We start from the raw sequence: 72,089 nt of genomic DNA on the forward strand, positions 1-72,089 counted from the left end.
CACGGCCCTCCTTAGACAAAAGGTGACCTAAATAGGTTACCTTTGGTCTACAACATTGCAATTCCTTTCGTGACACTTTATGATGGTGTGAAGCAAGAAAAGAAAGTAAGGACAAAGTGCACTTTTCACATTGCTCAGGGGTGTCAGCTGCCAGTAAAATAGCATCGACATATTGTATGAGAGCCACACCTTCAGGCAAAACAAAAGAATCAAGTTGTCGTTTTAACGCTTGACTATATATACTAGGACTCTCAGTATAGCCTTGAGGAACTCTGCGAAATCTATAAGATCGTTTATTCAAAGTAAAACCAAACAAATATCGGCTGTCAGGATGAATAGGGATCGAAAAGAAAGCATTCTTCAAGTCTATCACAGAGAGCGTAGTTGATGTTGGGGGAACCAAAGTAAGAAGTGCTGTGATGTCAGATACCACAGGATATTGTGGTACCACAATCTTATTCACTTCTCATAAATCAATAATGAATCAGTAAATCCTAGTATCAGTATCCTTTTTCAGAATAGGAAGAATCAGACTGTTACAAACATTATACAGAACTTCCTTAACAACTCCAACTGCATTAAGATCATGCACAATTCGTATGAGTGCTTCTTCGCCCTCCTGTGAAATTTTGTATTGAAGCAAACGTGGCAATACAGCTCCCTCCTTGACACTAATATGTACCGGTGGAATAATCATTTGTCCCACATCAGTATCTGAAGTAGCCCACAAAGTACTAGGGAGTGAAGTTAATGCAATATCCTCTTTAACAAGACAAACTCTTTCCATCACAGGATGATTATCATTCAAAATAACATGCACCCCTTCAGGAGAGCATCGTATTGTAGCCCTGAAATACTTGAGCATATCAAGACCCACAATAGTGTCTGGATTATTTGGAGAAAGCAAAAACGGACATGGAGCAGTAAATTTATCAACATGGAATGCAAGTGGTTGTGACAATAGGCTAGGGGAGGGTGTTCCATAGAAAATATGAGCTTTAACATAGGGACCCCTCTGATCTACTGGATCTTCAACTGATTCCTTACCCTATCCTCGGCAATCCTATGCATAAGCAGAATCTTGGAAATCAGGCTGCACATAGTTAGACATCTAGTATTGGTTCCGTCTATCAAAAGTGTTAAACCCATCCTGCCCTCGTACATTGGCATCAAACCTAGCATGATCATTCGTGCTTCTTCTAGGCCCTGAATATACTGAGCGATTTCTCATTTGTCCCCGACCACATGCACACTGCTGAACACTTAGTGCTGGACAATCGGCAGCCCAATGCCAAAATTTCTTACAATACGCACACTGATCAACAGACAAATTCGAACGAGTGTAAGAAGAACCATAAGATCCACGTCCACCTCTATTACTACCTCTAAAAGCCGGACCATAAGCTTGAGCCAACATAAACTTCGTCTTTAATTCTTTAGTCTTTTTATCCTCGCTACCTTTTGCTTCTAATTCCTGACGTTCATAATACTAAGCCATAGTCAAAAGAGAAACCGGAGTAGAGGTAGTCCATGAACTTTCACTAGCTTTTAGATGACTAGCTATTCCTGGTAACAGATTTGCGACATATTTATCGACGAACAAATGTCTGCCCGTATCATCTGACAATAACTGGCCGCTAAAATCATGAAATGATTCTTCAAAGCGTGTAAAGAAATCAGAGACCGATTCATCTGCCTTTTGCTTACAAGACGCTAAAACAGTCCAATCTATCTTTTTAGGGGGAATAATCGTTTTTAACTTAACTAATATGGCTGCGGGAAGATCTAGAATCAACTGATACGGCTTTTTCGCAGGTTCCCTATCCCCGTCCATTTGTTCAGAATTTTTCCATGACGCCCCAAAAGCTACACGATCATCAACTTTACGAACAGTTCTCCACATATCTGGCGGTAATATCAATCCAAAAAATAAATCAATGTCAGCCAAAGTCATAGTACAAGAACTAATTGCTCCCTCAACTTCCTCATAAAAGGCGGCTGGATTTTTCTGCGGGTCAGGTAATGCTGTTTTAAGTGCCAATACATCTGCCCTATTCCAAGGAGTATACACCCAATTATAAATAAAATAACGCTTAGCATCAACAGAAGTTTTATCATCACTTGTACCCCATCCTTTAGGAGGAACATACAAAGGCGCAGCCTCCCGCATTGGTTTCGCGTGAACTATCATAGTCTTATCTGTTCCGAAGATGGAAGCTTGCAGCCCGCCGGTCTGAGATGTCTGTGCAACTACGTCCACGGCCCTTTTCTCCTCTCGCAAACGGACTGCCGCAACACATAATTTCACCAAACGCCTGATTGCATGAGCCACCTGGGAGAAAACAAAAAGACCATCACGCATTTGCTTACGATCAGCTGCTACATCATCGGGCTGTAACTCATCAGAATATTTCCAAAATAGTTCAATAACTTCTGTGCCAAATGCCTCAGTAAAATATAGCTGCTCCTTTTCCGTCCACCCTTTCATGTTGTCTAAAAGTTCAGAAGCAGAGACAACGCTACAAATTGTTTTACGAGCAATAGATCTAAGCTCAGACGCATGGTCAGCAGGCAACATAGGGCGACTGTCTCGTATCTTCTGTTGCTCCGAACCGGAGACCTCAGCTAACTAATTAGGGGCAGAAGGATCAACATACGGAGGTGGAGAGCGATCTAGTAACAAAAAATCATAGTGCGGTTTATTAAGGATAGGATAGAGAGGTTGCCGAACAGTGTATTGGCCAGTTACCTGTAATTTACGTTCTTTTTTCTTCTATCTCCTTTAAATCGTTTATTTCTTTCTTTTTTATTTCCAATGATTTCACATATACATTCTTCTGCTGCTCTTTCTCAGCAAGGCTTGCTCACGCTTCACTCTTCCACGCACTTCTTTCTCCCACATTCGTACACAGTCGAACATATCTTGCCTAGACCTTTGCTTACACATACATTGTTCCACATACTCAATCTTTCGCAAATCAAATGACCCAGGCATAGGCCAACGTAACTCAGGATCTGCACAAGTGTATTTATTCCATAATGTGCTGTACATTATAGAAGAAAGACCATGTTTAACATACATATATCTATTGGGCGTCCCCTCTGGGTGTGCCGGTTGCGATTCTTCCAGTCTCAAATTGGTTCCATTACAAAAGCAACACATCCTACGAAGTGCGCTAAAAACAGGCATGCAAACAATAGTGCAGAATATGCAGTATTATAATCAAAGTAGCACTTAAGGTACCTCTAGTACGATGTGCCATTCAAATCAAAATTAAATTGGAGAAAGTCCTCCTCATTACCTGCCTATATAAATTGCAATTTATATATCAATTCAAAGGACACAAATTGACTAGTCACCCACAACACGAGAGCCACAGTAAGTGGTGCTAAACTACATTACCAAACAAAGGCATCAAAACCCACAGCAAGTGCCGTAAAACAGCTCTTACCAATCACAGGGCGTCCAGGTTTCAACTGCCAAGTTCTCAAATCGACCAAATGGTCACTGCATGACGAATGAACAAAAAGAATCTCAGTCGAGGACCGGCGCCACCTGGATGGTCAAATGATAAAGAAGGGAAAAACGCAGTGGTTGCCAAGACTCGGGTCTCCTCAGGCATTGATCGTCTGCAGCGAGATCCCAATCCTTCATTGCGACCAATCTGTCGGGCATCCGAGTTGCCGATGAGTCCCTGTTCGGGCGCCAATTTGTCGAAGTAAGCCTCAGAAAGGCCTACTAGTGCAAGGGGTTCGCCCTTCTCTGTACAAAGTCCTCAGACCATATAGGAAGAAGTTGGCACAGAAACTGAAGTAAAAGACAAAGTTTATTAAACCTCAAGAGGTGGTACTACAGTTCATACAGCACCCTTCGGCAATGTTTGAAGAAGTACACTGAACTAAGAGAGCATGGTCCTTTTATACCCATGCAGGGGCTAAAAAGATGGTGGTACAATTATAGAAGCAAGACTTATATACTTATAAGGTCATATGGAAATGCACAGTCAACAGGTAGGAGGGGCTAACAGTTTTCAAGGAATAGTAGACACATTACTGTCTGTTACTAATTACTAACAGCTGCAGACCTTACTGGGCATGTGCGAAAGTGGGAGATGCTAAATATAACTTGTCACTAGACAGATTTTCAAGAGTAGTTAACAGGAAGGTAGGAAAGAGCACATGGCGAGCACATGGCAGCATGTGGCAGAGATAATGGCTGCCATGAATACAAATGGATTTCCGCAAAATATTCACAACAGTTGCTAAATACAAGATGTCTTCTGCTAATGCTTAATCTAATCGCTACTAAATTACAACAATGGTGTACATTATCAGCAGCATTACCTCACTTCCACCTGTCACTCCACACAGGACAAGCGGATGCCATTTCGGGGGGAAACAGGCCTATGGATTAATGCTGCATCACAGGATAAATAGGCACATACTTCACAAATTACACTGTCTCATAACATGTTTGCAAATTGCGGACTACTGTTGTGGCTCCATTGTTCAGTTTGTGACAGCCTCCTCACTCTTTTGTCCCTTAGATACCTACCGCTGTGGATGAATATAGGACATGGAGACATACCCTGTGTACAGACCCCTGGTGGTCTTGGCTACACTGGAGGACAGGCACATTATCCCAACCTATAGACTGGACAGGACCACAATCACAGAGCTGTGTGTTCAATTGGAGCCTGACCTGATATATGCTATCCGTCACCCCACTGGGATCCCCCCTCTTGTGCAAGTGCTATCAGTTCTTCATTTCCTGGCAACTGGTTCTTTCCAAGTGACAGTGGGCTTGGCAGCAGGAATGTCACAGCCAATGTTCTCAATAGTGCTGACAAGAGTGTTGTCTGCCCTGATAAAACACATGTGCAGCTACATTGCATTCCCCCAGGTTGAGGATTTGGCCACTGTAAAGGCCGGATTCTATGCAATGGGACATATCTGCAATATAATTGCTGCGATTGACGGAACACATATTGCATTTGTTCCCTACTCCCCCGCCAGAATGAACAGATGTTCAGGAATGGTAAGAGTTTCCACTCCATGAATGTGCAGATGGTGTGCTTGGCGGACCAGTACATCTCCCATGTTAATGCTAAGTATCCTGGGTCGGTGCATGATATGTGACAGGGCATAGAAGTCTGAATCATCACTTTGCGTGCGTTAAGGTTGTACCTGGGTGGGGAATGTGGGCTGTGGGTGCCCCTAGGCCAGGGTGAACTCGCAGGGTAGGTCCCTTGTTGGGCAGGCTCTGAAGCACTCCTACCCCAATAGTGATAGTGGGCATCTACTACTGGGCAGGGTCCTGTGGGTTTCAGGTGTGCACCTAATGGCGCTAGGCATTGTACCCCATGGGCTGGTGACTATCTTAGTAACTGGTAGTGCATGGCCTAGTGCATTAGGCTGCTCCCTGTGTGTTGTGTACGCCAACGGTAGTGGTGTTGCTGGCATTGACCAAGTGTATGCTCTGTCTCTCCCCCCGCTTTGTCTTGTCACCCTGTCCTTGTGTGCATTAGCATCATCTGCCGGAGGAGCAGAAGCACCGGCAACGGAGGGAGCTGCATTCCACATGGGCCTGGAGGCTGAATCCACCGACAGTGAGGGCACCAGTGGGACGGAGGGGAGCACCACGACGGGGACAGGAGGGGAGACCATAGGCAGTGACTCCTCCTCTGATGGAAGCTCCCTGGCAATGGCAGACACCTCTCTGCCCACCCCAACAACAGCTGCCACCCCCTCTACTAGCACCACCCTCCCAGCAGCCCCTCAGCATGTTTCCCGTGCCCGCTCACCCAGGAGGGTGGGCATCTCCTTCGCCCCAGGCACCTCAGGCCCTGCCCCACTCAGCCCTGCTGCCCTCAGTGAGGAGGCTATTGATCTCCTGAGATCCCTTACTGTTGGGCAGTCAACCATTCTGAAGGCCATCCAGGGTGTCAAGAGGCATTTGCAACAAACAAATGCATAACTGGAGGGCATTCACTCTGGAGTGGCGGCCCAACAGAGAGCATTTCAGGCTCTGGCCTCAGCACTGATGGCAGCCCTTGTCCCTGTCTCCAGCCTCCCCCCTCCAACTTCCTCTACCCAGTCCCAATCCCCTCAACCCCAGCCTATCCGAAGCACACCTTCAGACCAGCATTCACCCAAATCAACACACAAAAGTGGCTCAGGCAAACTCAAGCACCACACTTCATCACACAGGCACTCACACAAGCACCATCCCCATGCAGACACACCAACATCAGCTGTCTCCACTGTGTCCCCCTCCTCCTCGTCTTCCACCTCCCTCCGAGTAGCGTCTCCACTCACACATGCATGCACTACATCCTCATCCACTACCTCCAGCACGCCCATCACAACACACCCCTCACTGACAGTCACCACCCCCACATCCATGCACCCGTCCCCTGTGTCCTCTCCCAGTGTGTCTGTGACCCCTCCTCCCAAAGTACACAAACGCAAGCACCCACCCACCCAACAGCCATCCACCTCACAACAGTATCCAGCCCATGCACCTGCACCCAAACTCAGCAGACAGACACCTCCTACAAGCACTCCCTCTTCCTCCACTCCCACACCCTCTCCCTCTTCCCACCCCAGTGTCCCTAAGAAGCTTTTCCTGGCCAACTTTGACCTCTTCCCTACCCCTCCCCCATCCTTTCCCTCGGGCCAGGGTGGTTAGAACCCAGCCCAGCACCTCAGCTACCAAATCGTCATCCGCTGTGGTTCCTGCAGCTATCAAGGGCTCAAAGGGGGCATCCGTCAGCCCAGCCAGTGTGCCACCAAGCCCTGCCAAGGCCAAAACCATTCCACCACCTGGCAAGGTGAAGAGGGGGATAGGATCCAGCAAGGAGAAGGAGCCACAGCCACAGCCACCAAGCAAGGCCACCTCAAAGTCTCCAGCTGCCAGACCCAAGGTGACACCACCATCTGCCAAGGTGAGGAAGGGGCACAAAACAACAGGCAAGGCACTTCAGCTGCCCGAGGCTGCAGGTGAAGGCCTGGTGGCTACCAGCACAAACGCCAGCACTCCACCTGCACCGTGGCCAGCACCGGCAGCAGCCCAGCCGATAGCACCATCGCAAGCACCTCCACCTGCCCTGCCGCAAGCACAACTACTGTCAGCAGCAGCAGCCCCAGTGGGCAGCCGTCTGAGGCTGCAGGAGAAGGGCTGGAGCCTCCCTCCACCACTGGCAGCACCCCCACCAGCACCGGCACTACCACCAGTTAACAGCCATAGCTGCCACCGGATGGAGTCTAGCCATGCCTCCATGGACTATCATGCAACCTGGTCCCTGCAAATCTCGTGCCTCACACACCCCAGTGAGGGACTGTAAACTGCCACACCCAAAGTGTTGCATCACTGGGCACACAGAACCAGTGGAGAAAGGCATCCACTCACCCTATTCTTGGCAGGACGAAGCACACTGGGCACAAAGCCTCCTCCAGAACCAGTGGGGAAAGGCATCCACTCACCCTATTCTTGGCAGGATGAAGCACACTGGGCACAATGCTCCCTTCAGAACCAGTGGAGAAAGGCATCCACTCACCCTATCTTTGGCAGGATGAGGCAGAATGGACACAAAGCCCCCTCCAGAACCAGTGAAAGAAGGCATCCACTCACCCCCTTCTTGCCAGGATAAAGCGCACTGGGCACAAAGCCCCCTCCAGAACCAGTGGAGAAGCCATCCACTTGAGAGACTGTGGCTTTGCACTCCCCAGGACCAGGCAGTGAGCAAAACACCCACTTGAGAGACTGTGACTGTGCACTCCCCAGGACCAAGCAGTGGGCACACCACCCACTTGAGAGACTTGAGAGACTGTGGCTTTGCACTTCCCAGAACCAAGCAGTGGGCAAACCAACCACTTGAGAGACATGAGAGACTGTGGCTTTGAACTTCCCAGGACCAAGCAGTGGGCAACCCACCCACTTGAGAGACTGTGGCCTTGCACTCCCCAGGACATCGCTGTGGGCATGGAGCCCCCTCCAGGAGCAGTGGTGTTCTTCCATCTTCCGGCTGAGGTGCCCTCCTTCCCCTTCCCCCTAAGGTGCCTGTGTGTTTTCGACCTGATGCCACTGCAGTGTTCTCTCCGTATTGAGGCATGAGTCAGGTGTGGGCTTGGCCTATGCGTTTGGGGCCAGTGGCCCATGGACATTTTGAGTGGACAATGTGCCACGCACATTGTAAATACTGTTTGTCTGATTATTATGTATATCTGACTATTTCTAAAATATCACTGATTTGACTTAATTCCTTTTGTCCTTGCGTTCTTCCAGGGGGTTACGGGGTGTAAATGTAATGTTGACGCATGTGTTTGTGTGTATGGTGTTGTGGGTGGAGGTGGGGGTGTTACCTGTGTGTGTCACTCTCTTTTCCCTCCCCCTGTGTGCTAGGTGCAGTACTCACCGTAGTCGTCGCCACCGGCGTTCGTACTCCTGGTGGATGAGGAGGTAGACCAGCAATGGGCAGGACCTGCAGCTCAGGCTCCGTGGCATCCTGGTTCTTCGTTGACTATCGAGAGGTGAGTGGTTTCCCTTCCAAATACTGTTTCCGCTGTGCTTTTGATGGCATTGGTACCGCCCTGGAAAAGCTGGCGAATGGGCGGGTTGTGATGGGGTGGGCGGTACAGTGTCTTCCGCCTAGCTGTTGGCTGTTAACGCCGCAGTGTTTGTTGCTACCGCCGTGGAGGTCGCAGTGTTAAAGTGGCTAGCTGTGTTGGTGGTTTCTGCTGTGGTCGGGATTCCACTTTTTTTGACCGACGGCCTGTTGGCGGTATTACCGACGCTTTAACACCGACCGCCAGGGTTGTAATGAGGGTCTAATTATGGTCTTGCGGAAAATTTGTCATTGTCATCAAGAGAGATTGAGACCAAAAAGGACTCCACTTCGGCGGGTCACAGATTGATCAAAGTATTAGCAGAGGGATCCATGGAGCAGAAGTTTGGAAAAGCTTCAGGCACTGAGTGTACTGCGAAGGTAGCACTGTCCATTGTGCCACCTGTCGTTGGAGCCAGTAGATTCACAAGTGGTGCCTCATAGGATGCTGTGCAAAACAACCTTAGTCTCAATGGGCATGTCTGTGAATGAACCTTCATAGAGAACATGGACAGATCCTTATCCACAGGAGGCATAGGCTGCACGGCAAGACACACTATTGGTGCACATTCGAAGAGGCACCAAATGCAATAGAAAACCGGCTGTACTCACATCAGGACTGCTCGGAATGTCAATGACCAATCCAGTTCCAGCAACTCAAGAGGGAAGCTCCGAAATACTGCATCATGCGATCACGACACATCTGGGTTGGTGGTAGCTCCATCACTATGCTTTGCTGAGATAGGACAGCCATTGCATATCAAAAAGAGCAGAACTCTGCCAATTAATGCCAAAGTTGTAGGGAATCCACCAAAGGCACTCAATAAGAGTGAATGTATGGCTGAAGGTGTGACTCCAAACATGGTCTGGTAGATGCTGAGAAATCCAGAACTGATAGCCTCAAAAAAGTGCACAATGCCTGTAGTATTTGATGCATTGAAAATTCTGCTCTCCAGGTGTGAATAAAAGTTGGGTGCAGCAAGTTACCATTTGAATAACCGTAATCACATAAGCGATTCCTGGCTTCATTCCACAGCAGCTACCATCCGTTTGCTGAATTATGACCACAGCCGGATTTCCGCCCACCCGGATTTCCGCCACAAGAAGGGCGGAAATCCGGCTGTGGCCATACTGGCAAATGGTAGTAAGGTGGCACTGCTACCACCAGCAGCGCCCCGCAAGTAGACCCTTGCCAGCATATTATGACAAATAATACAGCGTGGTGGTGTTCTGCTGGCGGGTGCTGCTGGTGGTAGCAGCATCCCGTCCCCCTGCCGGAAGACCACCTGGATCAAGTTAAGTCAGGTTTCCGAAAGGGGAGGGGGGTAGGTGGTGTTGTGTGTGTGGTTGTGTGCATGTATGCGTGAGTGTGTGCATGAATGCAAGTGTGTGTTTAGTGTTGTTTGCGTGTGTGTCTGAATGTGTGAGTGCGTGTATGAATGGGTGTGAGTGCGTGTATGTGTGAGAGTGCGTGTATGAATGGAAATGTGATTGCATGTAAGTTTGGATGTGTGTGCGGATGTGTGCGTGAATGAATGAATGCATGCGTGTATGTATGCATGTATGTATGTGTGGATGAGTGTGTGTCTGCATGTGTGTGTGTGTGTATGGGGGGAGCGTGGATGTTGGGGGGCTAGGGGAGCGTCTGGGGAGGTTTGGGGGGAGGGGGCCTCCCATCAGTGACAGGGCATGATAGGGCCTACTGCCATGGTTTTCTTGGCGTTCGAACACTATGGAAACCATGGCAGTTGCTAAGGTCATGATACTGCCGGCGGCACAATGGCAGCTGCCGGGCTGGAGATTGGTATGCCATGGCGGTCGGAGTGGTATATTGGCGGATTGGCTTCAGCCAACCCACCAATGTTATAATGTGGCAGTGACTACCCCCAGCCTGTTGGCGGTTGTTATGCTATTAATTGTGTTTGACCAATGATTTTGTGTTTCACCAATGCGCATATTAGTTGCTCAATGTTCACCAGTAGCACATTATATGTTGTATTCAGTTTAGCTGCCTATTGGCTTTAACATGGCATTAGACATCACATTTGGTATGTAGGTCAGCTGCCTATTGGCTTCAACATGGCATTAGACATTACATTCTGTATTTAGGTTAGCTGCCTATTGGCTTTAACGTGGAGTTAGACATTGCAGTTGAGACATTGCAGATGAGCTGTGTTTTTCCAATCTCTGTTTTTCCATTTTTATAGACCAAGCTGTGTTTTTCACACCAAACCCTAGCTCATAAGAGAGCGTAGATTTTGTGTTTACCTCTCAATCCAGTCTGGGAACGAGTGAAATTTGGAGACTTGGCCACTCTCCAAGTTTATTCGGTTCCCACACTGAGCCAGCATTTGTGCTTTTAACGGTGGCCCTGGGCAGCAGCGAGAAGGATCTCGACTTCAGACAGGAACGGACGTCAGTTGCCTGTCTCCCGTTTGGGTGGAAAATCTCTTTCTCGCAGATGAACCGGAGTCATCAACTTGCAGCCATTAGAAAGATGAAGCGGAGTGATAGGCCCTACGGTGATGCAATTTTGAGTTTTATGCTTTGCTTTGAAGTTATGCTATAATATAATCACATGTATTTGCTGTGTACATTGCAACTGAGAAGTACTTTGATATATTTTGCTTTCATTGCTGCAACTACTTTTAAATGTGTGCTTCCAACCTACTAATCTCGTCTTTCAGGAACCTCGTGGTGAAGTAATAGTAACAATATATGTCTTCTTTAAACTAAGATGTGCATTCCAGAGAAGTTTTGTAAGCTCGGTCATAAGATAAGATAAGGAAAGCAAAACAGCGGTACTACCGCCACATTAGCTCCGACCGCTGGGGCCATAATGACCCTATTAATGTATTAACCATACTGGGGACTGCTACAGTAAAAGGTAATTTTTCCAGCTTTTCAATGTTAAGCATGATGTAACTAGCTTCTTTTTTAGTCATTATCTGTTGTTGTCTGGACAAATTAAAAGCAGCAAACAATTGAGTACTGTTAACATGCTTCCAAGGCAAGTGGCTACTTTTGAAAACATGCAGTGTCCAACTTAACTGCATGATTGAAGGCAGGTGGCTTTTTCCATGTTGTTAAAAAGACATGTAATTCTGAATAATATAAATTGCAGATGACACAATATTATTTAATGTGTAAATTCTGTTGGCCAAAGTGTGCCTCTTTCGACAACAGCTAAAACCTTTTCCATGTTTTCATTATCAATCTGCCTTAAACGTGCAGCTGCTTCCTTCTGGGAAAGTTTCCAGTTTTCGTTATATATAGCATACAGGAAGCATTCTGAGCGTGACTTGCTGGGTCATAACAAGAAAAGTTGTAAATCAGCTTTCTCCAAAATGAGACTTAGGTGTTCTTTGACAGCTGTTAAGGTGAAAGAATGTAACCATTGCTGGCACAGTTTGCCCATTATAAGTAGTAACAATACCTGAAAGTTGAGCCAAGACATAGTGAGGATCTGGCCGGCTTTCTCTGAAACCCCCTGAGGAATTAATAAAACATCCCTGGCACCCATTTGTGTCCATTAGCCACAAAAACCACCTGCCGTGACTTGAAATGAGGAATTAAAGGCACCATTCTGAACCCAAGCAGTCAATTGTTCTTCAGTGACATTCAGAAATGTTTGCCAATTGGGAAATTTAGTTGGTGTGAAGAGACTGGGTGCATTTAGTTGTTTTACTGTCGCTAACCCCACACAGGATGTTCGTTGGATGGAGTAATTTAAAAATATAATTTGTAGAGGACTAAGGCATGCTCTAAACAAAGTTTCTCTACCCTATATCTGCCTATCTTTTGTTCCCCATACACTCTTCAAATCAATAGTGTTTTTCCAATACTCGTATCCTTTAACAGCAAGCTGGAAAACCAAGGAATTTGAATAGATCAATTTTGTGTTGGTTATCAATATTTTCCTCACTCTAGATGAGTCATTCCCGGTCTTTCCAGAGGTTCGTGATATTGCAGCATCCTCCTATATATGTTGATTAGACATGGCAGACAACTCACTTGCACGTCCAAAAATGGTGAAGTCCTAAAAGATTCAATAAATTGGCTCGCTGGATCTCAGGAGAACTTAAGAGCCTTAAACAAAGCTGCAGATGTCAGGAAGAAATATGGCAGAGGGAATATAAGGAGGAAAAGAAAAACAAATATAAAAACTGCTTAGTGGCCTATGAGGCGGCTATTCTCACAGCTAAAATTTCCTATTTTACCAATAAAATAGAGCAAGCAAAGAACTGTTCCAAACTGTCACTGTGCCAGCCAAAGGAGTATCATGGACCTTAGAGAACACCAGTCCATCCTTTTGTAACACCTTGGCCAACTTCTTCTGCCAAAAGTTGATGCTATATACAGATCTCTCTCTACAATCCACCGGTCTCTGCCTAGTGATTTGATTAGCCCCTCTCAGCTGACAAACCTTACTACCCTCAGTGAGTTTGCTTTGCCTTCTGTAAAGGAAGTCACTTCACTTCTCAAATCCACATCCTGTAAATCCCTGTGTGATCTTTGTCCACCTAGAGCAGGGTTCTGCAAAGTCGGTTCTTGAGAGCCGTGTCCATGCCAGGTTTTTAGCATATCCACATTTAGAATAAAGATGTTTCAGAAATCTAAATTTTTCTAAATGTGGATATGCTAAAAATCTGGCATGGACCTGGCTCTCCAGGACAGACTTTGCAGAACCCTGACCTAGAGTTACAAAGCATGTGGTAGAAACAATCGCTCCCATTGTTTAATTCGGCACTTTCCCCACAATGTGGAAGTTTGCCTCAGTGACTCCCCTTTTAAATAAAGCTTCCCTAGATCCCCTTGATCCCAATACCTTTCTGACCATCTCCTGCCTACCTTTCCCTTTCCCCAGTTTGGCTTTCGTAGTGGTCGTAGTACAGAGACAGCTTTATTGAAGGCCACCGAGGAGATCAGTGCATCACTCAATCAAGGCCATAGAGCAGTCCTCATTCTTCTTGATATATTGGTGGCCTTCTATATGATAAATCATGGGCTGCTGATGGACAGCTTAACCAGTATTGTGGTCATGGGCAAAGCCTGGAATCTGCTGAATTCCTTTTTTCTCAATAGAGTGGAGATGGTTCCACTGGGTGATTGTGTCTCCCAGCCTTTCTCCCTTTCTTGTGGGGTCCCACAGGGGACCTCACTTAGGACCAGATGTATCAAATGGCTTTACCCATTTTGTGTCTATGGGAAAATGGGTTCATACATATTGCCCTTAGTCCCACATTTTTTAATACATATGCTGATCCATTAGCCAACCTGATAAAATTATTTGGTTTTTCCCCTACTTTTCTTATGCTGAAGACACACAAATTGTCATCTCACTTGTAGATGACGACCTTGTCAAAGGGAATCAATTTTACAATTGCCTCCAGGCAGTCAACCTGTGGACGAGCAAAAACTACCTAAAACTCAATGCAGGAAAGACTGAGGTCCTACTGTTTGGTATTCATGCCTCTTTTTGCCAAACTAACAGGTGGCTCCAGGAAATGGGTCCTCTTCCCACACCAGTTAAGAAAACTAAGAACCTGTGAGTCATAATTTACAACAAACTAAGTTATAATCATGATGTTAACACATTAACCTCCTATGCATTTGTTATGTTGAGGTTCATAAAAAAAGATTCTTCCTTTTATCCCTACTAATTTTAAGAAAATACTGCGTACATCTCTGGTCATGGGCAAACTTGACTTTTGTAATATTCTTTTGCTCACTGCCCACCAATATCACCTGGCCAAACTCCGAACTCTGCAAAATGCAGGTGCCAGGCTCCTACTTCAGATTCTAAAACACCACTTGGTGTTTGAACCCATGAAAAAGCTCCACTGGCTTCCGGTCTGAACCTAATACTCTTGCTGTTAAGGACTGTTTTAAGTCTCAGTTCCTCCTCTCCACAACGCTATTTCCCTTGGGAAGATACAGTGAGGAGTAATGGAGATGAACACCCATTGTCCCCATGGTGACCCTGTATGCCTCAGAGGCAAAAGCAGGGCCCTGCTCCGAGTGGAATGCTGCAACTCCATATATGCCGATTAAGACTTACAAATCTTCAACAACAGTTTGCGCATCAGCCGACAGTTGTGGACCCACCCACAAGAATCTAGAACAGGAATCAACAGCAACTAAGATGTATTTGTACGCACCGTCAGGTATTAAGGGACCACAATGGTCCAGGTACACACATTGTATAGGTGTGTTGGAAATTAAGAGGGATGACTGCGGTGGGTGTTTGATGGTGGACTCCTTCATTTATTGGCAAATGTCACAACAAATTACACATTGCTTGGTCTGTTTGTATACACCTGGCCACCTAAAGTGTTTTTGTAATAGAAATATTGTAGCCTCTACACCTGCATGAGCAGAAGCGACACCCTCATGCTCTGCTTAAATGAGATCTAATCTCTGGTTTTGGTTGTGGATCACACGATCTCCCACCCCTGGAATGGTTGCGAATGCAATGTTTTGAGGACTGAGATGGTAGAAATATTTAGCTGGGTATGCTTTTGGTAAAGGCTTGCTGTCAGCCGAAGCTTTCACAGCAGCCATCGTCACATTATCCATTCTCATATGAGAATGAGTTAGTGCAGCAACAGAAGCCGTAGCTACTGCAGATTTGGCAGCTTTATCCGCCAAAGTGTTTCCTACAATGTGTACTCCTAGACTTCGGTGGCCCAATGTATGTACTGCATGAGTGTTTGGTAGTCTGTCCTGAAGATCAGCTACCCTCCTCACAAATTTTGTGTTTGATGGTGTTCCCTTTGGAATCGCAGAAGCCATTCAGGCACCAGTGATTTAGATAACTGTTATTGGACTGGACACAGTAGAATGGATCACACACAATTAGTGTTGATTGATCTTGATCTGTGTGTTCCTGTGCCAAGACAAGAGCCTTAAGCTCTGTCAGTTATGCAGTGTGAGGTACTGGGTTTTTCAGAACCGGTACTGATCCGGTAACCCAGCGGTGCCAGGGTACACCCAAAGACCTCGGGTACTTTCCTGATTCAGACTACAGAAACTCAGAGTCTTCTAGGTGAAGTCAAAGATCGAATTTATTGGCTGCAACCAATTGACAAGTGTCCTAGAAGTACAACAGCACGATTTGTATGTTCTCAGGAGACTGTGTTTCAATGCAAAGTCAGGTTTCCTTATATACAGTTTTTTAAGCTTCAGGCAAACATTCTTGACATTTTGGTTGGTCATTCACATGTTTTCACTACAAAGGAAAAAACAGTGTCATGATGAAACCTTATATTTCATGTCATCCAACCCATAATAAATTACCCGGCAAGGCCTAGTATTTTACATCAGATAAGTGTGGACCCCTAATAAAAACGGGCACCTCCCCCTCGTAAAGTAAGAAGAAGAAAAGAGCAGGTGCAGGTGTGAGCAAGTTAGGCAGGGTGTGTGAGCGATAATAAGGGTTTTATGGCCTGGTGTGCCTTGATGCTATCTGATTCGGCCACTGGGAGAGGGACTGACCAAACAGGTTTGGCCTGAGGCAATGGTTCCAGCTTGCCCAGGTCAGAGAAAAGTCAATCAAGGTGTACGTGTCCTTGGAATCAAATCTGACTGTATTATAAGCCTATGTGAGGGCAACTTTTAAAAATGGCTGCCGTGTATAAAATGGGAGCCACGAGTGCAGGACGAAAATGGCAATTTCGAGGTGAAAACGCTGCTGGAATTGAGCGAAAATGCTCATGCTTAGTGTACTAGTCATTATCGGTCTTTTGATACTAAAATCGTAGTGCTGTGGCAAAGTAAATTACATGGGTCCAGAATTTTTAGAACCACAAACCCTCCTTTTGCCCTTACATAGGCAATAAACCTATTCTCATGCTAATCTGAGTCCAGGTCTATGTTTATAAGGCCATGGAGATGTTGCTGGAGCAAAATTCTAGTACTTGGTAACTCTCTCTGGACAGGTCTCCTCGAACATGAAGTAGCACAAAAGGCCACATATGGCAGGACAAAATAAGGAATACCTCTATCTGTAGTAGGTGGCATAAGATCACACACCCAACAATTAGTGATGTTCACTACTAACTAGTGTTGATGCAGAAGCTGTACAAAAGAATTGCTTACAAATTCTGATCTTCTAACCTGCTCATGTTCAGGAAAAGGGTGAAAAGAGTGCAAAGAAACAATAGTAGGGAAAGACATAGGTTGGGAAGTGGGTGCAGAAGTCAATTGAGTAGAGAAAAACAATCCCACCCATAAATGACAACGTCATGTTTAAAAGACACTAGAAAACACGTTATTAAGAACATATAGACAACGGGAGAAAGTAGTGACCACTATTTACAAATGAAATAATAATTTTTCACAACCCTAACCAAAAAGCAAATCCTAAAATTATCTAGTAACATTTTTAGGGCTCCTCTGCATTTCAGTAATTTTTGTATGTTCAGGTGGAACAGTGGTGACTCTCATCAATGCTCTAAGGTGAAAAGGGGGTACTCTTTCCACAGAAAATGGACTTTATTCTGCTTTTACTAAACAGAATAGTACTTTAAAACAATGCCAGCAAAACAATCAGTCTCCTAACACCTAGTCTATACAATCACACGGAAACCTCTTGTGAAACCAACTATGCCCAGAGTCCGTTCAAAAAGCCTCTCTGGCAGGCTTCTATTGTCCATCAAATTTTCTTTTGTTGTTTTCTTTCGCATGGACCTCTCAATTCAGGCCTCTTCGTGAGAAAAGTACTGCTTTAGTTGGAGTGCCCTCCTGGCAAACACCCACAGCTCACTCGAAAGTCTCAATGTCTTAAAGCAATGCACCAGTGTCTCTCCTCTGTGGCAGATACTACAAACAATGTGCTCTTCATTGATCAAGGACACAAATCATCTCGTGCAGACCCAAGCACCATTAATTGGGAAATAGCTTAAGCTCAGCAGCACTTTCAGACTCCAACACTCATTATTTAGTGTCAGAGGACGCTCAAGCTGCTCTTTCATGGGCACCAAATTATAGTGCCTTTTTCCAAACTTGAAATCTCCGGTGCACTGCCCTTCTTCCGTTGGAGCAAAGAAAAGGGTGTGTGTGGCCAAAACTCAGGCCAAGGGGCTCAAGGGATTGCACACTGTCAGAGGTTACCAGCACATGACAGGTAGAGAAATGAAACCTCAAAACAGCTCTGCCATCAACAACAGGAATCCTTCTCTTTAGCTCTTTTACACTGAAACTTTGGTTTTGTGATGTCCAACGCCGTCTGATGGAGCAAGTACGATATCATGCGCTGGCGATCGCTGTCCAGCTTTGCTACTTCCTGGGTGCTGAGACTGTAGGGCCAAGACGTCCGTCTTTCATCTGTAGCTGTCACTGATGGGAATTAGGCTTAAATCAATGTCCTGCAGGTTATTATGACTTGATACCCGCAGAATCTAGTGACGTAGGAAGTGTGCCACAGCTGTTAGTTTCCTTCAATTTAGTACAAAAACAGTTCATGGTTTTTAACAAGGGGACTGCAAGCAGGTGGTCTGCAATCTTCAAAGGAGTAGCCATACACCATGGGCATAAAATACAAAGACAAAGGCAGAAGGGCAAAACAGGGTCTCTAGCATCTTTAATTGGGTTCTCTCCATTATTCTCTGCCATCTATAGCTACATGAGAATTCTATCTGAATGGATTTCCTCACACAGTGGCATTGTCTAATGGGGTAAACACATATTTGCCTCAATGATTAAGTCTAGGTGTTCCTCCTTACCTTAGAACATCTCAATAGAGAAATCACATGATACCGATTATCAGGGACATGTAGAAACCTTCCTTTAAAAACTGTGCATCAGGTGCACTATGCAATACACAGGCTAATAGTCAAATGTGCAAACAAAAAGACAAGAACTAGAGGGTCCTGATATTTGCATGATTAGGACACATCTGATCCCACAAAAAATTAAAGTAGCAGGAACAGAAGGGAACCGAAAACCAAATTAAAATAGACATTGAAAATTTGTCATGTTCAAAAAGGTAAACATAAGATATCTCCTATTGAGATGGAAAACTTGTCTTACTATAATATTGAGTCAGTTAACCAGTCTATCGCTACCCTGACAGTCAGGCTGGAAAACATTGAAGCAGGCAAATTCTTGAAAACCAGTCTGGTCATACCAAAGGGAATTATACATAACATGGGGGTCCCTGGTACATCACTGCAGTCTGGAAATGTGAACCTGAACAATACATCAATAATAATAAAAGGGCTGACTGGTGAAAGGAATTCGAAAAAGAGAAATGGGACTAGGACATAGCTAAAATCTCAATAACTAAGCATGGTGCGACATTGGTCAGGGGAAGTAACCAAAGAAAAAATCTATAGAAAGAACAAAAAAAATTATTTGGGTAATAGTCAGGCATGTGACACAACACCAAGAGTACGGGTGATACACAAAGGCCAAAGTTACACAAATTTTAACTCTACCGTTGGCGACTACACCATATACGGTACTCCTAGCTAATGTTTCAGTTCCTTCTTCAGGAAAAAATGAAAAACTGGTTTTCTTTTAAGGAACGAAAGCCATATGCTACTTAGGAAACAGAACATCATTAACTAATGTAATATAGAAATTAGGCCACCTTGAGTCACAGATCTATAATTTCATCCTTAGGTCCAATCAAGGATACATAAATGTAGGGCTGCCTGTTCCTTTAAGGGAAGGGGCAGTAACGTGACTAACTGCAGGTGACACACTTTGATCCTGTATATCTCTTTTTATTTTCCTTCAATACCATTATAGCCAAATAGACATTCACTGGTGAAGTGTTGTCTTTTATGTTCACAGCATGAAATATCATTATCTGTGGAATTTAGTAACCAGAACAAGTTCAACCAACTGTTGCGTAGCGATGGGCATCGTCATGACCATCCCCTCACAACACAGGGGAGCTTGTAATAGTATCAAAAGCAGCAACAAACATGCAAAAAACAAATAAAAAATAATAAAAACGCACAAAACGTCAAGCCATCAGATATATTTGCTGTGTATCAAGCACAAAAAGCATAGACAAAACAATAGCATGTGTGAATAAGCGGTGACACACAACACCATGTCATGTACTTTATGCACTGTAAACCTGCAGCCCAAAACCCAATATTTGGGCCTGTTTAATTTGTCAGGTTTAAAATCCTTACCCTCCTTTTGACAGTAGATCACCAGGCAATGGAAATCTGCTGTCAAATATAACTTTACTGTTTCTCTTCTAACATACAGGACCAGCAAGAACAATTCATGATAGGACCAAATACATGAAAATAAATTTCCATTACTTAACTGTTACTCTCTTGTCAGTTACTTCGCAACATCAAGCCACCTTAGTTTTACCTTTCTAAAAGTAAAAATTGTTACACTGACACTCCATATTAATTTGGCACCTACAATTTCCACTGTGAAAAATAAGTCTTAATTGGCAAATCGTTCTCATTAAGGCATGTAGCCTTCAAATTTTTTTTAAAAAAAGGCTGCATCTTATTTTCTGTCTAAGACTTAATGCAACACTTCGTTTTCTGTCAAATAAAAGCAACTAGCAGGCATCATTTTATTTTTTTAGAGCGGAGACGCAAATGTATCAGTTCTGCAGAGCATTTAACATGATGTTGGGACTTTCGAAGAAACCCCTTTTTTTATATTTTCCCTTTGGAATTAAGTTTTTTAATTGTATTGATGTTCTTCTGGAGAAACCAGAAATCCCACTTTTAGAGGCCTGGTAGGGTCATTCTGCATTTCACAGAGACAAGGCCCTAATTTAAAAGGTCACAAGTGTCAACATGACAGCCTCCTCCATTGTTTATGGGAAAACTAAAGATAGCATCTCAGCAGCATGACTTGAGCCAGCCTCTGTAGCTCTCCTAGCTTCTGTCACTCTGAATCTGTCAAAGACAGTAGGCCTTTCTATTTTCCTTCTAACCTGCAATAATTCACTCTATTTAAAAAAAAAAAAAAAATCCTTTTTAGGCGCTAAAAAAATTATCTCTATTTCCAGATTATTAAACTACATTTACTGTGAATAATTCACAAACCTTAATAACACACATACCAGTTGTTAGAATAAATGCTTGTTGCAATCCCATGCAATGGTACATATTTCATCAACCTCGAATGAATGAACGTCTCAGTAGGCCCAGCTGAAGTTAGAACCTTCAACCTTGATATTAAAACAAGCCTTTGTACTGGCACATTGACTCATTGAATCATAAGAAGGCACAACCTGCAAATATATATCAAACCTAAATGTATGCATTTACTGAAGCCTGAGACATTTTAAAAAGTACTCTGAATGAAAGAAAATGCAGTTGAAACAGTGCTTTTGCCCAAAATCGACTTTGATATTTTAGGCATTAAAAAATCAATATCCTACAATTTTCTTGCATAATATGCATTACCAGAATGTCTATTACACAATCCATGAGTCAGCCATTGAAAATATTAACTTATACTTTATAGAAATGAGCTTGTTTGCTCCTGCGCCAAGGGAAAATTGCACATACGAATGTCATTTTAGCGGTGCAACATAACTTAAATTAAATTTTAATGTTAGGAGGTCATAGTATAGGTATTAAGCTTTATAAATATTAAAAAACGATTTTGAAAGGCACTTATTTTTTAAATAATTTTTCCATAATTAATAATTTTCTTTAAAAAAAAAAATAAGAACCCAATTATTCTTTTTTCTGTGATAATTCCACATATAAAAGCAAGCTGCATCCCTTGCCTATTATTTGGGATACATTAACTCACAAGCCTAAGCGCATAAGCCTAACTTGAAATGCGTCACATTTTTGCGCCACTTTCATTTAAAAGGAAGGTTATGCAAAATTCCACCCATGTTTAACTGGGAAAGTGCTGGCTGAATTGAAAATAGATCATTTCGTTTTTTTTTTGGGGGGCCCTATTTATATCTATTGGATGTGTTTTCTAATTTATTAAGCATTTAACGGCAGTTTTGTATATGTGCACAATTGCTCATTCTATAAATTAAAGAGCAACATATAGCTATGTTAGCACATCACATGGTTCATTTCTGGATTTTTTCTAAGTTTCTACTTAATATTAATTAACCAACATTTTACTTAACAAACTGAAAACATCAAGAAGACCCACAAACACACATTGAGCTCATTTCAGATATAAACAGAAAACACTCAGGACACACAATACAGCGCGCTTTAGCCATTTTTCATAAATAGCGCCGTCGCAATTTACTTACAGAACCGTTTGCAGATCCTAGTTGTAAGTCATATTTACAAAAAAAAAAAAAAACTTTTCTCAATTATTTCCGAGAATAGCGGACCCATACTTTATTAAACGTGATGGGGCCCACTCCGTGCTTCACATATAGTTCATAGGTTGGAGTTCCAATCGGAGGAACCGGACATGAGTCCTCCAACCGGGAGTCCCTTTTACAACCAAGACAAAACAAATTTCCAAGTCTGCTAAGACCAGGCATCTTCGCTCACTAGTCTAGCTTCAAACTTCAAAGGATTATCGTTTACGGTAGTCTCGTGAATACACGAGTCCTTCGGCTTTGGTACTTGCAAGTTCCAAATCAAAGTGATCCCAAAGGGATACCAAACCAAATGTCCAATTAAGGACCAAACCAAGTGTCCAACTAAGGACCAAACCAAGTGTCCAACTAAGGACTGGGAGACGCTCCACTTATACTTAACTGAAAATATCAATGACGTCACCAGAAGACTCGTCTTATCGTTTCGCTCTACCAAAAATCAAGGGTCCAAATCAGGGCGATAGCCAGGGCAGCAGTCCTTCATAGCCGTCGGGAAGCGGGGAACCTCGCAACAAAGACTTTCGGACCACGTCGACATGCAGGGGTCGATGAAGTGGCGGCCTTCCTCCAGAATTTTCACACGAAGCTCCCCACGGACCTCAGGCTTGGACCGGTACCGCTGGTATCGCCCCACGTTGGGCGCCAACTGAGGTACTGGGTTTTTCAGAACCGGTACTGATCCGGTAACCCAGCGGTGCCAGGGTACACCCAAAGACCTCGGGTACTTTCCTGATTCAGACTACAGAAACTCAGAGTCTTCTAGGTGAAGTCAAAGATCGAATTTATTGGCTGCAACCAATTGACAAGTGTCCTAGAAGTACAACAGCATGATTTGTATGTTCTCAGGAGACTGTGTTTCAATGCAAAGTCAGGTTTCCTTATATACAGTTTTTTAAGCTTCAGGCAAACATTCTTGACATTTTGGTTGGTCATTCACATGTTTTCACTACAAAGGAAAAAACAGTGTCATGATGAAACCTTATATTTCATGTCATCCAACCCATAATAAATTACCCGGCAAGGCCTAGTATTTTACATCAGATAAGTGTGGACCCCTAATAAAAACGGGCACCTCCCCCTCGTAAAGTAAGAAGAAGAAAAGAGCAGGTGCATGTGTGAGCAAGTTAGGCAGGGTGTGTGAGCGATAATAAGGGTTTTATGGCCTGGTGTGCCTTGATGCTATCTGATTCGGCCACTGGGAGAGGGACTGACCAAACAGGTTTGGCCTGAGGCAATGGTTCCAGCTTGCCCAGGTCAGAGAAAAGTCAATCAAGGTGTACGTGTCCTTGGAATCAAATCTGACTGTATTATAAGCCTATGTGAGGGCAACTTTTAAAAATGGCTGCCGTGTATAAAATGGGAGCCACGAGTGCAGGACGAAAATGGCGATTTCGAGGTGAAAACGCTGCTGGAATTGAGCGAAAATGCTCATGCTTAGTGTACTAGTCATTATCGGTCTTTTGATACTAAAATCGTACTGCTGTGGCAAAGTAAATTACATGGGTCCAGAATTTTTAGAACCACAAGTGCAGTCCCCTAGGGTCTGTGTGTAGGTGTTTTGAGGGTGGAAAGTACCATCCCTCATCACAGCTGGATGTGCTGAACCATGAGTGAAAATGATAGTTTGGTATTGGTCAAGTGGTAACATATTAGTAGGTGCAGGGTACTCCTGTTCATATTGGAGGAATTCTTGTGTTTGAAGTTTTGGGTCAAAGATGTAATCAACATTAGTTGCAGTCAGGGAGGATGCGCATTGAATCCAACATGGATGTAATGCTTTGGCATTAGGACCGCTGGCTTTGGTTACCACCTCAAGGGTTGGCAACGGGATATAAAAAATAATGGATTTTCCCTGGGCAAGTGGCCTCTCCTTAATGGCAGGCATTTGTACAGCATTCAGTATTTTGCTGTGGGTGCAAAATATTGTTCTGCATTTGAGTACAAATGAAATTTGTATGCTATGGGTACGGTGTCATCCTCATTAAAAGTGACATACGTGAACCCAGTGGCACCAGCAATTATTCTGACGACCAAGTTTGATTTTCTGTCACTTGTGTGTAACTGCTTCACTTCTAGCATGTCCTGCTGCAGTTCTCTAAGAATGTGTTTGTGTTCTGCTGTCCAGTGTTTGCTTGAAAAATCTGGACAAATTAGATCATAAAGTGTTTTTATGCGTTGTGCATAATTAGGTATGTATGTTCTGCCAAAGTTAAAGAAACCCAGCAGTTTCTTAATGGTATTTGGAGGTTGAAGTTGAGCGCATTGTTCTAGAAAGTGCGGGCTCCGGCTTTTGCCTTGATCTGATTGCTCGTATCCTGGAAATAGGAAACTGAAGAAAGCAATTTTAGTTTTCTTAAAATTTAATTTGTAGCCCTGAGTGGCGAATCCTAACATGATCAGATCCACCCTGGTCAGATGCATGTTGAGGTTGTCATGTGTGAGACAGATGTCATCCATATAGGATAACGTCTCAGGATCAACATCATGTAGTATTGATGTTTCTCGGGCTGAAAACAACCTGGGCTGTTCCTATAACCTTGTAGCATGCGGCAAAAGCACGGCTGAGAGCCTAATGAGCTAAAAGCGCTTAGATCTTGACTTTCAAGCACTAGATTTTGGATGAAAAAAACGTTCAAAATATCCAAGGTTGCCTCGTATTTTTTGCACACTATGTTGTTAATTAGTGTTGTGCTGTGTCCATTTTGTATTGCATATGTGTGTGTGACTGTTCATGTCTCTGTAGTCTATGACTATTCTATATGACTATTTTGGTTTTGCATTGGGTGATAACAGGTTATTCATTGCAACGACATAGGGCTAAATTACTCCTTGGCACACAAGTTGTGTAAGAATCTCTCTCACTGGAGCTTTAGCCTCATGTTTAATAGGATATTGAGTTTGAGGCTGTGGTGAGGACCTAATGGGTATTACATGGTAAGGGGAATCCGTATACCACCCTATGTGGTTGTGGTACAGTGTGGGAGCCTGTGCCAGAGCCAAATCAGCAGCACAGGCTTCCATTACAACATCTGGAACATGGCCTGAGAAAGAAGGCAACATGACATCTTCCCCATGGGGGAGCTTGCTCACAAATTAAGGTGAACAAACCTTTTCTGCCAAAGTATAACACAATTTAGTGCTTCCCAGAAATTACTTCAATGGTGCACTCTATGTCCCCCTCAATTTGGATATTTAATTCATAAACCCTGTCGGGTGGGGAGATGTGCCTGTCCACTGTCTCGACTACGAGAAAGTCATGAGTTGCTGTCATATCCAGATGATTAATAAGATTCTGGTGACAGATCATGACCTCTGCCGCACTGTCTAGCAGAGTAACTGATCAGGTCTTGTTCTTGAACAACATTCTTAGCGTGGCTGGCATCTTTAATTGAAATTGCAGCCACCTTTTTCTTTTTAAAATGGGGATTTTGTTGAGGAGTTTTGTCCTCTTTTAATGTAAGCTTCTGGGGGAAATTGTAAGTCCTTCTTCGGCTTTGCTTACTCACTTCACATTTCTGATCGTCCAACTCTCTCACTCCATTTATCCGGTGTGTGCTGAAAGGAATGAGAAGGACGTGTATCAGTATATTGGTATCAGTAGTTTTTAAAGTTTCTCTGTTTTGGAGATTATGGGGGTCATTCTGACCTCGGCGGTAAAAGGCTCTTACCGCCGGTCAGAAGGCCGCCATTCTACCGCCGCGGCCGCGGAAACCCGCCACGGTCATTCTGACCAACAACTGCCAAGCCGCCAAAAACCCGACATCCACGGAAGGCCGCCTCATCAGCGGGCAGCGATAAACTGGAGATGACCAAACCTCCACCGCCACGCCAACACAAACACGCCCATGCCATTACGACCCACCAATCCACGCGGCGGTCTTTCAGCCGCGGTATTCCATTGGCGGTACACACCGCCGCGATCAAAATACACACCCAGGCTCCAAAACCCAGCCACATTGGACAATTTGAAATACACACACCTGATACACATACAAACACCACCCCCACACATCCAAGCAACTATAAAACACACACCCACATCACCCACAAACCCCCACTAGTTGGAAATCGGAGAGAAGGCGAGAGAGAGAGAGAGAGAGAGAACAGCAATCGAAAACCCCAACACACACAGGAACCCAACATCATCAACCACACCACATCTACGCACACATCACCACACACCACCACTCACATCACCGCAAACACCACCCCACACCTCATCCACACCACCCCATGGCACCCCAAAGACACCCCAGGTTTTCGGACCAAGAACTCCGGGTCATGGTGGAGGAAATTATAAGGGTAGAGCCCCAGCTCTTCGGCACACAGGTGCAACACACCACAATAGCCAGGAAGGCGGAGCTATGGCAGAGGATTGTCGACAGGGTCAACGCTGTGGGACAGCATCCCAGAAACCGGGAAGACATCAGAAAGCGCTGGAACGACCTACGGGGGAAGGTACGGTCGATGGTCTCCAGACACAACATCGCTGTGCAGAGGACTGGCGGCGGACCACCACCCACCCCTCCCGAATTCACAGCATGGGAGCAAGAGGTCCTTAACATCCTGCATCCTGCGGGCCTCGCTGGAGTAGGCGGAGGAATGGACTCTGGTAAGTCTAGTCTCAACTACTCCCCCCCCAACCACCAGCATGCCAACCCACACCCCCACCCTCACCCCCAACCCCCCAGCACACAGCCTCCCTGCCAATGTCTCACCAGCACAACCCACCCAACCCAAAACCAAACCCTGAATGCCAACACAAACCATGGACACCCATCACCTATGCATGACCACTGCACATACCCATCCCCCCCACAAACCACCCTCACAACTCCTGCCACAAGGGGATGCCAGCACTGGGGGACAAGGGCACCCACAAATCGCACACCATGGAACACACAGAAGCAATAACCATACTCTTTCACCCCTGCAGGGCCCGAACGCCAACACACCGGCCAGGAGGGTCCAGATATGTCCATCCCACCCCCAGAACAGGCCCGCAGTGAGGACAGCAGCTCTGTCGACCTGGAACCTGATGACCAGCCCGGACCATCGGGGACCTCTGGACAGTCGGTTCCCCACACAGAGACACAGGCCACAGCAGACCTAACCCCCTCTGGGAATATCAGCACCGCTCCCACCCAGCGGGCCCATGCCTCTGTCTCCAGGACAGGTCAATCAGCGGTGTGTCCGCCACTACAGGGCACCCAGGCTGACCCAACACCCCAACAACAACAGGGACCTGGGGGCAGTGGTAGTGAGCACACCGTCCAGGGGACAGAGGCCTGGGGAAACAGGGCAACTGGGAGGGCTGCAGTGCGACAGGGTGGGGAGGACAGGCCCAGGGAACTGACTCTCCAAGAGGCCCTCACCACCATCATGGGAGCATACCACCGCTCCCAGGAGACGATGGCGACGGTAATGGCCAGGTTCCAGGAGATCCAGGCACAGCAGGAGGAACGGTACATGGGGTACAGAGAGGAGCTCAGGAACATCGTCCAGGCCCTGAACCTAATAGTCACCACATTGCGGGACCATGTGGCACCCCAAAGGGCCCCTGTCACCAGCCCGGACCAGGAACAGCCTACCACCTCCGCCGGCGCTAATGGACAGGAGGCCCCCACACAACGACGGGCCACCAGAACCCCACCTCCTGCTGAAGATCAACCACCCCGCAAGAGGAGCCTGAGATCACAAAGGAAGACAGAGTAGGATGCCAAGACCCCCGCCAGCCTAAGATCCCCCCGGATGTCATTCCACTGTCCCACATCGTCACCCTGTCCAACCTTGAACTGCCCCTGCTCCATCCTTCCACAGGCATATGGACAATGCACCTGTGCGACCGAGAACTGGACTCTGCCATGGACATCACTCCACCCCCACCCATCACCGTTTTACTATCATGGACCTATATGTAGCACTTTAAATAAATCACTTATTGCACATAAAACACTCAGGAGTCTGCTTGTATTCTTAACAAATGTATTATGCATAACGGGTCAAAAATGTGCAGTTACTTTGTGATGACAACATACCAATGTCAATTTGCTTTACTCCATGGCCGAACAAACCAGAAGTCACGCAGTGGGTCATACAGCTCTGAAAAGCCAAGGGAAAGTCACAATTCAGTTGAAAGGAACTGGGGGGAAACACAGAAAGTAGAGATGCAGGAGGCCAGAAGTAAATGTAAAATGATGTGGGGGATTCTTACCTGGGTGCTACTGAAAATACTGTTGTATGACCGTGTCCCTGTTGTCCGTGTCGTCCCCGTCGTCTTCCTCCTCTTCACTCTCCACAGGCTCCACAGCTGCTACAACACCACCATCTGGACCATCCTCCTGCAGAAAAGGCACCTGGCGTCGCAATGCAAGATTGTGAAGCATACAGCAGGCCACGATGATCTGGCACACCTTCTTTGGTGAGTACATGAGGGATCCCCCTGTCATATGCAGGCACCTAAACCTGGCCTTCAGGACCCCGAAGGTCCTTTCTATGATCCTCCTAGATCGCCCATGGGCCTCATTGTACCGTTCCTCTGCCCTGGTCCGGGGATTCCTCACTGGGGTCAGTAGCCACGGCAGGTTGGGGTAACCAGAGTCACCAATTAGCCACACACGGTGTCTCTGTAGCTGTTCCATCACATAGGGGATGCTGCTATTTCGCATAACATACGCGTCATGCACTGACCCAGGGAACTTGGCATTTACATGGGAGATGTACTGGTCAGCCAAACAGACCACCTGGACATTCATAGAATGGTAACTTTTCCTGTTTCTGTACACCTGCTCATCGTCTTTTGGGGGTACTAAGGCCACATGGGTCCCATCAATGGCACCAATGATGTTGGGGATATGTCCAAGGGCATAGAAGTCAGCCTTCACAGTGGCCAAATCACCCTCCTCAGGGAAAATTATGTAGCTCTGCATGTATTTCGTCAGGGCAGACAACACTCTGGACAAAATCTTAGAAAACATAGGCTGAGACATCCCTGATGACATGGCCACTGTTGTCTGAAAAGACCCACTTGCCAAGAAATGGAGGACTGACAGAACCTGCACCAGAGGGGGAATTCCTGTGGGTTGGCGGATGGGGGACATCAGTGCTGGCTCCAGCTGGGCACACAGTTCATGTATAGTGGCTCGGTCAAGTCGGTATCGAAGTATTATATGACGTTCCTCCATTGTCGACAGGTCCACCAGCGGTCGGTACACGGGAGGATTCATCCTTCTCCTCGCAAGTCCCAGCGGACGGTGCCTAGGAAGGACAACATGGAGCACAGAGTCAAACAACCCACAGGTACGTAACTACAGCTTGCACAGTACACGATTGTCAATGCATTGAATGGCTTGTATGAGTGGCAATGCAAGGCCTAGGCCTGTGTGACGCAGTAGTAATTAAGCCCTGTGGTCCCTTGTAATGGCGGCTGCCTGACCTGAGAAGTGTGACAGTGGGATGTGAGGTCAATGCGCTGGCGTGACACACCGTGGCGGTAGGCGGTCGAAGACCGCGGCGCAAAGCCGCATTGGTCAACATCGAACCCTATGGGTTTCACGGGCCAATGACTAGCTGTGCCGGCAGTCACGGAACGCACCGCGGCGGTACGCCGCCGCGGGCGTGACCGCCATTTTCTATCTTATTAATCACTCGAGACCTGATCATCCACAGGAGAGGACCTATACTGCAAGTGCTGCTGTGACCTCGGTCTAGGAGATACAATGGCTGCTGCGACTGGGGAAAGGGCCCCTGCCTTCACAACAGAAGAGTTGGAGAAACTTGTGGATGGGGTCCTGCCCCAGTATGCGCGACTCTACGGTCCTCCAGACCAACAGGTAAGTACACTGTGTGCACGTTGAATGGGCTATGCCTGGGTTGTGTATGGTGGATGTAAGATGGTGGGGTGGGGAGCGAATGAGGTGTGCAAGGCACGACAGATGAGAGCATGTGCCACATGGCAAGGTTGGGGAGGGGGGGCCAATCGCATCTATCATGCGGAAAATTGATGATATTTCAATTTCCACCCTGTACATGTCAAATAGGTCAGCGCCCATCAGAAGATCGACATTTGGCGTGCCATCGCCAAGGAAGTCCGGAACCTGCGGGTCCACAACAGACGGGGCACCCACTGCTGCAAGAGGTGGGAGGACATCCGCCGCGGGACCAGGAAGACCGCCGAGTCACTGCTGGGGATGGCCTCCCAACCTAGGAGGGGTGCCAGTCGTACCCTGACCCCCCTGATGTCCCTGATCCTGGCGGTGGCCTACCCCGATTTGGATGGGCGCATGACGACATCACAGCAGACACAAGGGGGTGAGTACCAGCACATTCAGCTATCTTTACACGCAGTGGAGGCGTCTGGGTGGGGGAGGAGGGCTGTGGTTGACATTAGGCCAGGGCGCTTTCTGTAGTGTAGTCCCCTCCTTTAGGCATGGCCCTGTGCCCCCGCCCCCAACCTCTGTACGGTTCCAGGTACAGCTAGCCATGGTCCTGCATCACCCATGTGCACGTTTGTTGTCCCTAGACCTGTTGGCCCAGTCACAAGTACTCAGTAGTGTACCCCGATTGCGCGGCTTAGTGCATGAGGCTCCTGTGTCTGTCCTCTCCGCCAACGGTGTTGACAATGCATGTACTCAACCTTTTATTATGTCTCCCCCCACCCTTTTTCTTTATCTTCTTGTGCATGTGTGCTTCAGCATCATCAGGCGGAGGAGACTTGGCACCGGAGCACGAGGGAGCTGCGACTCACAAGGCCCCGGTGGGCCATGGCACAGACACCGAGGCCACCAGTGATACGGAGGGCGAGGGGAGCTTCACAACGGGGAGCCGTGGTGAAACCAGCGACACCAACATGTCCTCGGAAGGGAGCTCCCTAGCGGTGGTGGCAACATCCGTGCCCCCGCCTCTACAGGTACAGCCGCCACCCAGCGCACCAGCTCCGCCCTCCCAGCAGCCCCTCAGCCTACGCTCCGTGCCCGCTCGCCCAAGAAGGCGGGCGTCTCCTTCGCCCCAGGCACCTCAGGCCCTGCCACTGTTACCCCTGCTGCCCTCAGTGAGGAGGTCATTGACCTCCTGAGGACCATCATTGTTGGGCAGACTACCCTTTTGAATGCCATCCAGGGGGTAGAGAGGGAGGTGCATCGTAGCAATGCATACCTGAAGGGCATTCATTCGGGTCAGTCTGCCCATCAACGATCGTTCAATTCTCTGGCCTCAGCACTGACGGCAGCCATTGTCCCTGTTTCCAGCCTCCCTCTTCTAACTGCCTCCAGCCTGTCTCTGTCTCCTGTTCCTCTGCCTATCCCACCCACACCATCAGACCAGCCTGCACACACCTCAACACCCAAGGGCAGCTCATCCAGACATAAGCACCACAGATCACACAAACATTCACCCAAGCAACACCCAGATGCAGACATGCCAACAGCCACTACCACCTCTGTGTCCCCCACCTCCTCGTCTCCCTCCTCCCTCCCTGTGACGTCAGCACCTGCATGCACACCACCAACAGCCAGTACACCCATCACCAGCACACCCTCCAGTACAGTCCGCACACGTGCAGTCACCACCCCCACTGCCGTTTACACGTCCCCTGTGTCCTCTCCCACTGTGTCTGTCACCCCCTCTTCCAAGACACACAAACGCAGGCAGCCACCCACCCAACAGCCAACCACCTCACGACAGCCTCCAGTCCATGCACCTTCACCCAAGGACAGCACACCTGACTCTCCTACAACCACCTCCTCTTCCTCCACTCCCATAACCACTGCACCTACCTTTTACCTTGGTCCTAAAAAGTGTTACCTCTCCAATCTTGACCTCTTTCCTTCACCTGACCCACCCCCTCCATCTGCTAAGAGCCCCAAGAGCACCTCAGCCACCACCAGCCCGGGTTCACGTGTCAGCGTAGTCCATGGATTTTGGAGTTCCCCCTTTGCCAGCAGTGAGACATCGGTCAGCAGCAAGGGGACAGCCAGCCCCCCCCCCTGGAAAGAGGACCCGGAAAGTGAGGGGCCGCCGCGGGAGGAGTGCCACGGCTGCCCCCAAGGACCAAAGTTCGGACACTTCACCTGCCACAACATCCAGGGGAGGCAAGGCCCAGAGAGCCACAGCGAAGGAGGGCAAGGGCAGCAGGGCGGAGAAGTCAGGCAGCAGGAGCGCGGACCAGGAGGGCCCCACAAGCCCCATCCCGGGTGTGAGGGAGGACACCCAAGGGCCCAGGACACCGTCACCGAAGGGTCCAGCAACTGCACGGTCGGAGGGCGACTGAGCAGGGAGTCCTGCCCAGGTCAGACTCCCTGGAATTACAGGACAAACACCGCTGAAGAGGGCCCCGCCGTGCAGGAAGGCACCGCTGAAGAGGGCCCCGCCGTCCAGAAAGGCACCGCTGAAGAGGGCCCCGCCGTGCAGGAAGGCACCGCTGAAGAGGGCCCCGCCGTCCAGAAAGGCACCGCTGAAGAGGGCCCCGCCGTGCAGGAAGGCACCGCTGAAGAGGGCCCCGCCGTCCAGAAAGGCACCGCTGAAGAGGGCCCCGCCGTGCAGGAAGGCACCGCTGAAGAGGGCCCGCCGTCTCAAGCACCGCTCTGCTGGGCCCCGCCGTCTCAAGCACCGCTCCGCTGGGCCCTTCCTGTCAAGCACCGCTCCGCTGGGCCCTTCATCTCAGGCACCGCTCCGCTGGGCCCCGCCGTCTCAAGCACCGCTCCGCTGGGCCCTTCCTGTCAAGCACCGCTCCGCTGGGCCCTTCCTGTCAAGCACCGCTCCGCTGGGCCCTTCATCTCAGGCACCGCTCCGCTGGGCCCCGCCGTCTCAAGCACCGCTCCGCTGGGCCCTTCCTGTCAAGCACCGCTCCGCTGGGCCCTTCATCTCAGGCACCACTCCGCTGGGCCCCGCCGTCTCAAGCACCGCTCCGCTGGGCCCTTCCTGTCAAGCACCGCTCCGCTGGGCCCTTCATTTCAGGCACCGCTCCGCTGGGCCCCGCCGTCTCAAGCACCGCTCCGCTGGGCCCTTCATCTCAGGCACCGCTCCGCTGGGCCCCGCCGTCTCAAGCACCGCTCCGCTGGGCCCTTCCTGTCAAGCACCGCTCCGCTGTGCCCTTCATCTCAGGCACCGCTCCGCTGGGCCCCGCCGTCTCAAGCACCGCTCCGCTGGGCCCTTCCTGTCAAGCACCGCTCCGCTGGGCCCTTCCTGTCAAGCACCGCTCCGCTGGGCCCTTCATCTCAGGCACCGCTCCGCTGGGCCCCGCCGTCTCAAGCACCGCTCCGCTGGGCCCTTCATCTCAGGCAGCGCTCCGCTGGGCCCCGCCGTCTCAAGCACCGCTCCGCTGGGCCCTTCCTGTCAAGCACCGCTCCGCTGGGCCCTTCCTGTCAAGCACCGCTCCGCTGGGCCCTTCATCTCAGGCACCGCTCCGCTGGGCCCCGCCGTCTCATGCACCGCTGGGCCAATGACTGTGCCGGTTCTGTGTCGTGCTAATGTTCACGCTGCACTCGGCCCACCCTGCCTCCTCCATTGCCTGTGGAGACTGTTATCCACTTGATGGACTGTGACTTTGCACTCCCCAGGATATGACAGTGGGCAAGCCACCCACTGTAGATACTTGAGAGACTGTGGCTTTGCACTACCCAGGATTGGACGGTGGGCATGGTGGCCCCTTCTTGGATCTGGCGTCGTGGACTCATGTGGCTGTGGTGCCCCCCCTTCCCTTCCCCCTGAGGTGCCTGTAGTTTTGTCATGTGATGCCCCTGCCGTGTTCTCTCCAACGGACTCAGGTCTCCTGTGTGGGCTTTGCCCATGTGTTGATACACTTCGGCCCCCGGACATTTGCAATTTCTGTGACTGTGCGGGACTTTCTGCCTCTATTTCTCGGTCACGCAATGTTTACATTAGATAATTTTTCCATCATTTTCCTATTTTGCCATGTCTTCAATGAACCTATTTAGTACATAAATGTTGTTTCTCACTTGAATCATATCTTTTCGTTATTCCGGGGGGTTTGGGTGGGGTAACTTTGACTTGTTGCTCTGCATTGGTGTGTAGATAGTTGAGGGGTGGGTGTGTTGCGTATGTGTGTGCCCGTAACCCTTCCTCCTCCCCCCCTCCCCTGTGTCGTAGGTGCGGTACTTACCGTTGTCGTCTGCGCCGGAGTTCGTACTCGTGGTAGATGAGCAGGTAGACGAGAGCGGGTAGGATGTGTAATTCGGGCTCCATGCTGTCCTCCGTCCTCGTGGAGTGTATAGAGGTGAGCGTTTTCCCGTTCGTAGTCTGTTTCCGCCGTGTTTTTATCGGCGGGGCTCCCGCCCCGGATGAGGTGGCGGATTGGTGAGTTGTGATAGGGTGGGCGGTACTTTGTCTGCCGCCTGCCTGTTGGCGGTGACCACCGCGCTGTTTGTCTGTCCCGCCGTGGCGGTCGGAGTGGTAATGTGGCGGGCTGTGTTGGCGGTTCCCGCCAGGGTCAGAATTCCATTTTTGGAACCGCCAGCCTGTTGGCGGGTTGGCCGCCGCTTTATCACCGACCGCCAGGGTCAGAATGACCCCCTATATCTTCTCTCAGAGGTCTCCGATTGTGGAGATTCTCCTCTCTGACTTCTTCTGTCTTTTTTTCGTTTTTGTTTATCCCAGTGTTTTTTAGAACCCTCTTGTGCTTGTTTAGTACCTTCCTTAGGGGTGCTACTCTGAATTTGTGGGTTAGATGGTCTCACCTGCATACTATCCTGTCCTATACTGGTTTAGATAATGTTTGGCAAATCGTGCTCCTGTTCCCATTGAGGAATCTCCAGGAGCCGTTGGCGAATGGCCATGCTGCTGCTCTCCCTTTAATGTTGCTTAAAATAATTGAGGACACTGTGTTGAAATTGCGCATCAGGTTCATCCCAAAGCCCAGGGCCGGGGCAGCCCGGTGTTCATTGTGAATTTGTTTTAACACTTTTGGTAAATTGTCAAGTGTCAGGGTACCATGTGTGGTAGTGTGAATTGCAGCGAATACTGTACCCCAAGTGTTACAGTCCTCTATTGAGGAAACCATACGAAATGGCACGCACATTGTGAGAATTCTGTTTGTTTTGGGGTCGCGGTTGGGGAAACACTGCTTCAAGCTGATTTGTTTTTTGCACCAGAACAGAATCTTTTCCCACTCCGTGGGTGCTTTTCCCATTATTGAGTAATTCCTGTAATGGTCTATTGATAAACAGCTGGAGCAGCCCTTGCTGGGACGATATTCAAAGTCTGCATTGCAAATTGTAATACATGTCTATATATTGCTACTAGCTCATTCTAAAGTGTGCATACTTGAGCTCCTGTCACTTCCTGCACATTGGGATGTGGTGTGTACGTGCCAAGGTTGGGCGACCTTGGTCCATCATTACAGAAAGGACCTAATCTCACGGGTTGTATTACATGTGGAAGGACACCATTGCACACGTTTTGATGTTCTTGATAAAAGAGAGGTATTTCTAAGTACTGATGAGCTTGGCACTGTTGTGGTATGTTTGCTATTCTGTATGTTGAAATGTATGTGTATTTGCATCTGTTTCAGGAAAGGTGACCCAAGAGCAAAATATTTCTGTTCTATATGCGTCATGGGCTGCCACGCCGAATGAACCTACCCCGCCGCCTTCTGTTAAGCCATTAGCTAAAATAAACTGTGTGAGTAGATGTCTGTAGTTCTCACAAATATTTATTGCATTTGCCATATAAAAAAATAGGTATCAGAGTTGGGAACACCAATGGGAAAAAATCGTTTTAAGATTCAAACTTGAACAACCTACAGCATAGATAGGTGATCCCTATTTAGCTGATGACGATTGCCCCAAAAACTACGGACGTCTCCGAATAATGGTACTTAGGGTACCTTTACTGTTTGTGAAACACAAATACCCAGGACACCTGTAAAATTAGTACCTACCCCATCGTTAGTGGCCCCATGTCGTATGACTCTCGTATCTCAACAAGACTGCTGGATTTGGAGAGGCAGCACCTCTGATTGTAGACAACTGAGTCACTCACATACCAGTTGGCAGCTGTCAACCCAACCCTCTCGGCTCTCTAGCAGCACCTCACCCAAACGGGAGAGGTGATTCGTGGCAGCCTAGCACATGGAACTCTGAAGATCCCTCAGTAAAATCGTGGTGAACAAGCCTTGCCCTCTTACACACACAGGCAAGAAAGGATACACAGGATAGTTTTACTATACATTAATTGAAAAGACTGCAACCTACGATAAAATGCATGAGCTGCAATGATTAGGATAATGAGGAATAACAAAATCAGGATTGTGAAGATCAGAGATGTAAAGATGAATAACCCGAACATATTGCAATAAACATGAATATATAATTCCTATCTAAAGCCTATTCTCCAGTCTCTAGCTAGAGCATGGCAGTGTAAGCCCAATCTGTCAGTGCAGGGTCCTTGAGAAGCACACCACACCCTTTTACCATATTACAAGGTCAGTTTCCAGATCAGGCTCCATAGAGACACAAAGGCTGGGGTTGACTACAAATTGACATGCAGTGTAGTTTGTTTTTGCAAAATAAGCCTGACACAGGTGTGTACCTAAGTGTTAGACTGTTTGCGAAGTCTTGTGGCGGCAATGCCAGAATATTATCCTGTGTTCTTTGCATTTTGTTCTTGTCAACCCGGAGCAAAAGAACACAATAAAAATAAGTCATTCATAACAATGATAGTGACAAACCCGCAGAATTCCAACTTATTATAAAAATAAAGACATTGCCACTAAAACAAGCTGTGCTAAAATGAGTAAAATCGAATAAATGAAAACAGAGCATATTATCTGGGTGAAAGGTCACAGGGCACAAGCCTAAACTAAGCCAGACACTGGGGGTCATTCTGACCCTGGCGGCCGGTGACCGCCAGGGTAACCGACCACGGGAGCACCGCCAACAGGCTGGCGGTGCTCCCGAGGGCATTCTGACCGCGGCGGTTCAGCCGCGGCCAGAAAGGGTAAACCGGCGGTCTCCCGCCGGTTTACCACTGCCCTTGTGAATCCTCCATGGCTGCGGAGCGGATTCTGACACCCCTACCGCCATCCTGTTCCTGGCGGGTCTCCCGCCAGGAACAGGATGGCGGTAGGGGGTGCCGCAGGGCTCCTGGGGGCCCCTGCAGTGCCCATGCCAATGGCATGGGCACTGCAGGGGCCCCCGTAAGAGGGCCCCGCAAAGTATTTCAGTGTCTGCTTTGCAGACACTGAAATACGCGACGGGTGCAACTGCACCCGTCGCACCCCTGCAACTACGCCGGCTCAATTCTGAGCCGGCGTCCTCGTTGCAGGGGCATTTCCTCTGGGCCGGCGGGCGCTCTTTTGGAGAGCGCCCGCCGGCCCAGAGGAAATGTCTGAATGGCCGCCGCGGTCTTTTGACCGTGGTGCGGTCATTCAGCGGCGGTACCTTGGCGGACGGCCTCCGCCGTCCGCCAAGGTCAAAATGACCCCCACTGTGTCCAGGCAAGGATCTAAAATGGACCCACAACAGCTGGACATCTGGGCTGGACTAAAACCTGGGAAAGGTTAGTCAACATTTTCTATTGATCTCAGATGTCAGAAAAAGTGAAGTTCTTTTACTCCTGTGTTACCTGACAAGTCAGTGTCAAGGTAGGTATCAAGTGAAAGGCTCCCCTGATACTACCCCCAGTGGTGGGGACCCCGTTTTTGGAGGGTGGAGATTGACATTGTTGGTTCCCTAGACCCACCTACTGCCTCTACCCATATGTTTATACTGTTGTTAGTGGAGCATACCACTGGGAATCTAGAGACCATATCCCTTAGGACAATGACTGCTCCTACAGTAGCCAGAGCCTTACTTGGTATCCTTACCAGAGTGGGTTTCCTTTAGAAGATCATTTCACATTGGTAAACAAACTTCGGGGGTTATTCTAACTTTGGAGGAGTGTTAATCCGTCCCAAAAGTGACGGTAAAGTGACGGATATACCACCAGCCGTATTACGAGTTCCATAGGATATAATGGACTCGTAATACGACTGGTGGTAAATCTGTCACTTTTCCGTCACTTTTGGGACGGATTAACACCTCCTCCAAAGTTAGAATAACCCCCTTCATGTCTGCCTATCTGAAATGTCGGATGAGTATACAGTGACTTATAAGTTCACTACACCTTACCACCCCCAAGGAAATTACCTTGTTGAAAGGTCTAACAATATCATGAAAGGTATGATGATGGCTTAACCAGAGAAACTCAGGAAGAGATGGGATGTTTTTCTCCAAAGCCTATTGTTTGCCTACAGGGAGGGTCCTCAGAACAGTCTTTTTGAACTATCCTTCGGACACCCTGTCCTTTAAGTTTGGTTATAGAATAGCTGAGTACACGAAAAAGGCAAACAGGAACTTGGAGGCTAGCCGGGAGCTTGTCAAGCACTGGTATGGCCAAAAGGCTTCCATGGTTGAGTACCAACCTTGACAATTGGTTTGGGTGTTAGAGCCTGTAGCACCCAACGCACTCCAAGACAAATGTACTGTGATTTACCCTATCTTGGAAAAAAGGGAGAAGTCACAAACAGTGGATTTAAGTCCCCAAGGAACTCTCATAGGGTGATCCATATAAACAGGCTCAAGTTAAATCATGACACAGTAGGCATCACAATACTCATGGTGGAGAAGAGGAAGAAAGTTAACTTCTCCCAGGCACAATGTCAACCAATGTCAAAGATGGTTCAGTGGAGGAAGTAGTTTTCTCTTCCGCTCTGGCAAGCCAGCAGCAGAAGGACTGTTACAACTTTGTTGGACAGTTTGCTGGACTGTTTTTCTTGACTCCAGGTATGACAGCATGGAGTACCCTTAATGTGGACACAGGTGACAGTTTACATGTCAAAAGTAAAATTTACAGACTGTCAGACCAAGTCAAGGCTAGCATTAAAAGCTGAGGTTGCTAAGATGTTAGAGCTGGGGGTGAGTGAGCCCTCCAGCGGTCCATGTGCCAGCCCAGTGGTTTTGGTTCCCAAGCCCAATCCAAAAGGTGGAAAACCAGAGATGAGATCTTGTGTGGACTGAAGAGGTCTAAATGCAGTCACCGAGGTTGAGGCCAATCCTATACCCAGGGTTGATGAGCTCATAGACATGTTGGGTGCTGCAAAATGGACTTTAAGTTATTGGCAGATAGCCCTCACACCAGGAGTCAAGAAGCGGTCTGCCTTTTAAAACACAGAAGACCACTTTTAGTTCAAAGTGATGCCCTTTGAGTTAAAAAATGCACCTGTCCCCTTTCAAAGGTTGGTGAATAGAGCACTTTCAGGTCTGAAAAGTTTCAGTGCACCATATCTAGATGATATCGCTGTCTTATAGTTCCATCTGGAAGGATCAACTGGTCCACTTCAAGGAAGTGCTTCAAGTCCTTGAACAGGCAGGGCTGACTATCAAGGCAAGTAAGCATCAAACAGGGCAAGGGTCTGTAGTGCACCTGGGCTATCAAGTAGGCAGAGGCCATTTACAATCTCTCAAATTCCAGATAATTCTGGCTTGTAAGCTCCAAAGTCTCAGACTCAGGGCAGAGCCTTATTTGGCCTGACTGAGTAGTATAGAAGGTTTGTGAAAGGTTATGGTATTCTAGTGGCACCTGTAACAGAACTAACCTCCAAGAAGCTACCAAGAAACGTCATGTGGACTGACTCCTGTCAAAAGGCATTTGACACGCTAAAAAAAGCTCTGTGCTCAGCACCTGTGTAAAAGGCACCTGACTTTAATAAAGAGTTTGTTGTCTATATTGATGCTTCAGAACATGAGATTAGGGCAGTTCTGGCAAAGCTAAATGACCAGGGTCAAGATCAACTAGTTGTCTTTATCAGCAGGTGACCTTTACTGTAGTTTGGGCCCTGAAGAAGCTAAGACCCTTCTTGTTTGGGACTCACTTCAAAGTTTAAACTGACCACAGGCCACTCAATTGGTTGATGCAGATGAGAGGATAGAATCCCAAGTTATTGAGGTGGTGCATTGCCCTACATTATATGGAATGTACAGTGCAACACAGACTTGGGACTGACCTAGCTGATGCAGATTGACTTTCCTTCTTCTTCTACTTTGCTGATGATAATTACTGGCACAAGGGTCAAGCTGCTCATCACCTTTCATCTGAAGGGGAACAATGTAAGGAATTGCCTCTTTTTGCATGTTCACCTCCACATTTTGGGGACTGGTGCATTTTGGTTTTTGACTCTGAGAGAGCACTGAGGCCTGCTAACCACCAGGGTACCCAGGACATGTAAGACAGAGGGGGTCATTTTGATTTTGGCAGGATGCCACGCCGCCAACCATGCTAGAGGTCAACGCAAGACCGCCAGTGGCAGTGGACGGCGGCTGGCATCCCACCAAATAATGATGCATGGAGCCTCACCGCCGTTGATTGCGGTGAGGGTCGCCATGTGCTATGCTGGCGCTCAGTGGCGGGGGTGGATGCCTGTCCACACTCACCACAATGTCAGTCCAGACACCCCCATGCCTATAATGATGCATTCATAGGCGTGGCGGAGTATGGAGAGGCGGCGATGGTGGCAGAGCAGTATCCAGGGATCCTGTTCCCTCCCGGAGCAGCGCAACGGTAGAGGTAAATGCTGTCCGAGAGGGAATGGGGGAGGGGTGTGTGTGTGTGAGTGCATGGGTGTGTGTGTGAGTGTATGTGTGGGAGGATGTGTGTCTGAGTGTATGTGTGCGTGTGTGCATGTAGGTGAATGGGTGCATGAGGATGTGGGGAGATGGGGTTTGGGAGGGACCTGTATGTAGGGGTGGGAGGTGGGGGATGGTGAGGGCCGAGTTGGGGGGCCTACATAGGGTTTTGGGGTGGAGGGTTGGTTTTCGTGGTTCGGGCTTGGGGGGTGGGGCGGATCTAGGGGCTTGGGGGGTGGGTGCTTGTAGTGGCGGGGTCTGGTGTGTCACATACAGGTGACAGGAATGAGTATTCCTGTCACTCGTATGCTTTCTGCCAGGGATTTCATGGCGGGGTATCCCACCAGGAAATCCCTGATGGAAATGGGATCATAATTCTATCGCCGTTCAGGCCTCCACAGCCGGGTCGAATGTGCCTACAGTCAGCCCATCGGTCAATTCTGGCCTGGCGGTGGGTGTAATTGAACAGGCTGCTTTGCATCCAGTTCACTACTGTGTTCAGAATAAGGTGGTCTGGACCGCCTTGCCGTTGGTGTTACTGATCGCCGGTGTGGCGGTCAAGACCACCATGTTCATAATGACTGCCAAAGTGTCCACTCAGGGCTGCAGCCGTGTTTGTGCCATACTTTGTGTGACAAAGTACAAAATGGCTCCCAGTCTGCCATGGCAGCCTGGAAGGACAGTGTTTTCACAGCCAGTTTGCCTTTGTCATTTAAACTTGTGGCAAAGCCATCTTATTCCTTATCATTATAAATACGTCTCCCCTAAGGCAGGCCTATAGTGCTCTATGGCAGGAAGCAGTATTTTGTTAAGTAAGAACTATATTTTCTTCTATGGTTTTACAGCGACACTTCCAGATTGTCGTTTTACTGTGGGTAAAGTTAGAAGCCACCTTTGGCAAACACAGACTTACTGGGTGGCATTCCAACCTGGCTAACTTCTGAATGGGACTGCCTAGCTGGGCCATGTATCAAATTAATCGTTACATTAAATGAGACTTGATGGCCAAGTCAAAATTAATGTCTCTTCTGAAGTTAAGCAACTTTTACAAAGTTGCCACTCTGTGCCTCTGCAAATCCAGTTCCTCACAGAGGTGTGCACAGAGACAGCTTTCTGCCCACCGAAGAGATGTGTGAATGACTCCCAGGCTCAAGAACAAAGGCAGTTGCCACAGAGCGGGGTGTCACCTCCTCTACCAGGGTGGTCATTAGTGGGATTAGCCCGGAAGAAGCTATTTAAAGGGGAAGCCAGCTTTTGTGGGTCGCCAGCCACAACACCCCTGAGCAGGATGCCTTTTGTTCCTGTAGACACAATGGAGACAGGGCAAGAGAGAGGAAACTCACTTCAAAACCGGTTTTACTGTAAGTGTGTGGGCCCCAGGTGGCCACACCTCTAGGGTGGGCTACCAAGCTCCTGAAGACCAAGGAAGGGTCGTGCCATCTTCAAAAGAGAATACTGAGGCATTTTGGGATAGCCAGATGCCACAAATTACAGGAACGTCCTCACTAGTTAGGAGGAGACCCAGTAGCCCATAGGCTAGTGACCGTGTGGTCCCCTCAGGACACTTTCCTGGGATAAATAGGGCACCTCTTGCACCCTGACCCGCAGATCGTGCTGGAATCAGAGAGAGGACAGAAGAAAGACTTCCCAGCTGCCCTTGGACGCATACAATGAAAGTGTGAACCTTCGGAAGAACTGCACCTGCTGTACTTTGGTGTAGCAAAGATTGAATTGTGCATGCGGCTCCTAGCTCAGGGAAAAGGTGATTCCCAGCTGCAGCCTACAGCAGTGGCTCCAAAGGTCAGTCAACTGATTTCCTGGAGCCAGCTCCAGGGACACAAGAGGTGAAAGAGCCCAACCTGAGAAGTTGGTAGCCACTGCTGAAGTTTTGCCACTACCAATCACCAGGCACCCAGGAGGACAAATTAGAGATAGTCAAAAAGTGCCCTGTGTCTGCAGGACCCAGGTGTGCTTTCAGTCTGGATTTGTCATACCCAACTGACACTAGGCACCACCTTAGGATTTTGCTCCTCCCACAGTGAAGAGTGACCAGTAGCCCAGCATCGACTGGCCTGCTACTGCAACATAGAGGACTTCAAGAGACAGCGATCTCTGTGGCCTAATCTGACCAGCTTCACGGAAGGAGCATGCACAAAGACACCCCTGTCAACCGCACCACAATTGGAGGAGTATTTTGAGCATCATTTTGCCTGCATCCCTAAGCATCAGTACCACTCCGTTGATGTCTATGGCAGTCATACTTTAAAGTTTGGATCTTGCTTTAAAAACTGTCTAGTGGCCAGGTAATTGTCCAAAATATTTTTTCTGACCCCCTAGATCTCTGTTGTGCTGGACTTGGTCACTTAACTCGGCCGAAGTTGCTGAACTAACTATTTCAAACTTTAAAAAAGTTTACAGACTTTTTGTTGGCCAGTGCTTGTTTGCAATTGACATAAAAGTCATATATTTCTTCCAAAATTACTATCTCGAGAACCCTCTAGTGGATTTTAAAGGTTAAGACCTCTAAAAATTCTAAAAAACATAATCTATTTTTATAAATTGGTGTCTCATTTCTTTTGTGTTGCATCACTTTCTTATATGGTTCTTTGGTGCTGTAAAATGCTTTACACATTGTTCCTTTGCTAAACCTTACTTCTGGCAGCCACAGCTACTATGGGTTGAGCTTAAGGTTAAGTAAACATACCTGACTGGCCCCCAAGATGGTACTTGAGAGTGTACTGCACGATAAGGCCTCCCAGCCATATCATATAGTACATCCAAATACTCGCATGGAGGCAGCAGTGAAACAAGAGGAACATTCAAGTGTAAAAACATACAATACAGAATGTAAACCCAATGCGCCACATTCTAGGAAATAGTCTGAGAAATGTTTGCTCTGTTTTATAATTATTATCCTAGGAACCATGTATCAAAATTAGATATCTATAACATTTGAATTATCTTCTAACAAGCGTTTATTGCTGCCAAAACATATGGTTTAAACTATTAAATGGCTGTATCTATTGTATGTATTATATTGAACATGAAAACAAGCAACAAACGCCTTACATTCATTTCTCAAATATATCATCAACAATACAAGTAGGCTATAAAATATTTACATCTTGAAGATGAATTTCTTGAAAGCATCTCCAGCCAAGCCCATCTTCAAACGTAACTGTGTTCTAAAAATAAATAATCTAAATAATTCGAAAGATGATATTTGGGCCCTATCTTGAACTGGCCTGCCGGTTGCTCATACACTCTGCTGCTGCCAGATGAGCCTCCTGGAAATGGTCACTGTTTGGGACGGTGTTATTGTTTTTATTGGTCGTCAAAGGACCAAAACAACGCCCACACACTGGCTCTTCAAGTTGGCCCTTCTGGCAGTGCCATTGTCCAACAGGCCAAACAAACACTGTTTGGATCTTGCGATTAGTCTTAGAGGAAATTTCAATGAAGAGCGAGCAGCTTACTCGGGTCTCAAACAGCAATGAGTGAAAGAACAATCATTTTGCGTCTCTGCTATACAAACAAGGTAGGATATCCATAATCGGCCCATTGAGAGAGTTTAGCTGCAAGAATCAAGGCTTTAAGAGAGCGATAACAGCACTCATTGAGCCCTGTCAAGACACAGTGACCAGCCTTACCCCACTGAAGGTTCGAACCTTCAGAACCATGTAATGTTTTTTTAGAACTTTTAATCCTTACATCTTATTTGTGATTTTGACCTCTTTTTAATCAATATATATGGTCTTGGAATTGTTGCATATTTATTGGTTTAAATGTCATGTTGATTGGTGTTGCTGTACATGTATCTCATGAACATGTTTCTGAAAAAAAGCCTTGCTGCTTGTAGTAAACTTGAGAGTCCGCAGACAGATCTGCTTTTACTTTGAGAAACATTATATATGGTGTGGGTATAGAACCACAACGTCGAGTTCCCTGTGGATTAATGCATGTACCCGGTGTGGCTGTAGTCATGTTGTGAAGAGGCTTTGGACACTGTAGTGATGCTATGATGTGTTATATTAACAGTTTGTGGGAAGCTTGCAACATACTGGGATGTACCTAGTAGAATGACCTGATTGAAAATTATTTCACCCTCAAGGAGTTCACCACCCTGCCTCTTGGTCTTGTCGGAAAAGAAAAGACAATACCAGAGGTCTCCATTAACAGGAACGTGAGCATCATTGTTGTAGGAAAGTACCATCTTTCTTGGCATGTTACCCCCATTTTTACCTGTCTTTCAGTATGTTTTTGCCTATCTCACTGGGATCCTACTGGTCAGGACCCCAGTGCTCATAGGTTGTGGCCTAATGTGTGTGTTGTGAATAGTGCTTAACTGTGTCACTGAGGCTCTGCTAATCGGAACCTCAGTGCTTGTGGCCTCTCTGCTTTTAAATTTGTCACTATAGGCTAGTGACTTATTTCACCAATTTCAATTGGCACACTGGACCCCCCTTATAAGTCCCTAGTATATGGTACCTAGCTACCCAGGGCATTGGGGTTCCAGGAGCTCCTTATGGGCTGCAGCATTTCTTTTGGCACCCATAAGTAGCTCAGACAATCCCTTTCTCAGAACTGCCATTGCAGCCTGCGTGAAATAGTGCACACACTATTACACAGCCATTTTTCAACGCACTTAAGTAACTTATAAGTCACCTACATGTCTAACCTTCATTCACTGAAGGCTAGGTGCAAAGTTACTAAGTGTGAGGGCACCCTTGCACTAGCAAAGGTGTCCCCACGCAGTCCAGGTCCAAACCCCTGGACTTTGTGAGTGCAGGGAAGCCATTACATGCGTGCACTACATATAGGTCAATACCTAAATGTAGATTCACAATGTTAACCCTAAATATTGCCATGTAAGGTGTCTAAGATCATGGAATTGTCCCCCATTCCAAATCTGGTATTGGGGAGCCAATTCCATGCATCCTAGGGGCTCCACCATGAACCTCCAGTACTGCCAAACCAGCTCTCTGAGGCTTGCACTGCAGCTGCAGCTGCTGCCACCTCACAGACAGGGTTCTGCCCGCCTTGGGTCTGAACAGCTCAGTCCCAGGAAGGCAGAACAAAGCATTTCCTTTGGAAGGAGGGTGTTACACCCTCTACCTTTGGAAATAGGTGTTACAGGCTGGGGAGGGGTAGCCTCCCCTAGCCTATGGAAATGCTTTGAAGGGCACAGATGGTGCCCTCCTTGCCTAAGCCAGTCTACACCGGTTCAGGGACCCTCAGTCCCTGCTCTGGCGCAAAACTGGACAACAGAAAGGGGTGTGACCAATCCCCTGTCCATCACCACCCCAGGGGTGGTGCCCAGAGTTCCTACAGTGTTTCCCAGACTTCAGCCATCTTGTTTTCCAAGGTGTGGGGTTCACTCTGGAGGCCTCTGAGTGGCCTGTGCCAGCAGGTGACGTCAGCGACCCCTCCTGATAGGTCTATACCTGATAAGGTAGCCAATCCCCCTCTCAGGGCTATTTAGGGTCTCTCCTGTGGATTTCTCTGCAGATTCTGCTTGCACTTTTCCATCAAGAATCCTCTGCAACTACTTCTTCATCCTCTGAACTCAGCTCAAATGCAGACTGTTCCAGGAACCGCTGTAACAGCAACAAAGTATCCTGAAGGGCTACTTTTCCTCTGCAACTTCAACTCCAGTCAGCAACTGCAACAGTTTCCACAGTGTGCACGCTCTGGGGACTCCCTGTCTTTAACCTGCACCAGAAAGGACCGAAGAAATCTCCAGTGGAGTGACGGACTCACGTCCCTGCAGGCACCTTCTAAGTCAACGACCTCTTCTCTTGGACTCCTCTCCTGGCAACGAGCGTGCTCCTTGGAACACAGGTGGTGGACCCCTTTGACACACACTGTCCTAAGGTCCTGCTGTCGAATTTTGGAGGAGGTAAGAGCTTGTCTTCCCTGTTTGCAACAGTACCCCTGTGCACCGTGTCATTTTCACCTCCTGAGGCCTCTGTGCACTATTTGAAAGAATCCTTTGTGCACAGCCTGGCCCAGGTCCCCAGCACTCTATTTTGCGACGCTCAACTTGCTGAGTTGTCCTCCAGAGATGTGGGACCTTCTTTTGTAGTGCTGCAACAACCGCAATTTGCACCTTCTTTGTCCCCGTGTCCTGGGACCTCAGTGGGTGCTGCCTGGTCATCTGTGGGTTCCCTCCAGTGTTGGGAGTCCCCTCAGCCTCCTCAGTCTGAGTTGAGGCCCCCAGGTCCCTCCTGGGTCCAGGCAGTGCCACTTTGATGCATTCTGCGACATTGCTTGAACCACGGCTTGTTGGATGAATCCAGCGCCGAAACTCGCCTGCATCCAACATCTCCATGTGGGACATCCATTGCATCACACAGGAACCCACAGCAATCTTCCTTTGGTGCATTTCTGCAGTCTTCATACCACCGGGGACTCTTCTTTTGAACCCTCTGCTAGGTTGGCAGGGGCTCCTGTCCTTCCTGGAACTTCCTCTGACTTCTGGACTTGGTCTTCTCTCTTTGCAGGTCTTCAGGTCCAGGAATCCACCATTTGTTGTTTGCAGTCTTGCTTGGTTCTTGCAATAACTCTAATCATGACTTGTAGTGTGTTCTAAGGAAACTTGTAGTACTTTACTCCTACTTTCCTGGGCTCTGGGGTGGGGTATTTTACTCATCTTTGTGGTTTTCTTACTCTCCCAGCGATTCTCTAGACACAACACTTGTCTGGGGGGAATTTGTGATTTTCATTCCACTTTCTTGGTATATGGTTTGTGTTGCCCCTAGACCTATTTTCTCCCATTGCATTCTATAGCATTTCCTATTGCTTGCACTATCCTATGTCTAATTACTTACCTTACTTTGGTGTCCAGTGTATGTAGTGTGTATAATACCTCCGGAAGGAGTATTGCCTCTAAGATATTTTTGGCCTTGTGTCACCCAAATAAACTACCTTTATTTTTGGTAACGCTGAGTATTGTCTTTACTTGTGTATAGGTACTGTGTAACTATAGTGGTATTGCAGGAGCTTTGCATGTCTCCTACTTCGGCCTAAGCTGCTCTGCTACAGCTACCTCTATCAGCCTAAGCTGCTAGAACACTACTACATTTCACTAATAAAAGATAACTGGACCTGGTATAAGCTCTAAGTACCCAAGGTACCCGCTACAAACCAGGCCAGCCTCCTACAATTGTATTACCCTGTTGGATCTGACAGCCTCATCTTCATCTGAGCATATTTGCATCCTCTGTCTCTCAAGTCAGCACATATCAGAGCAGTGAACAGTATGAAAGCAAATTGCTTAAGCTAAGTCTTCCTAGGCGTAGTGTAGTGATTTGCACAGTTTTCAATCTCTGTCGATATCAAGGGAATTAGTTGCTTCTGTTCTAGGTTTGAGGGGAACAAAGCCTGGGAAAACAAAGCCCTCTCTTGAAGATGACAGCTCAGTCCATTCCATCATTCTCCAAGTATGTTACTGAGAATCAGGAAGGAGGTATCCTGAAGAATAATAATTAAACCTGTTTCGGTTGCTTTCTCTTGTCTAGAATATGGCTGGATATACAGAGCATATTGTGTCAACATTTTCCTCTTTGCTCAGTACCCTGACCTTCATGCTCTTGAAACTAGTGTGACACTACTTGTCTGGGACAATTTAGAATGGTTAGAATATTACTGTTTTGGATTTCGTTGGGTGCTGAAAATTGTGGTGAGTCACTCAGGAGGTAGTATACTCCTACCTAGGATAAAGGCTCAGTTTCTTTTTCCTCCATATTTTCCAGAGCAAGGCACTCCTAGAACTAGAGGGATTTTGAATTAAAAGTGTTGAGGTAGTCCATATTCTTCATTATCTACAGGACTGATTTCCTCTGGGTCTGCCAGTGGCTGCACTTGAAACGCACGGTTACTAAGGTTTTCAATAAACGCTGAAGAGGGTTTCTGAATTTCTGATCTATGCTTTTTTCATTTTTTTTATAGGTTGCCCTGTATCAATGAAGACTGCTCAAATTTAGAATACAACTGCAGATAGAGCTTTTAGAAACACTAATTACAATGCAGTAACAATCCACTCTCGATCTTAGATAGCAGTCACCAGTCCAGTCACATGTTGACTGTTACCTTGGCTCTGACCATGTCAGAGGTCTGCTGCCTTTTGACTCAGTTCACGTTCTACAGATACTACATACCTGCATAGATGTAGATTGCATATCATTCAGTCCTTTATTTTGCGGTGGGATTGACCTTCTGTTGTCCCAGCAATCTCTTCTTTGAGACGTTGTTGGAAGTAGAGATTAATTTTCCTATTTGGAAAGTCTTCCAGGTAGCAGATACAGCAAAATATTATGGAATTTGAGTACTCTGACTTTCAGGACATCTGTTTGTTCAGATGTTCTTGGAAATTGAGAAGATCGAGAAGATGGTTAACGGCCAACTGACCTGCTTCCTTGAGGACAACAACATGCTGGATATCTCCCAATCTGGATTCTGCAGGAACCACAGCATCAAGACCGCCCTCAACGCCGCAACCGACGACATCAGGACCATGCTTGACAAAGGTGAAACCGCGGCCCTCAACCTCCTGGACCTCTCTGCTGCTTTTGACATCGTCTGCCACCACACCCTATGCACTCGCCGCTATGACGCCGGGATCCACCACTGGACCCTGGACTGGATCACATCCTTCCTCTCCGCCAGGAGAGTCCACCTCCCTCCATTCCTGTCGGAAGCCAGCAAGACCATCTGCGGTGTCCCCCAAGGGTCTTCTCTCAGCCCAACTCTTTTTAACATCTACATGGCACCGCTCGCCAACATCGTCCGATCCCACCACCTCAACATCGTCTCCTACGCTGATGACACCCAGCTGATCCTCTCACTCACCAAGGACCCCACCAGCACCAAAACCAACCTCCACGACGGACTGCATGCCATCGCCAATTGGATGGAGAAGAGCTGCCTCAAACTTAACTCGGACAAAACAGAGATCCTCATCCTTGGCTCCAATCGCTCCGCATGAGACGACTCCTGGTGGCCAGCCACCCTATGAACTGCACCAACACCCACCACCCATGCACGCAATCTAGGTTTCATCCGAGACTCATCGCTAACCATGACCCAGCAAGTCAACTCCGTCTCATCTTCCTGCTTCAACACCCTCAGCATGCTTCGCAAGTTCTTCAGATGGATCCCCACCGAAATAAGAAGGACAGTCACAGCCAGCTCCAGAAGAAACTACAACGTATACAGAACGCCTCTGCACGCCTTATCCTCAACATTCCACGCCACAACCACATCTCAGCCCACCTTAGAGGCCTAAACTGGCTTCCCGTCACCAAGAGGATCACCTTCAAACTCCTCATCCACGCCCACAAAGCTCTTCACAACACGGGCCCTTCCTACCTCAATGAGCGACTCACTTTCCACACTCTCAGCTGCCAACTCCGTTCCACCAACCTTGTCCTCGCCGCCATCCCTCGCATCCATCGAACTACATCCGGCGGCAGATCCTTCTCCCACCTCGCCACCAAGACCTGGAACACCCTCCCAGCCCACTTACGGCAGACCCAGGACCTCCTGACCTTGAGGAAACGCCTCAAGACCTAGTTATTTGAGCAGAAGCAGTCCTTCCCAACCCCCTTTTCAGCCCCTTGAAACCATAGCGAGTGAGTAGCGCGCTTTACAAATGATTGATTGATCGATTGATTGAATGAAGACTGCTCAAATTTAGAATACAACTGCAGATAGCGCTTTTAGAAACACTAATTACAATGTAGCAACAATCCACTTTCGATCTTAGATAGCAGTCACCACTCCAGTCACATGTTGACTGTTACCTTGGCTCTGACTCTGTCAGAGGTCTGCTGCCTTTCGACTCAGTTCACTTTCTATAGATACTATATACCTGCATACATATATATACACATCATTCAGTCCTTTATTTTGAGGTGGGATTGACCTTCTGTTTCCCAGCAATCTGTTCTTTGAGACGTCGTTGGAAATAGAGATTAATTTTCCAATTTGGAAGGTCTTCCGTGTAGCAGATACAGCAAAAGATTATGGAATTTGAGTACTCGGACTTTCAGGACGCCTCTTCGTTTGGGTTAATTCATCCTTTAATCCTAATGTAATACCTCATTTTCATTTGGAGAAGGGCATTTTGTACTTTTTGCCTAATCCCAACAGTTCTGAGGGTGCTCTACTGCATGCATTCAACACATAGAGAGCATACTGGTGGTTCTGTCCAGAGTTACATAGATTTCACATAGTGGTGATCTGTGTGTCAAATTTGGCACATCTGAAAGATCTGATACCATATACAATGAGTTAGTATGTAAGTCTGGTTATTCCTGCATATGACTGTGTGCAGTTTCGTTGCCCTGAGGGTTCACAATGTCCATTCATGGGCATAATAGAATGATAAACAGTCTTCAAAGGGGATCTTTGAATTGAGATTGCGAGGATGGCTACTTGAGCGAAGTCAATTATGGGCTTGTGTATTTTTTGTGGAAACACTAAGGCCTTCATTATGACATTGGCGGTAAAATCCACTTACCGCCATGCTGCCTACCGCCAACATAACGCCACCGTGGATAACCGCCAAGCATATTATGACAAACACATACCAATCCCTCACTATATAGCCACACATACAAGTCCACCAACCCAAAGGTCATTGATAAACTGGCGGTATCCAAACCCACACCATTACGCCAAGAGAACTACGCCCACAGCATGATGACCCACGAATCACCGCAGAGGACATTCAATGGTGGTAAACCATTGGTGGTACATACCGCCCAGCTCAAAATACACACACACTAACAAAACAGCACCACATTGGACAATTGAAACTACACACACCTGACACACATACACACCACACCCACACCACTATAAAACACACCCCCACACTACCCACAACCCTTTACGACTAGAAATAATTGATACCATAGAGAGACAGCAAGAACACACACACAACCAGAGCCACATAACATCATCACCTATACACCATCCACGCACTTTACATCACACACCCCAACACATCACCTCACACACCCTCACCACTCACACTACACCCATTGCACCACAACGACACCCCAAATTCTCTGAGGAGGAGCTAAGGGTCATGGTGGAGGAAATCATCAGCCACAGCTATTAGGAGCACAGGTGAAGCAGACATCCATTGCTAGGCAGATGGAGCTATGGCGGAGAATCCTGGACAGGGTCAGCGCAGTGGGACAGCACCCCAGAACAAGGGACGACATCAGGAAGAGCTGGAATGACTTACGGGGGAAGGTGCGTTACACAGCAGCAAGACACCAACTAGCTGTGCGGTAGACCCCATCCTCCTCCCCACAACTAACAACATGGGAGGAGCAAGACTTTATAATCATGCATCCTGACGGCCTGGCAGGTGTAGGAGGAGGACTGGACTCTGGTAAGTCAACTCTTTACCACTATCACCCCCCCACCTGCATGCCATCACAAACCCTCACCCCTACCCTCACTCACATCACTGCACCACCTCCCACATACCCCACCATCACACCACACTCATCCCAATGCCAAGCCCTGCATGTAACACCAATGCAAGGACACCCCTCACAGACCTGCATGGACACCTATCACCACTGCATGCACACTGGTGAGAATCACCTAGCCCAACAAATAGCTGCTCACTCAAAGGCATATCTGCCAGGGCAACAACAACCATAGAGGGCAACACACCTACGCACATGATGTCAGACGCAGAAACAATAACACTGCAAATACATCCCCACATGTCCCCCAGCCAATGTCATCAGAGAAGAGGTGCCAGCAACATCCAGTCCCCCCTAGAAGAGGCCCACAGTGATGGCAGCAGCTCTGCTTGCCTGGATCTGGATGACCAACCTGGGCCATCAGGGATCTCCGGACAGTCGGTTACCCAGGCACACTCTCGAACCACCACAGAGCTTCCCACCTCAGGAAACAGCACCACAGCACCCACCCAGCAGGCCCATACCTCTGTTCCCAGGACACGTCTATCAGCAGTGTGTCCACCACTACACGATCCCAGGCCACCCCACAAACACATGACGATCAGGGACCTGGGGTAAGTGGCGGTGGGCTCATGGTTCAGGGGACAGAGGCACAGGACAACAGGGAAGCTGGGAGGACTGCTGTGCGACAGGGAGAGAACAGGCCCAGGGAACCAACTCTCCAGGTGGAACTCACCGCGATCCTGGGAGCATACCACCATTCCCAGGAGATGATGGGCCAGATACTGGACAAGTTGCAGGAGAACATGTGGCTGAGGAGGCACAGTACCTGGGAATCAGTGAGGACTTGAAGAACATTAACACCACCCTGGTGTCCATTGCAGGGGTTCTGGCAGACATGGCCAACATGATGAAGGAGGCAGTGGCACCCCACTGGGCCTCTGCCACTAGCCAAACCGATGAACAGCCCTCCACCTCCACTGCTGCTGGTGGCAGGAAGCCCTGCCACAGGACCAACAGGCCACCAGCACCCCTCTACCTGCAGAAGGCAAACCACCCTGCAAATGTTCCCTGCGATCCAGGCAGAAACCAGAGGCTTTTGCCAACCCCCCCAAGAGGAAATAAGACTCTCCTGATTGTCACCCTTGTGTCCCACTCTGTCCAACTATCCACCGTGAACTGCCATTGCTCCCCTTCCTATGCCCCCTTGGACAATGCACCTGTGATACAAATGGACTGGAACTATACCCTGGACTTTCCTCCATCATCACCCCAGCCCATTGCACATCCCATTCTACCTCTTAGCACTGAAATAAACACTCTTTGAAAAAATTCAAGTATGGAGTATGTCAAATGATTTAAGTATGTATTAGTTCAACAAGGTTTAAACATTGAAAATCAACTGTTCAGAAATGTAAACATAGGAATGACCTGTAGTTGGCTGCAGTCAACACACCAGGAGCGAAAGTGGGACACAAATATCTGCAAATAGAGATGCCAAAGGCTACAGTGAGTGGCCATAGAAGTGGGAAAAACAGCCTGCAAATGATGATGTCAAACACAAAAATGTCAATTAAAGTGAAGTTACACTGTCTTACCGGTGTGTCATTGGAAGTATTGTCGTATTATTGCACTTCTGTTGTCCTCATCCTCATCCTCTGCCTCCTCATCCTCACTATCCACAGGGTCCACTGCTGCCACAGGGACATCTCCAGCCTCATCCTCCTGCATAAAAGTCACCTGGCGACGTAAGGCAAGGTTGTGCAACATACAGCATGCCACGATGATCTGGCACACCTTCTGGGGTGAGTAGTATAAGGAACCACCTGTTAGATGGAGTCAACAAAACCTGGCCTTCAGAAGGCTGAAGGTTCTCTCTGTAATTCTTCTTGTTCGCTCATGTGCCTCATTGTAACTTTTCTCTGCCCTTGTCCCGGGATTCCGCACAGGGGTCAGTATCTATGAGAGGTTGGGATAACCAGAGTCACCTGCAAATATTGAGGGACAACTGGTAGCCACACACCAACCCTTAGGCCTTTCACCATACCCATTCACCAACATCCACTGGTTGGGAACTAGGTCTCACCTATTAGCCACACCCTGTGCCTTTGGAGTTGAGCCATCACAAATGGGATGCTGCTATTCCTCAGGATAAAGGCATCATGCACAGACCCAGGATATTTTGCGTTGATGTGGGAGATGTACTGGTCCGCCAGGCACAGCATCTGCACATTCATGGAATGAAAGCTCTTTCAATTTCTGAACACCTATTCATTTAGTCGGGGGGGCACAAATGCTATATGTGTACCAACAGTTGCCCCAGTAATGTTGGGGATATATCCCATTGCATAGAAGTCAGATTTCGCTGTTGCCAAATCCTGCACCTGGGGGGAAATTATGTAGTTGCGCATGTGTTTAATCAGGGCAGACAACACTCTGGACAGTACTGTTGAGAACGTTGGCTGAGACATTCCTGCTGCCAAGCTCACTGTCACTTGGAAGGTGCCAGTTGCCAGGAAATGGAGCACTGATAGCACTTGCTCAAGAGGAGGGATCCTAGTGGGGTGACGGATAGCAGATATCAGGTCAGTCTCCAATTGGGCACACAGCTCTGTGCTTGTGGCCCTGTCCAGACTATGGGTGAGGATAATGTGCCTGTCCTCCATTGTTGACAAGTCCACCAGGGGTTTGTACATGGGGGATGTCTCCCTATCCTATTCACCCGCAGCGCTTGCAATCTACGGGGCAAAATGGTGAGGAGCTGGCTAACATTTCTTATTTCCAACCACTACACTTCAATGCATGTCGTGATTGTAACAGTATTTTGTTGAAGAGGTCCAAATGGTGCATATGTGTACTGTGACGCAGTTAGGAGCCATGGCCTGCCCCCCCCGAAATGGCGTCCGCCTGTCCTGTTTGGAGGGACAAGTGGTACTGAGGTAATTCCGCTGATGTTGTGCGCCGTTGCAGGAGGCGGTCGAAAACCGCAGTGCAACTCCTCATTGGTTAACATTGTGCCCTATGGGTTACAGTGGCCAATGGTGATGTACCCCAGTGGTGGCGGTACGCATCGCTGTGGACGTGACCGGCATTTTCTATCTGTTCACTCACTTGCCTCCTGACCTTCAGCAGGAGAGGACCTACACTGCAAGTGCTGCTGTGACCTGTGTCTGAAACTGACCATGGCTCATGTCACTGGGGAAAGGGCCCCTGCCTTCACCTCGGCAGAGTTGGAGAGACTGGTGGATGGGGTCCTACCCCAGTACCGCATGCTGTATGGGCCTCCAGACCAACAGGTAAGTACACCATGAGTATGATGCATGGGGCATGAATGCACGGAGTGCTGTGTGTGAATGCCTCATGTGGCGGGGGGATGGGCCCTGGGCAGCGTGCTGCATGTATGGTGGTCCATGCCTGTGCTAATGGGGATGGGAAGGCGCATGGTGGGCCACAAGTGTAACAGGCAGGACGGTCGGACTAATATCTTTTCCTGTGTCCATTTCCCTTCAGGTCAGCACCCATCAGAAAAAGGGTATATGGTGTGCCATCACCAAGGACGTGCGGACCCTGGGGGTCTATTGCAGGCAGAGCACCCATTGTTGCAAACGGTGGGAGGACCTGAGTCGCTGGACATGGAAGACGGCAGAGGCCCAGCTGGGGATGGCCTCCCAATGAGGAAGAGGTGCCCATCAAACCCTGACCCTCCTGATGGCCCGTGTACTGGCGGTGGCCTATCTGGAGCTGGATGGGCGCTTGGGGGCATCACAGCAGCCACAAGGGAGTGAGTACAGTGCCCCAATATACAACTTGTGCATGGTGGTGTGGTATCTGGGTGGGAAATGTGCGCCTGTGAGTTCCCCTAGACCAGGCCTGACATTGCAGCGTAGGTTCCATGTTGGGCAGGGTTCTGATGTAAAATACTTCCAACCAAGCTAGTAGGCATCCACTACTGAGTCTCAGGTATGCTGAAAGTAGCATTAGGTGTTCCTATCCCTGGGCTGGTGACTAGCATTGTGACTGGTAGTGCATTACATAGTGCGTAGGGCTGTTCCCTGTGTGTGTGTGTCATGTACGTAAACGTTGTTGTTGTTTGCGCAATTGACCAAGTGTATCCTTTGTCTCGCCCCCCTTTTTGTTTTGTCACCCTTTCCTTATGTGCATTAACATAATATGCCGGAGGAGGTGAGGCACTGGCGATGGAGGAAGCTGCATCCCACATGGCCCAGGAGTCCGAGTTAACCAACAGTGAGGGCACCAGTGGGAAGGAGGTCAAGGGGAGCACCACGGTGGAGACAGAAGGGGACAGTACTGACCCAGATTCCTCCTCTGGTGGAAGCTCCCTAGTGGTGGCGGACACCTCTGTGCCACACCAGCTACAGCTACAGCCGCCACCCCGTACCAGAAACGCCCTCCCAGCAGCCCCTCAGCGTGTTTCCTGCGCCCACTCACCCAGGAGGGTGGGCATCTCCTTCGCCCCAGGCACCTCAGGCCCTACCCCAGTTAGCCCTGCTGCCCTGAGTGAGGAGACTATTGACCTCCCGTGATCCATCTCTGTTGGGCAGTCAACCATTGTGAATGCCATCCAGGGGCTGGCAGCCCAATTGCAACAGACAAATGCATTCCTGGAGGGCATTCACACTGGCATGGCGGCCCAACAGAGATCAATACAGGCTCTGGCCTCCTCTGATGGCAGCCATTGTCCCTGTTTCTAGCCTCCCCCCTCCAACTTCCTCTACCCACTCCCATTCCCCTCAACCCTAACCTGCACCCAGGACAACAGACAATAGTGGACATGGCAAACACAAGCACCACACTTCATCCCACAGGCACTCACACAAACACCATCCAGATGCAGACATACCAACATCCACTGCCTCTACTGTGGCCCTCTCCTCCTCGTTGTCCACCTCCCTCCCAGTTGCATCTACACTCACACCTGCATGCTCTACATCCTCATCCACTACCCCCATCACCAGCACACCTATCAGCATATGCCCCTCACAGGCAGTCACCACCCCCACATCCATGCACATGTCCCCTGTGTCCTCTCCAACTGTGTCTGTGCCCCCTCCTCCCAAAGTACACAAACGCAAGCACTTAGACACCCAACAACCATCCACCTCACACCAGCATCCAGCCCATGCACCCCAACACACCAGACAGACAACTCCCACAACCACTCCCTCTACCTCCACTCCCAGACCATCTCCCTCTTCCCGCCCCAATGTCCCTAAGAAGTTTTTCCTCTCCCCCTTTGACCGCTTCCCTAGCCCTCCTCCCCCATCCCTCACGTCAGGCCAGGGTGGTCAGAACCCAGGCAAGCACCTCAGCCAGCCAGACCAGGGTCACAGTATTGTCCATAGCTACACCAGGTGGGAGAGGCTCCCGGACACCAGGCAGCCACACTGATAGGGTGCCTGCACCAAGTGCTGCAAGGAAGGGCAATGAGGCACCCCCAGCTGCTGCAAAGAAGGGCAAGGAGGCACCCCCAGCTGCTGCAAAGAAGGGCAAGGAGGCACCCCCAGCTGGTAAAAGGAGATGTCCCCAGCTGCTGCCAAGAGGAGCAAGGAACCATCCCAAGCTGCTGGCAGGAAGGACAACGGGCTTGCACCAGCAGGCAAAAAGGACAAGAGGCCTGGTGCTGGGACTCAGTGGGAGCCCCCACCACCAACCGTGGTGGGTCAGCCGTCCGAGGCTGCAGGGAAAGGGCTGGATCCTCCCCCACCACTGGCAGCAGCGCCACCAGCACCGCCATCAGCACCACTGCCATCACCGACACCAGCACCACTGCCAGCAGCAGCAGCCCCAGTGGGCATCCATCCGAGGCTGCAGGGGAAGGGCTGAGCCTCCCCCCACCACTGCCAACACCACTGCCAGCACCACTGCCAGCACCACTGCCAGCAGCAGCAGCCCCAGTGGGCAGCCGTCCGAGGCTGCAGGGGAAGCGCTGGAGCCTCCTCCCACCACTGGCAGCACCGCCACCAGCACTGCCACCAGCACTACTGCCAGCACGAACACCAGCCCCACTGCCAGCAGCAGCAGCCCAAGTGGGCATAGTCCAAGGCTGCAGGGGAAGGGCTGGAGCCTCCCCCCACCACTGCCTGCACCACCACCAGCACCACTGCCAGAAGCAGCAGCCCGAGTGGGCAGGTGGCCGAGGCTGCAGGGGAAGGGCTGGAGCCTCCCCCCACTGTCAGCACCGCCACCAGCACCACTGCCAGCAGCAGCAGCCCCAGTGGGCACCTGTCTGAGGCTGCAGGGGAAGGGCTGGAGCCTCCCCCCACCACTGCTGGCACCAACACCAGCACAGCCACTGCCACCACTGAGCAGCCGTTACCACCAGCGGACAGTGTGTAGTCCTGCATCCATGGGCTGTTGTGCGGCCTGGCCCCTGCAAATCCTGTGGGTCTGACACCAAGGTGAGAGACTGTGACCTTGCACTCCCCAAGATCTGCATCACAGGGCACAATGCCCCCTCCAGAACCAGTGGAGAAGCAATCCACTCACCACATCCTTTCAAGGATGAAGCTCACTGGGCACAATGCCCCCCAAAAACCAGGGGAGAAGCCATCCACTCACTGCATCCTTCCAAGGATGAAACACACTGGGCACAGTGCCCCTACAGAACCAGTGGAGAAGCCCTCCACTCACTGCATGCTTCCCAGGATAAAGCTCACTGGGCAAAATGCCCCTTCCATAACCAGTGGAGAAGCCATCTACTAAAGAGACTGTGGCCTTGCGCTCCCCAGGACCAAGCAGTGGGCAAATCACCCACTTGAGAGACTGTGCCTTGCACTCCCCAGGACCAAGCAATGGGCAAGTCACCACTTGAGAGAATGTGGCATTGCACTCCCCAGTACAGAGTGATGGACATGTTGTCCCCTCCAGGACCAGTGGTGCTGTACTATCTTCTGGCTAAGGTGCCCCCCATTCCCCGTCCCCCGGAGGTGCCTGTCTATTTTCGACCTGATGCCCCTGCAGTGTTCCCTCTGTGTTGTTTCAGGAGTGAGGTTGGGCCTTGGAATTTGTGATGTGGCCCTGTGGCCCACAGACATTTAGGACTGGGCAGTGTCCCTTGCATTGTAAATATGTATATACTTTTTGATGTGGATGCACATATTACTGTAGGAGGCTGGCCTGGCTTATAGTGGGTACCTTGTGCTACTTACACCCTGTGCCAGGTCCAGTTATCTCTTATTAGTAGAATAGAGGTGTTTCTAGCAGCTTAGGCTGATAGAAGGTAGCTATGGCAAAGCAGCTTAGGCTGAACTAGGAGACATGCAAAGCTCCTACTATACCACTTATATCATATAGCACAATATCAAAAGAAAACACAATACTCAGAGTTACTAAAAATAAAGGTACTTTATTTTAGTGACAAGATGCCAAAAGTATCTCAGAGAATACCCTCACTTAGGAGGTAAGTAATATACACAAGTTATATGTACACAAACCCCAAACAGGTAAGTAACAGTAAGAAAAGTAGTGCAAACAATGTAGAATCACAATAGGATGCAATAGGTAGACATAGGCCTAGGGGCAACACAAACCATATACTCCAAAAGTGGAATGCGAACCACAAATGGACCCCAGGCCTATGGGAGATTATAGAGGGTCACTGGGACTGTGAGAAAAAAAGAAGGGTGTCCAAAATACCCCACCCCAAGACCCTGAAAAGTAGGAGTAAAGTTACCCTACTACCCCAGAAAGACACAATAGTCGTGATAGGGGATTCTGAAAGAACCACAAGCCCCAGCAAAACACTGAAGACGGATTCCTGGACCTGAGGACCTGTAAAGCAAGGGGACCAAATCCAAGAGTCACGACAGTGTCCGGGGGGGGGGGCAGGTGCCCACTAAACCCCGGATGAAGGTGCAAAAGCACTGCCTCTGGGCGGAATAAGCCGAAGATTCTGCAACAATGAAAAGGGCTAGGAACTTCTCCTTTGGATGGAAGATGTTTACGGCGTGCTGGATGTTGTAGAAGTATTTCCAGGCAGAAATACTGCAAACAAGCCTTGCTAGCTGCAAGAGTCGCGATTGAGGATTTTGGGTGCTGCTGGGGACCAGGAAGGACCAGGATGTCGCCCCTTGGAGGAGGAGACGGGGGTGCTCAGCAACTCAGAGAGCTCCAGCAGAAGCAGGCAGCACCTGCAGGAGTACCGGAACAGGCACTTAGAAGATCTGTGAACTCAGAGTCACAAAAGGAGGGTACCACGACGTTGGAGTCCAACTCAGCGGGTTGAGCACTGCAGGACGGAGTGCTGGGGACCAAGGCTAGGCTGTGCACAAAGGAATCCTTGGAGAAGTGCACAGAAGCCGGAGCAACTGCAAATCACGCAGTACACAGGTTTGCTGTCTGGCGTGGGGAGGCAAGGACTTACCTTCACCAAATTTGGACAGAAGGGCCACTGGACTGTGGGAGACACTTGGACCCAGCTCCTGTGTTCGAGGGACCACGCTCGTCAGGATGAGAGGGGACCCAGAGGACCGGTGATGCAGAAGTTTGGTGTCTGCGTTGGCAGGGGGAAGATTCCGTCGACCCACAGGAGATTTCTTCTTGGCTTCCATCGCAGGGTGAAGGCAGACAGCCCTCATAGCATGCACCACCAGGAAACAGTCGAGAAAGCCGGCAGGCGATACAATGTTGCTGGTAGTCGTCTTGCTACTTTGTTGCGGTTTTGCAGGCATCCTGGAGCAGTCAGCGGTCGATCCTTGGCATAAGTCAAAGAGGGAAGTGCAGAAGAACTCTGGTGAGCTCTTGCATTCGTTATCTGAGGAATAGCCCAGAGGAGAGACCTTAAATAGCCAGAAAAGGAGGTTTGGCTACTAAGAAAGGAGGCTTGGCTACTGAAAGAGGTAGTCACCTATCAGGAGGGGTCTCTGACGTCATCTGCTGGCACTGGCCATTCAGAGCAGTCCATTGTGCCCCAACACCTCTGAATCCAAGATGGCAGAGGTCTGGGACACACTGGAGGAGCTCTGGGCACCTCCCCTGGGAGGTATTGGTCAGGGGAGTGGTCACTCCCCTTTCCTTTGTCCAGTTTCGCCCCAGAGCAGGGCTGGGGGATCCCTGAACCAGTGTAGACTGGCTTATGCAGAGATGGGCACCATCTGTGCCCATCAAAGTGTCGCGTGGGCTCTCATTATCCTAAATGAGACTACTGGATTTCTAGGTAGCAGGATCGTTCTTGGTGTGGGGGACTGAGTCTGACCCACTTAGAAGGACCTCTGTCACCCTTAATCCGGTTTTGCTCCGGCTAGCTAGCAGTGCCTCATCTCTCCCAAGGAGAAGGGATGATTGGGCAGCCGAGTGCATGACATCTATAGAACTTCTCAGGGAAGTCGTGGTCACTCAGACCCAAACCAACTCTCTCATTTACAGTATGATCTCATATACAAATGACAAAAACAGTTTGAGTTTTATATATTGTTTTAATAAAACAACTGCATTTTAGATATTAAGGCATGAGCCGCAATAACCAGAACCATACAACACAGTAGGATTGAAATAGTCACGAGGAGAGTGAAACATAAGAATAACGCTATCATGGTGATAATAAATTCTACTCTCTCTCAGTTAGTTATATTTCGAGCACAGCATGTTAAGCTTCTAACTTGCCTTTCAGATTCCCTGGGAAGCCATCAAACCTCATACCTGAGCAAAGGCCTGTGATCTGTTTCAGCATCTGCAACGAGGCAGTCAGTGTCTAGTTGTGGTTCCCTTGTCGGAATCTCCCTCTTCTCTTGTACTAGGACGAGGAAGTGTTTTTATAACTAACACGCCGGTGTTCTAAGAAACGTCCCTACGTAAGAATGTATACTTTCTACGAACCCTAAAGACTAAACTCCTACCACGTCTATCGGCAATGTACCAGACTGTATCCTTGACTGAAGCACAGAGCGAGCAAGAATGTATTGTTTGAGAACTCCGGTGCTGAAGTAAGCTAAACAGTGTGATAGAAGAAAATAAAACAAGACCGTAGAACTGGCTATTTGAATAATAACAGTACGAAGCTGAATAAAAAGCATTTAGAGCAAAGTGCACAGAGGCTCTATGCTGCGAGCAAAGGAATAAAATACATCCAGGGTAAAATGCACGAAGGCCTAAAGCCCACAGCTAACGCGCAAAGGATACATGAAACCGACCACACTACACCCTCCCCTTGTCGGTAGCAAGTGGTTCTAATATGCCCCAGATACAAAATACATTTCGACAAGTCCAGAGGACATCAAAGCATAAAGGTATGTCTAAATTGGTAAGCATGTGACGGTAAAGCCAAATCATTAAAATGTCAATTATAAAAAATCCAATTCTTAAATGGAAGCCACGGAAAGCAGGAAATCCTCCACCTCGACAGACGTCAATACTGGAAAATCCACGCCAAATACTATCATGGAGCAGGTGTGTTCCAAAGCCTCATAACCATCCAGGGCGGCACCCCGTGCAGGGCCTATGAATGAGACAATACCATCTTCCTCCAGGAAGGGAATCTCATAAACTGCCTCATGAAGCAAACGCAACCGCAGTGCACAAGTCTGGGAATGAGCCCTAATCGGGAACATCAACAGATCAGTATCAACCACTGGGGGGTGCCGCAGTGAGAGACAGAGAGCCAGTGCATGTTCAAACGAGCACCAAAGGCACCGAAACACGGGCTGCACACAATCCAAAACTGGTCGGAATGACAGAGACCAGTCACACTCCAACTGTCCTAGGAGTGTTGCTCCAAAATGCTGCATCATGCATTCACGACACAGCTGCGCTGACGGGAGCGCAAATATGGGATCTCATTGCGGTGGGACAGCCATTGCAGAAGAACAACAGCAACAGCAAAACACCAGCCAACAAAGCCAAAGTAATCGGAAATCCCCCAAAAATGCTTCCAAAAATAGAATGAATAGCCGAAGGTATCAAACCAAATATGGAAGAGAAGGAATGAACAAAACCAACACCAACGGCTTTGAAAAAATTTGCAATTCGAGCAGTGCTGGACGCATTAAATATACGTCCCACGAGTTCACCAAAGTGGCTCGGAAAGTTAGTATTTAATAGGGACTGTATTTTTGCTGATGACCTCGCCACCTAAAGTGCGTAGGTCTCGCGTGCAGATGTAAGGGCCACATGCTTTTGAAACAATAGAGCCTTTAGTCGACTCAACATGTCGAAATTCCCCTTGGAAGTAGCAATGTGAGGCCAGATGTCCGCTACCTCCCTAAATTGAGTGGGGGGAAACAACACATTCCCGCAGCACGTAACTGCCTTGGTGACAACGACTACGTAAACTATTCCGGCAAGCATGCCACAACAGGCTTCACTGTTAAGAAGGACGTAGCTGCCGTTTGAAAGCACCTGGAAAGTGTTTTTAATTACTGGGACTGGAACTCCCTTAAGATAGCAAGCCAAGTTCGCAACCGAGGCATTACACGCCCCATGCAAAGACAGCTGCTTACAAACCATCGAATGGCTGACAGAAGTTTCGCATTCGCTACCGCTAAGAAAAACCTCCCTCATACCATTAAGACATCTGTATAAAAAGGGAAGCTCCCACACCTCATGTATGTAACTGTCTCCCAACTTCTCATATCTACCCACCGGAATATGCTTCAAACAAGAAGTGAATTGCAGAGTGGAAATAGGCAAATTTATAACCCTGTGAATCAACCACTCAGCAGAAGGAATCTCAGCCACAGTAAAAGGCAACTTCTCCAACTTTTGAATATGTAACATAACATACGTCGCTTCCTTTTTAGCCATCAGTTGTTGTTGACGTGTCAAATTAAAGGAAATAAATATCTCCCTGGGTCTGATGTGCTGCCACGGAACGCGACCTGCCTTTAATGTCTGTAGAGACCAACCCAACTGCATGATGGACCGCGTTTGACTCTGCCCATGATATAAAGAAGACATATCCGATTTAATAATGTCTATAGCAGAGGAAACAATGTTGTCAATCTGATATACACGGTCGGATAGGGTATGCATTCCATTATCCACAACAGACAATGCTTGTTTTAAATTTTCCTGATCTATCTTCCTCAAATGGGCCGCTGCCTCTTGTTGTGAAAGTTTCCAAATCTCATTGTATACTTCATACAAAAAACGTTTCTTCCGGGGTATTCTCGGACCTGACAAAAAATCTTGCCAGTCAGTATTATTAGACAGAAACGTGAGATGTGACTTAACTGCATCTAGTGTGGATGACTTTAACCATTGTTGACAAAGCTTCCCCACGCTATATGTAGTAATGATATCAGCATGTTCTGGTGATATATAGCCAGGGTCTGCCCTACCAGTCCTGAACCCCCCCGAAGAGGTAATAAAACGTTGATGACACCAATTAGTGTCTACGGGCCACAATAACCACCCGCCCGGACGTGTCAATGAAGTGTTAAGCGTACCATTCTGGACCCAGTCTGTAAGCTCACTAAACGTTGTATTAACATATTGCTGCCAATTTTTCAATTTGGAAGGGACAGGTATGCTAGGCAAATTTAAGTCTCTAATTGTTGCTAAGCCCAAACAGCTAGTCTGTTGTACAGTGTCATTTAAGAAAATCATTTGGACAGGAATAATACATGCCCTAAACAATGTGTCCCTACCCCGCATTTGCCAGTTCTTCGTTCCCCAGACACTTTTCCAATCAACAGTTTTGGACCAATATTTATACCCCTCAACTGAAAGTTTGAAAACAAACAAATTTGAATACAGTAATTTAGTATCAGTCAATAACATTTGCTTATTAGTATGCGGAGTAACCTTAAAATAGTAAGACTTAGCATTCTGTTGATTATGCCCAGAAAAATATGCAAATTTATCATAATAAGTTTTAGAACTCCCCTGCGGAGGAGTCGGGCAATGTTCCCATTGCATATATTCAAATATCATTTTCTGGCTACTGGCTTTATGAATAAAGTGGTGTCCATAATAATTGTAGCAAAACATATCACCATAATTATCTCTAAATTGGTAAGCATCTTCATTTTCATAGACAGTATAATATTGCAATTCTGTCAACATAGAATCTACTGTCTTCACATCCCAATCATCAGATACAATGCCTGGTATAACGATATCATTCATCGACAATTTTAGAACATACGGTATTTGAATTATTTCAGTGGGACCATATATATCAAGCATTACTCTATCCCACACAATCCCATCCGGAATAGGTACAGCCGAAATGTTCACAAAGGACAAGTCTCTTCGGACCATATGTGATGAAAAATGTAGTTTCAACACCTTCTCCACGTGCCCAATTTCAGATCGTTCAGGAAGAAAATGACCATGTATCACTAGAAAAAAAAGTAACAACAAACCCCAGCCACAGAAAAAAAATCATCACAGCCATGAAAAGCCACAGATAGTTCCACGGAACAACAAAATATGTATGTTTGAGCCAACACAGCATCTTACGTGGACCCAGGGCTGACGTTGAAGAGGACGAGGAGTCCGACACGGTATCATCAGTGGTGTTGAAGCAGCCGGAGGCAGTTCTCGCAAAAGGTGCAACCGTAAACAAAGGAGCAGATTGTGGCTCTCGCCTTGGTACGCTGTAGACTACGCTTTCAGTGACATCAGCAGTACTCACAACAACTTGATCAAAACATTCCAAATTATCCGCCGTCAGTGGAACAATCGCAAATCAGCTTCCACCCTCCCCAAGCTCGGAGAGGAAACAGCATTGGTGCAAATCACCTGCAGCGGAACATCTTCCTCAGTAGTGAGAGGGATTCCGGAACTACTGGGTATCCCTCTTGGTCTGCTGTGCAGAATCAGCCACATGTTGTAACTTGACATTGTCAATGGAAACAAAGCGCTTTCTCTTGGCCCCTTGCAGCGGTGGCAAAATCACAGTTCTTGTGCCGTGGATCCCTAGCACAGGGACTGGCATCGATATGAAGGGCCAAATTCTTTTTTCACTGCGATCTTTTCACGCACAAGATCCCCAATTCTGGGAATCCAACCAGTAGGCGTTACTGGTTCATCCTTAATTGCTGTGGAGGCAGCACTGGCAGAAGAGTTATCTTCACAGAATTGTTGTAAATCCTGCAAAACAGTGACACAATCATTTATGTCAAAGGGCGTATCTGCCGTCTCCACACCAGGACCATCTAGATCAGGAACATACATTTGTGTTCCAAACAGGCACTCATATGAAGTACGACCCCCCAGGGACCTTCTAGGCAAGTTATTAAGTGCTCTCTGTACTCCATACAGGTGGGTTAGCCAACTACGACCCGTACCTATAACTCTCGCCATTAAGGATTGCTTTAAATCGCAATTTAAACGATCCACAACATAATTTCCCTAGGGATGAAATGGAGACGAGAACTGGAGCTGGACCCCCAACTAAGCCATGGTGTCCCTGAATGCCTTTGAGGCAAAAGCAGGGCCCTGGTCCGAATGATAAGCCGCAACTGCATATGTATCGACAAAGATGCGCAAATCTTTAATAACAGTTTGAGCGTCAGCCGAGCGCTGTGGCCAGACCCACACAAATCTGGAGCACGAATCTACAGCTACCAATATATATTTGTATGCACTATCAGGGGTCAACGGACCACAATGATCCAAGTACACACACTGTAATGGTTTATTCGATATTAGAAGGGGCGTCTGCTGCGGGCGTCTAGCCGTGGAAACTTTAATTTGTTGACAAATGTCACAACAAAGGACATACTGTTTAGTTTCTTTATAGAGACCAGGCCACCAGTAACGGGCCTGTAAGAACGAAATTGTGGCAGCCACGCCAGCATGTGCAGATGCCGCCCCCTCATGAGCTGCAGTGATCAATTGAGGTCGCACAATTTTATTGGGCACATCACGTACACCAACGCCTGGGATCTTAACTACAGCGTTTAGCATAGCACCCATGCAGTAACTATATTTAGAAGGGAATCCTTTAGGAAATGGCGTGCCATCAGCCGTAGCCTTTACGGCAGCCAAAATCTCTGTGTCTGGTTTGGAACTCGAACGAGTCACTGCGGCTACAGTGGCAACTGCTACTGCCGATTTTGCGGCTTCATCAGCCAAAGCATTTCCAGCAACGTGTATTCCAACGCGCTGGTGTCCAAGTGTATGTACAACATGGACTTTAGGAAGCGTCTCCTTCAGATCCGCAACCTTCCCCCACAGTAATTTGTGTTTAATGCTGTTACCCTTGGAATCTCTGAACCCATTCAACCTCCAGTAATCTACATTTTCATTGAAAGACTGAACACAGTAATAGGAATCACAAACAAGCAGTGTAAACTTTGCCGGATCAGCATTTTCCAAGGCCAATTTTAGAGCGTTCAGCTCAGCCAACTGTGCCGTACAGTCTCCCAAGGTCTGCGTATAAGTATGTTGGGGACAGAACTGTTCCCCCTCCATATAGCCGCTCACCACCGCACATGCAGCAGAATACTGTTGTTTAGTCCCAACCGCTGGTTGCGCAGAGCCATCGGTGTACATGACCACCTGATATTGATCAATAGGCAATGTGCCAGCGGGAACTGGGTACTCCATTTCATACTGAAGAAATTCTTGAGTCTGTAGTTTAGGGTTAAAAACGTAATCTACATCAGTGGCTGTCAAGGACGTTGCCCATTGTATCCATCGCGGTTGTAGAGCTTTCAAATTAGGAACACTCGCTTTCTTAACAGCCTCTAAGGCTGGAACCGGGGAAACGACAATGATGCGTTGGCCCTGGGCAAGAGGTCGTTCTTTAATCACAGCCATCTGTACCACAGTGAAAATGTTCTCAGTCTGTGCAAAATGTTGTTCTGCAGCAGAATACAAGTGAGACTTGTATGCTATCGGGACCGTCCCACCCTCATTAAAGGGGACATACGTAAACCCAACGGCCCCAGGTATGACCCTGATGACCAGATGTGTCCTATTGTCCCGTGTATGTAAATGCTTTGCAGCTAGGAGATCATTTTGCAGTTCTCGAAGAGTATGTGTATGCTCAATCGTCCAAAATGTACCCGAAAAATTCGGGCGAATCAACTCGTATAAAGGTTTTATACGTGTAGCCTCATCAGGAACGTAAGTTCTGCCAAAATTTAGAAATCCCAACAATGACTGGAGTTTCTTAAGCATATTAGGAGGTTGCAACCGTGCACATTTTTCCCAAAAATGTGGCGCCAAGCTCTTGCCCTCATTCGACAGCTCATACCCCAGGAAAATGACGCTGAGGAAGGCAATTTTTTATTTTTTGAAATAAAATTTGTAGCCAATATCGGCAAAACCCACAACAATGCGGGCTACCCGTCTTAAATGTTGTAGCAACTCATCATCTGTCAGATATATATCATCAACATACGACAAAGCCTCAGGGTCCAACTCTTGCAAAATTTCAGTCACACGAGCCGAGAACAGTCCTGGGCTATTCTTATACCCCTGAGGTAGACAACAACATTTTTTCTGAGAGCCAAACGCACTAAAGCTTGTAAAATCCCTACTTTCGGGTGCTATATTTTGGCAGAAGAATCCATTTGAGATGTCTAAAGTCGTTTTGTATTTTTTACGCACAATATTATTCATGAGCGCTGCGCTGTGTGAATTTTGTATTGCATATGTGCGTGTATGTCCATTTAAATGTCTGTAATCCACCACTATCCTATAAGAATGGTCCGGTTTAGGTACAGGGAATAAAGGATTATTCATCGGCGAGATACAGGGTTCAATTACTCCCTGGTACTCCAATTGTGTAAGTATTTTCCTCACCGATGCCCTCGCTTCAAATTTTATAGGATATTGCGGTTGCGGCTGAGGTTTGCCCTTTATTGGAATTACATGATAAGGTGAATCCCTATCCCACCCCACATGATTTCTGTATAAGGCGGGCGCTTGTGCCAGAGCCCATTTGATGCTATAAGACTCTACAAGTTCTCCGTGAACAAGTGGTGAGAATGAGGGTGTAATAACCTCCTCCCCAACTGGACAGACGCGAACAAAGTCTGGGGGCCAATCCTTTTCCACCAGCAGAATGTCATATAATTTGACTACACAATCCCAAAAGATGGCATTTATAGTGCGCTCAATGTCCCCTTCTAATTGCAAAGTTACTGTATAAACTCTATCGGGATCAGAGACACGCATATCTGCTGTTTCGACTTGTATGAAGTCATCAGTTGCTTTCACCTCCAGATGCTCTAGAAGATTCCGGCCAACTATTGTGACCTCTGCTGCGCTGTCTAACAGTGCTAGTGCCCATGTCTTGTTCTTCAAGAGAACTCTCTTCTTGTGTGGCATGCCTAACTGAGACCGCCGCCACTTTCTTCTTTTTAAACTGCTGTTTTTGTTGGACCGGTTTCTCTTCCTTCTTGACAGAAACCTCCGATGAGCGTTGTGATTCCTGTCTCGGTTTCACGTACTCTGTTCTCCGCTCTGACCGCCCACCTCTCTCATTTCTCATTTCCGATGAGTCCTGAAAGGAACGAGATTGACGTGTATCAGTATATTGATATCTATCAGGAGTCTTCAAGTTATCCCTATTCTGGAGATTATACCTAGCCTGCGGGGTCTCCGGTCGCAGAGATTCTCCCCTTTATTTTTTAGGTGTTTGTTGTTTTTTCTCCCAGCGCTTTTTAGTACCCTCAGGTTGCTGTTGTTTAGTAGTATCCTTACTACTCTTACCCTGTAACTGTGGTTTTTGCGGTCTAGCCCCTAGGCTATCACGACCGATACTCGAATATGTTTCCGCTATTATTCTCGGCAGTTCCCGCTCTTGATTAAGCTGCGGGACGTCTCAAAGACGCATACCCACCGCTAGTGCCACTGCCTCCCCTTTTAGATTACTCAATATAATAGAAGAAACTGCGGCAAAATTGCCCATCAGCTGCATTCCTAGATCTAAGGCTGGGGCAGCCCCATATTCATCTTGAATTTGTTTAAGCACTTCCGGTAGATTAGCCAGTGTCGGTGTACCGTGTGCTGTAGTGTAGAGCGCGGCAAACACCGTGCCCCATGTATTACAATGGTCCACCGTAGGAACCATACCAAACGGTAAACACATCATCAATATTCTATGTTTATCCTGAGGCCCCGTATGGGGAAATACTGCTTCCAGCGTATTAATTTTTTGCGCCAGCCAAAATGGAGTTTCCTCTCGTTTTGCCGTTACTTTACCCATAACTGAGTGTACAGTGGCCGGATTGATACCCGGAACCACTGCATGCGGTTGTGCCGGAGCAGTACGCGCTGGGTTTGTGTTGAGTGTCTGCATCACAAATTGAACTAACCGTCTATTTGTAGCCGTTAATTCTGTATATAAACGACGAACTTCAGCCACCGCCAAGTTAGCAACCGCTGGATATGGTGTATATGTAGCCAATAAAGGCCAGGCAGGACCATCATTACTCAGTGGGCCGAGCCTAACTGATGCTATGGTGTGTGGTAGGGCGCCATCAAGCCAATTATTATGTTCTTGATAAGATAGAGGTATTTCCAAATATGCATATGCCCTGTATTGTCCAGGGACATTTGCCAAAGTGTAATCGTGAAATGTGTTTGAATTCCCATCAACTGCCGGAAATATGACCCAAGAATAAAAAAGTTCTGTTCTATAAGCTGCATGGGCGTCCACCACAAACATAACTGGACCCCCCTGGTTTGTCAAACCATGTGCTAACAGATGTATCGTGAGCGGGTGTTGCATATTAACTGCTATATTCATCACTTGGGGATTCGCCATTATGAAAACAGCGCTAGTCCAGAGAAGGCACACCAATATCGGGGAATTCCTTTCAGAGTTCAAGCTTGAACAACCGACCACAAAACAATAGGATGTACCTATATTGTGGTGGCGGAAAACCTCAGCGCCACGGACGTCTCCGTTAATGGAACTGAGGAGTCAATATATATCTGAGACCGAGAGAGTCAGCCGGACCCGAAAATTAGAGCCAGACCAAACGTTGGCGGCGCCATGTCGCGTGGGCTCTCATTATCCTAAATGAGACTACTGGATTTCTAGGTAGCAGGATCGTTCTTGGTGTGGGGGACTGAGTCTGACCCACTTAGAAGGACCTCTGTCACCCTCAATCCGGTTTTGCTCCGGCTAGCTAGCAGTGCCTCATCTCTCCCAAGGAGAAGGGATGATTGGGCAGCCGAGTGCATGACATCTATAGAACTTCTCAGGGAAGTCGTGGTCACTCAGACCCAAACCAACTCTCTCATTTACAGTATGATCTCATATACAAATGACAAAAACAGTTTGAGTTTTATATATTGTTTTAATAAAACAACTGCATTTTAGATATTAAGGCATGAGCCGCAATAACCAGAACCATACAACACAGTAGGATTGAAATAGTCACGAGGAGAGTGAAACATAAGAATAACGCTATCATGGTGTTAATAAATTCTACTCTCTCTCAGTTAGTTATATTTCGAGCACAGCATGTTAAGCTTCTAACTTGCCTTTCAGATTCCCTGGGAAGCCATCAACCCTCATACCTGAGCAAAGGCCTGTGATCTGTTTCAGCATCTGCAACGAGGCAGTCAGTGTCTAGTTGTGGTTCCCTGGTCGGAATCTCCCTCTTCTCTTGTACTAGGACTAGGAAGTGTTTTTATAACTAACACGCCGGTGTTCTAAGAAACGTCCCTACGTAAGAATGTATACTTTCTACGAACCCTAAAGACTAAACTCCTACCACGTCTATCGGCAATGTACCAGACTGTATCCTTGACTGAAGCACAGAGCGAGCAAGAATGTATTGTTTGAGAACTCCGGTGCTGAAGTAAGCTAAACAGTGTGATAGAAGAAAATAAAACAAGACCGTAGAACTGGCTATTTGAAAATAACAGTACGAAGCTGAATAAAAAGCATTTAGAGCAAAGTGCACAGAGGCTCTATGCTGCGAGCAAAGGAATAAAATACATCCAGGGTAAAATGCACGAAGGCCTAAAGCCCACAGCTAACGTGCAAAGGATACATGAAACCGACCACACTACAAAAGCATTTCCAGAGGCTGGGGGAGGCTACTCCTCCCCAGCCCTTCACACCTATTTCCAAAGGGAGAGGGTGTTACACCCTCTCTTAGAGGAAATCCTTTGTTCTGCCTTCCTGGGCCTGGGCTGCCCAGACCCCAGGGGGGCAGAAACCTGTCTGAGGGGTTGGCAGCAG

This window comes from Pleurodeles waltl, chromosome 3_1 (genome assembly GCF_031143425.1).
Source record: "Pleurodeles waltl isolate 20211129_DDA chromosome 3_1, aPleWal1.hap1.20221129, whole genome shotgun sequence".
Taxonomy (NCBI): Eukaryota; Metazoa; Chordata; class Amphibia; order Caudata; family Salamandridae; genus Pleurodeles; species Pleurodeles waltl.